Genomic DNA, 72,089 nt, shown 5'->3' on the forward strand with positions numbered 1-72,089 from the left:
TGTGTTGTACCAGACCATCGTATTTGTACAGTCCAATGAACTCTGTTATACCTTTCCTCCACCTGGTTGGAGGCAGGGCACCTCTAATTCCTGTTTTGCACAGTCTCTGGGTGTGAATTAGAGGTTCCTTCAAGAGCATCAGAATCTCTTCTGCTCCTTTTGTAAACTGGAGCAGCCACCTTCCTAGGAGTTTTTCCTTTTATCTCACGTACTCGTTCCTGAAGTTCTGAGGTAGGTCTTCCATGCCACTTATTCATGTTTTCTCCCTGCTCATGTAGGAAGAACCACAGTGAACCTCTTTTTGTGGACTGCCTCTGTCCTCTCTCTTGAGACTCAAAACGCCTTCTCCTAATAGCTGAAACATAGGTTCGTGCAGGTCATGAATGGTATGTGTCTTCTCTGAGTTCTTTGATTTCTTGCAACAGCTTTTCAAACCGGTCATCAGATTTTTCACACAGTGTCCCATAGCAGAGACACAAGCCTGTAGAGAACCAGCAAGGCTGTCCTCAAAGTCTGGGGCTGCTCAATAACTTCAGTAATATTTTGTACACCTCCAGATGACCAGACCATTCCTGCCAATGACTTAGCATATGCAGGTGGTGCACTTTGTACAAATCTGCGCCACAGAGGTCGTGTACAATTGATTCTATCTGGGTCCATCCCCTCTTGTCTGTTTGGTCCAAAACAGATGATCTCTCGCACAGCTAATTCTCTCAGGAACTGGATACCTCTCTCCATAGTATTCCATTTCCCTAACATGCATATACAGTGTTCCTTGTAGGGAAATGTTACTCTCATAGCTGCCAGAAGTCAGGTCCAGAGCGTAGTGGTGTTGGGGTCTCTTGAAATTACCCTATCAGTGGTGGAATCTTTTGACAGAGATCCCAGTTGCTTGCCTTCACCACCTTCCATTTCAATTGTGTCTGCCCCATTGTCCCAGTATCGGAGCAGCAAGCTTACAATATTCTCGCCTTCACGACAACTGAAGTCTTTTCGCAGATCTCTCAGCTCACCTGGAGAAAAGGACCGAGTGGTGGTCACTTCGTCTCCTCCCTGCACTGATGATGCCCCTTGGGTTGATGTTGGCCCTGTGGCCCCTGTGCCATCACCTGCTGCACGAGTAGTCTTTCTAGTGACTTTCTTACAACCGGCAACTGATGCTGATATGGGCTCACCATCTTTTGATTCATTTCCAGAGTCTGAATGACTGTCACTGGCATGAGCATAAACATAGTGATTGCCATGGTTACAGCAGCAACAGTGCCCAGTGGGTGAGGAAGGAGGGGCTGCCTTGTTATCCTTTGAGGCTGGAGAAGTAACATTATCTGCAGCGACCTTGGCAGAGGAGCTCTGCGTAGGAGCTGTAGCTTCAGCCTGTGAAGCCACATTTAGGGGGGCAGTGGCTGCAGTGGCAGCTTTCGCTGTTTTACTCTTTCTTGAGTGGCTAGGAGTGCTTTTTGCTAAAGCTTCCGAAGATGCACCGCAAATCTCAGGACTAAAAAGAGACACAAACCTCCTATTGAACCTCATTTCTCTTAACAGTAACACAAACTGCCACACATTAAGCAAACCAAATAGCACCATCATAGTTCTATCAAAGCTCCAAGGATATTCAAAGCTCTCAAAAACTTTTGCAAACTGTCCTAGTGAAAAAATGAAAGTATTGTTAGTCAGCCTTTCTAAAGATTCGCTTGACCAATTAGCAAACACATAGCTGTATTGGTCTCTTATCTCTCCCGGAGGTTTTTCAAGGTAAAGCAGAAATGAGAAGAAATTCATTAGCTGCTGCAATATAATGAAATAAACCAGTGTCAAACCACACAGTATCATCATAACCATCGTCCAGTTTCTTGTTATGTAAAGAATACTTCGATTCAGAAAGAAGGCCCAACACAGGTATGGGATTGCCGAGCACAATGTAGAAAATAGCTGATACAACTTATGCCATAACATCTTTAAACCAATTTAATTCACTTTGCCTTAATACCACTAAATAATGTCCGAAGCAAACAGACGTGCGAGTATCACACGCACCATGCCAAGAAAATTGAAAGGTACGTCAGAGCAGTAGAAAAGCCAAAAAATCTCCAAATTTACCCCTTTCAGTGCCAAATTTTAAGCCTTTCTTGGCTCCCATGTTGGGCGCCAATTATCTGTTGAGGGTTTTGATTGCTGGGTGACAATCAAACCCTGGCAGATGTTTTGTTAATCTCCTCTCCTCCCCCTTTCCCCCGTTTGCCCTTCCCTCTCCCCCCTTCCCACTAAGGACAGGCGATCGGGAGGGAAAGAAGGACAGAGAGAAGAGAGTTGGAAAAATTAAAGATGTTTTACTAATGCTACTAATAAGAATAGAGAAAATAATACAAAATATACAAAACAAATCTTGAAAGTCTCAGCAACTGCAGAGCTGGCACCCAAAGTCCTGGATTGGATTCTGCAGCCAGTTGGAGCTGGATTCAGTCTGTCACTAGGCCTCAGTTCGCAGGGACGACTAGCAAGGTCCTCTCCTAATGTCGGCCATAAGCAAAAGGGAAAAAAAGGGCCGAGATCCTCGTGATCTCCCACTTTTATATGAAGTATTCACGTGAATGAAATGTTATACTCCATTGGTCAGTTTCTTGGTCACCTGTTTCTCATTGCCCCTCTCGCGAGATGTCCATCCATGCTTTTCAATAACTTTGCATTCCATTGCTATGTTTACCAAAACATGTATCTGGTTCTTCAGGAAAATGCAACTAATAGGAAGACTTTAGCTGACAGGCAAAATTCACTAAAAGAGAAACTTGTTTTTAACAAAACTAGGACAGGGGTGGTGGTGCTTGTGAGAGTGGTGGTTTTGGGGATGGTTGTGGGGGTGGTGGTATTCATGGTGGTGATACCATAAATCGGTTAATAGAAGAAATTTCTAAAACCAAATCTGTTAAAGATTTTAGAAGCAAGCCCTCTTTATTGATGCGTTGCCTCCCACAGGAATAATTTTCACCTGGTGGAGGTCCCGAACAATTCCCAGAGGCAGGTTATATCCACACAGATCATATGTATTCATTACATTTCCAAGAAATTCTTTACATATGCATTACATCCCTTTGTTATTCGGCTTGTAACCTGCTTGGGCTGGTGTTGCCACCTTATCTTCTGAGAGTAAGGGCATTGCCTCTTTACCTTCTCCTGCTTATCTTAACAAATACCATTCTTGTGACTTAATGCCTGACAAGTGCCTAACACCTAACAGCTGTGAACCTTATTCTTATTAACTTCGTGAATTCCCAAAATCTCTGACCCTTATTTGTATAGACTTATTTTATCACTAATTGCTGATTTTAGGTATCATTAATCCCTCTTCTTTTCTATATTTTGTCTAAGGTCCTGTGATTGTTTTGCTACCTCTTTGATAACCACAACTTGACAATTTAATTTTTTTGTCACATTTTGCATGTGGATACAACAGTGATCATGGTCCAATTTCAAGAAATTGCACATCCCATGTTCTTTTAATAGTAACAAATCTAAGGCCTGAAATTGTATTGCTTTCCCAATCGTGCATCTCTCCTTCACCTAACTGCTTTAGAACAAGGACTGTCACTATCCATATCTTTGTATCAAACATTTTCACTTTACATTTATCCTTTTGAAATTAACTTGGTCCCTTGATCTTGAGCTTTAAAGGAGATTGTTGTTCTACTGTCAAAGGTATAGGAGCTTTCTTAACCCTGGAGTAATGAATCCATGATTCTTTTCCTTCCAGTTTGAACGCAGTGTACGTAGTTAACAGTCTTGAGATGTGTTAAAGCAAGACTCTACTAACTGTGCAGGCCTCAAAATGTCTAAGCTGCAAGGTCAATAGTGTCTATAGTTCATGATTAAGTGTTTTGCAAGCCACTCTTTTTTGTGTGAGCACTAAAATTGAAAGCATTTGTGTATCTTTAGGTTAGCAACTGCAGACAGGATTCACTCATTCTTTCAAGTGATGACAATAATTCATATATATACACATAGAAAATAAGTCTCACCTTTTTAAACTCTTTTAGTGACCACAGCACAACACTTAATCACACATTGCAACATAACATACAAATATAACAATTGCTGATACAATAATGACAATCAATTTCTTAATCTGTGTTGGTAAATTAGGAATCTAGGAAACTGCAAGAAATCTGCAAGAGTTATTGCTTTTCTGTACCACATGCAAGACTGGAGTCTGTTTCCTCATCTCATTTAAGATTCTTTTAGACTGATCAACATTCGAATGAAGTGTTTTCCCAAGATATATTAAATGAGAGGGGTATTCCTAATATAAGAATCCCTTTATTACTCAGCAACTGGTCTTATCACCTATCTGCATGGTTTTCCAGATCATTATAAAATGTACATTTTGGGTCCACGGATTCTCCTGATTTAACAGTGAACTTGCTCTGCCGTATAACAGGTAAAGACTTATGCGACTGTAATACAAGTTTAAACAAATACCTACAAAGAAAACAGGTTAATATTAATGCTACAATGAATATTAACAAACCTCCTTGAATACAATCAAATTCTGTACAAGTTTCTATTTCAGTCCAAGTGCAGTTCATTATGTTCTCGTAAGTTTTGGTGTTAAAGGAGTGGTCTCTTCTGATTTCTACCCAGTCTCTGTACTTTTCTTTAATCTAGTGTGGTGAATCCAGGAATTGACTCCTTTATGTTTCACAGTGTTAGTTACCAAGAGTACTGTACAGAGTCCTCTCTACCTCTCTTTCAAGGTTTGTCCTTTGAGATCCAAGAATAGACTGGATCTCCAGGTCAGAAGGAAGGTACAGCCACATCCAATGCCACAGGTGCTTTCTCCTGGATATACCTATGTAACGATGAGAAAGTTTTTCCCAAATATGACATATATTCAATGAGCATTTGATTCCCCAAAATATGCATTTGATCAGTTTTTCCTGTCAAGTTTACTGAATAGCGTCTCCCATACAATATTTCAAAAGGGTTTACTTTTACTCTTGGGGTAATGCAAACTCTCAGTAAAGCAACTGGCAATACATCTATCCATTTTACATGAGTTCTCTGACACAATTTAGCTAATTGCCTTTTATAGATTGCCACCAGACTGAGGTCTCTAAGGGGTATGGAAATCCTATCTTTCTCCCAGAAGAGTAGAAATGGTCTGCATTATTTCTGCTACAAAATGTGGAATGGCCAAACTTTGGTATGATTTTACGTCTACTTTGTTAGTCTGGCATGGCAAAGCTTCAGGTCATCTAGAAAACTCAGAAAGATCAATTTACCAATATTATCTCAGAAAATTCCCTCTTTTTACCTCTCCAGGTGGAGACTTTAACACTATCTTACGACTTTGCATTTTACATCCAATTGCATATCTTTTAGCATTTGTCCAAATTGGCAAGTTTTACAGTGCATTGCTGATGCCTTTTTAGGTTTTAGAACAGCTCCTAATAGCTTCATCATTCCTTACTCATGTTTGAAAGGTGACACTTGTGAAGTCAGAAGTCCTCTTTTCATATTGTCCCATGTGCCTGTACAATTTGAAAAGCATATTTAGAGTCTATATGTATTAACTCACTTATCTTGTGACAATTATTAGGCTCTAGTCAAAGCAATCAGCTCATCTTTCTGTGCTGAGGTATCTGATGGCAATGGTTGTGATTTAGTCATATTCTCTCAAGTTACTGCAGCATATTCAGGTCGTCGTTCTCCACTCAGAGCAAAACTACTCCCATCTGCATACAGACTCCACTCCAGATCTTCCAGTGGAGTATTCTTTAAATCTGGTCTGCTAGAAAAGACTTGTTCAATAGTTAGTATATGATCATGCTCCAAATTTTCGTTATTAGATACAGGCAAAAAAGTAGCAGGATTCAAAGATGTTAATGTTTTCAAACTCACATCCTCATCCTGTTTCAGTAATGCTGCTTGGTATTGTACCACTCTGCTAGGTGACAGCCAATGGTGTCCTCGTTGTTCCAGCACTGAAGCCACAGCATGTGGTACAAATACAGTAATCTGCTGTCCTAAAGTCAGTTTCCTTGCCTCTTGAATCAACAGCACAGTCACAGCTATTTACCAAGCTTCTAATTCTTTTGCCAGTACATTACCAAAAAAAGTAGGACTGTTCTTAAATACTTGTGGCAAAATGGTCCAGCAAGCTGCATCTTTCTTCCAGTGGTAGGTCTTTCCCATTCAAAGGCGAAAAGTTTCTGGTTCTCTGAATCCAGTGATATACAGGAAAAGGCATATTTGAAGTTTAAAACAATAAAATAAATATTATTTCCTGCTATGTTAGTCAAAAGAGTGTATGGGTTCTGGCACTACCAACTGGCCAGCTCCATGCAAACCAGCCCCTCCGCTACATACAGACTGTGGAACGAGATGCTGGAAGGCAGCTCTGTGGAGAGGGACCCAGGGATTCTAGTAGATGGCAAGTTGAAAATGAGCCAACAGTGTGCCCTGGCAGCCAAGAGGGCCAACCGTGTTCTGGGATGCATCAAGCACAGCATTGCCAGCTGTTCAAGGGAGGTGATTTTCCTGCTCTACTCTGCACTGGTGTGCTCACCTGAAGTACTGTGTTCAGTTCTGGATACCACATTATAAAAAAGATATTAAGATACTAGAAAGTGTCCGGAAGAGGTCCAAAGTTGGTGAAGGGTTTGGAGAGGAAACCGTATGAGAAGCAGCTAAAGTCACTTGGTTTGTTCAGCCTGGAGAAGAGGACACTGAGACCTCATTGTGGTCTACAGTTTCCTCACAAGGAGAGGAGGAAGAGTAGACATCCAGATCTTCTCTTTAGCAAGCGATGACAGAACCTGAGGGAATGGCAGGAAGATGTGCCAGGGGAGGTTTAGGTTGCACATTAGGAAAAGGTTCTTTACCCAGAGGGTGGCGGAGCATTGGAACAAGATCCCCAGGGAGGTAATCACGGCCCCAAGCCTGACAGTATTCAAGAAGAGACTGGACAACACCCTCAGACACATGCTGTGAAATGTGGAGTTGTCATGTGCAGGGACAGGAGTTGGACTCGAAGATCCTCATGGGTCCCTTCCAACTCAGGACATTCTATGATTCTATGAGCAAGGTGGTATTTCAGTAGAGGAACTGGTTCCCATTTTATAATTATCTCCCCAAATAGATTTCTTTTGGTACCAAATACAAACATGCAAACAAATACCAAGCCTGCGTACACTCAGCTCGAGTTTGTCAACTCCTTCTCGTCTACATGTAGCAGGTCTCTCCTAACGCAGTCGTCAATGGAACCGGTTTACATGGAGATTTATTCCAAATACCAAGTTCAAGCATGCAAACAAGTTCAAGTATGTAAATGAAATACCGAGCTCAGATATGCAAACCAAATGCTGAGTTCAAATATAGCCAAATACCAAGGTCATATATGCAAACCGATCCAAATAGAATCATAGAATCGTTTCAGTTGGAAGAGACCTTCAGGATCATCGAGTCAAACCATAAACTAACCTAACTCTAGCACTAAACCATGTCCCTAAGAACCTCATCCAAACGCCTTTTAAACACCTCCAGGAATGGTGACTCAACCACTGCCCTGGGCAGCCTGTTCCAATGCCTGACAAGCCTTTCCGTGAAGAATTTTTTCCTAATATCCAATCTAAACCTCACCTGGTGCAACTTGAGGGCATTTTCCCTTGTCCTATCACTTGTTACTTCGGAGAAGAGACCAATACCCTCCATGCTACAACCTCCTTTCAGTTAGTTGTAGACAGCAATAAGGTCTTCTCTCAGCCTTTTTTTCTCCAGGCTAAACAGCCCCAGCTCCCTCAGTCGCTCCTCATGAGACTTGTGCTCCAGGCCCATCACCAGCTTTGTCACCCTCCTCTGCACTCTCTCTAGTACTTCAACGTCCTTCTTATGAAGAGGGGCCCAAAACTGAACACAGTATTCAAGATGCGGCCTCACCAGTGCCAAGTACAGTGGCACAATCACTTCCCTAGTCCTGCTGGCCACACTATTCCTGATACAAGCCAGGATGCTGTTAGCCTTTTTGGCCACCTGGGCACACTGCTAGCTCATATTCAGCCAGCTGTCAATCAACACCCCCAGATCCTTTTATACCAGGCAGCTTTCCAGCCACTCTTCCCTAAGTCTGTAGCACTGCCTGGGATTGTTATGACTCAAATGCAGGACCCAGCACTTGGCCTTGTTGAACCTCATGTGATTGACCTCAGCCCAATGATCCAGCCAATCCAGATCCTTCTGTATGGTCATCCTACCCTCCAGCAGATCAATACTCCCACCCAATTTGGTGTCATCTGCAAACTTACTGAGGGTGCATGGAAACCCCTCATGCAGATCTTTGATAAAGAAATTAAACAGAACTAGCCGCAATACTGAGTCCTAGGGAATACCACTCATGACTGGATTTGGCTCCATTCACCACAACTCTTTGGGCCTGGCCCTCCAGCCAGTCCTTTATCCATCGAAGAGAACACCCATCGAGGCCATGAGCTGCCAGCTTCTCCAGGAGAATGCTGTGGGATACAATGTCAAAGGCCTTACTGAAATCTAAGTACACAACATCCACAGCCTTTCCCTCATCTCCTAGGTGCGTCACCTTGTAGTAGAAAGAGATCAGGTTGGTCAAACAGGACCTGCCTTTCATAAACCCATGTTGACTGGGCCTGATCATATGGTTCTCTTGTATGTGTCATGTGACATTACTCAAGATCATCTGCTCCATGACCTTGCCTGGCACCGAGGTCAGACTGACAGGTCTGTAGTTCCCTGTGTTCTCCTTCCGGCGCTTCTTGTAGATAGGTGGCACGTTAGTCAACTTCCAGTCAACTGAGACCTCCCCAGTAAGCCAAGATTACTGATAGATAATGGAAAGTGGCTTAGTTATCACCTCCACCAGCTCCCTCAGCACCCTTGGATGTATCCCATCTGGTCTCATAGACTTGTGGGTGTCCAAATGGTGTAGCAGGTTGCAAACCATTTCCCCTTGGATTATTGGGGTTTCGTTCTGCTCCCCATCCCTATCTTCTGTCTCAGGGGGCTGGGTACCTGGAGCACAACTGTTCTGACTATTAAAGACTGAGGCAAAGAAGGCATTTAGTACCTCAGCCTTTCCCTCATCTTCTGTCACTATGTTTCCCTCTGCATCCATCAGGGGATGGAGATTCTCCTTAGCCCTCCTCTTGTTGCTAATATATTTATAGAAACATTTCTTGTTGCCTTTCACAGCAGTGGTCAGGCTCAGCTCTAGTTGAGCTTTGGCCCTTCTAATTTTCTCTCTGCATAACCCCACAGAATTCTTATATTCCTCTTGAGTAGCCTGCCCCTCCTTCCAAAGGTTATAAATTCTCTTTTTAGTCCTAAATTCCAGCCACAGCTCTCTATTCAGCCAGGCTGGCCTTCTTCCCCACTGACTTGCCCTCCGGCACATGGGGACAGCCTGCTCTTGCACCTGTATGATTACCTTCTTGAAGACTGCTTTGTCCTTCAGGACTGCCTCCTAAGGGACTCTGCCAACCATCGTTCAGAACAGGTCAAAGTCTGCCCTTCAGAAGTCCAAAGTAGCAGTTCTGTTGACCACCCTTCTAACTTCTCCAAGGATAATAAACTCAGTCATTTCATGATCACTATACCCAAGGTGACCTCCAACCGATATGTTGCCTATGAGCCCTTCTCTATTTACAAACAACAGATCCAGTGGGGCTCCTTCCCTGGTAGGCTCACTAACCAGCTGTGTCAGGAAGCTGTCTTCCATGCACTGCAGGAACCTCCTAGACTACTTTGTCTCTGCTGTGTTGTACTTCCAACAGACATCTGGTAGGTTGAAGTCCCCCATAAGAACAAGGGCTAGCGATCAGGAGACTTCTCCCAGCTGCCTGCAAAATATTTCATCTGCCTCATCATCCTGGTTGGGTGGTCTGTAACAGACCTCCACCAGGATGTCCGCCTTGTTGCCCTTCCCCTTGATTCTCACCCATGGACACTCAACCCTGTCATCACCCTCCTCAAGTTCTAGACAATCAAAACCCTCCCTAACATACATACCTACCCCACCTCCTCTCCTTCCTCACTTATCCCTTCTGAAGAGTTTATAGCCACCTATTGCAGCACTCCAGTTATGAGAGTTATCCCACCATGTTTCTGAGATGGCAATTAAATCATAGTTTCTCTGCCTCACAAGGGCTTCCAGATCCTTCTGTTTGTTGCCCATGCTGCATGCATTCGTATAGATGCACTTCAGACGAGCCATTGATTCCAGTGGGATGGCAGACAGAAGGGCCTCATTAGCACTAGCCTCAGATGCCAGCATGTCACCCTTGGGTGTGCCTCTGCCACACCTGGTTTCCTCCCCCTTCAAATGTAGTTTAAAGCCCTCTCAATAAGTTCACAGTATCACACAGTATCACAGTATGTTTGGGATTGGAAGGGACCTCAAAAGATCATCTAGTCCAATCTTCTAACTTCTGCCTCAGGTTCTTTTTCCCTTTTTGAGAGAGGTGCATCCCATTTGTCACTAGCAGACCAGGTGCCTTGTAAGCTGACCCATGATCAAAAAACCCCAAATCCTGCCAGTGACACCAGTCCTGCAGCCAGGTATTGATCTGCTCGTTCTTCCTGTATCTTTCCTCATCATATCTAGGGGGATAGAGGAGAACACTACTTTTGCTCCTGATCCCAAGGCCCTGAAGTCTCTCTTGATTGTCTTTAGTTTTCCCTTTTCAGTTTCATCCCTGCCCACCTGAAAAATTATTAGTGGGTAGTAGTCTGAGGGCCTAACCAGGGCAGGAAGTTTCCTTCTTACATCTTTAACCCTGGCCCCAGGGAGGCAGCAGACTTCCCTAAGAAGTGGGTCTGGCCTGCATTTAGGGTCTTCTTTTCCCTTTAGAAGGGAGTCTCCTACAACCACAGCCCACCTTTCTTTCTTTGTGAGAGCTGTTTTGATGGAGGGTGCAGGGTGACTTATCCTCTGCAGCACCTCCAACTTAGTGGAACCACCTCCCTCAATGTTGTTGTTTGTTTCCACTTGCAAGGCCTCATACCTGTTTTGCAAGGGAACCTGGGAGGGTGGGGTGGTCACAGTAGGAACCCTCCTTCTTCTGCGCCGGGCAGGAACTTGCTGTCATTTCCCCTTATTCCTCAAGTTGCTGCATTCCACATCCTGAGCCTCATGCTTGTTGGACAGAGGCACCTGGGAAGGTGGGGTTGGTGTTTCTCCTGCCACCCCGAGTGTGGACTTTCTTCCATTCATCCCTTTCCCTGCCTTCTTCAGTCAGGCAAGGGGAGGATACAGGAATCCCTTGATCTTTGTTTCTTGCTGGTGGTCTTACCTGCCCCCGGGTGGCCAGAGCTTGATCCCACCAGTTGATTTCCTTTTCTAGTTCCCTGATTCTTCTCAACCTTTCCACCTCCTCTCTCAGCTCCATTACCAGGCTGAGCAGGTCATCCACCTTCTCACACCTCGCACAACTGTTTTCTGTATTACCACTCCATACCAGTGAAAGGGTCTGACATGCTCTGCAGCCTGAGGTCTGGGTGGTTGCATGTTCCCATGGCAGCTCTGAGTTGCAACCTCCTTGCAGTTGAGTGCAGAGTACTTACCTTTGCCCCAAGTGGATACCACAGTCAGCTCCTTCTGCAAGGGTGACAACAACCAAATGAGATAAATCGCTTGAGCTTGCCCTGCCTGTGCAAACTGCTGCGCTATCTGCTTCACCCCTGTTTGTTGGCCCTGTTCACTGGACCTGGTCACCTGTGCTCCCTAGGAGAGCGTTTAAATCTTCCCCAGTTGCTCCTGGCAACGCCACTTCTGGGTGGGTCAGCCCCTCTCTCGAGATCAGTCACTTTCATGGCGATTGTCTCGACGGGACTGCAGCTCCGGGATCTCCCCCTCACCTCTCCAATCCATGCCCAGCCTCAGTCTCAGCTCTTATCATAGCCGCTGCTGTGCACGTCGGTTCATCATGTCTAAATCTCCCACAGTTGCTCTGTAGTTGCTGCTGTGCTTGTCACTCGCCACTGACTGAGTGTTGTGTCAGTTTTGCAGCATTTAAATCTCCCCCAGTTACACTGTAGCTGCTACTGTGCACATCAGTTCACCATGTTTAAATCTCCCATGGTTACTCTGTAGTCGCTGCTGTGCCCATCACTTGCCACTGACTTACACTTATTCAAGACAATATTTCGTTTTTAGTACTGTACCTTTGAGCTGCTTTCTGCTCAGCCAGAGAGAGGAACTGGTGGAGTTCCTGATCAATGGGTCGGTGTGTGCTGGAGTCCAGTTGTTCCTGCTCCCCACTGTTTTCAGTAAGCTGGACCAAGCAAGGGTCTTATCAGCATCCCATCTGGGGTGCCACAACTGTTGTCCCAAAAACAGGGTTCTGTCACCTTTTGTGCAAAAAAAGCCAAATTTCAGCACACAGAGACGAGATATTGTTTATTACAGAGTTGCACAAGCCTGGATGCTGGAATAAAGCCAGCATGCCAGCAAGAAAAGTAACAGCCATTATATAAAAAATCTCATCACTACATTCACACCCTAAAGAGCCTATGGGTTACACGTTTGCTTATTGCATTATACAATCCTTTTAGTGTATAATGAGCAACATTCAGGTAAAGGACACTTTATCCACTAGTCTCGAGATATGTGTTAAAGTAAGATTCACCTAATTGTGCGGGTTTCAAAAAGTCTAAAGTTGCAAGGTCAACCTCTCTGATTAAGAGTGTTGCAAGTCACTCTTAGTAAGACTGACCTAAACCTGAAAGGATTTACGTATCTTTAGGTTAGCAGTTGCCGACAGGATTCATTCTTTTAAGGGGTAATGAAAACACCACCACTAACCATCACACTGCCCACCACCACCCCCTCCCCACTTCAATAACCACCAGCACCACAAACCATACTTCCAACTCTAACTCCACCACTACCCTCACTATCACAACACCCACCATCACAAACACTACAACAAACTGAAACAAAGAAATTGACTCAACAGCATTAGATTACACTGTTAAGCAGGCAGTATTTATTTGCAGCACTGGGATCCCACTGGGGATTCTCCACCATGCAGGACTGGCCACTTCTCCTTGTAACTGCTTGCACTGCTGCTCAGAAGAACCTGGACAGGCTGGAGAACTGGGCAGAGAGGAACCTCATTAAAGGGACCTCATTAAAGTTCATTAAAGGGAAACACAAAATCCTACTTGTGGGCAGGAATAACCCCATGGACCAGTACAAGCTGGAGGCCAACTTGCTGGAAAACAGGTTCCTAGAGAAGGACCAGGAAGTCCTGGAGGGAAACGGGCTGACCATGAGCCAGCAGTGTGGCTGTGTGACAATGCAGGCCTACAGCCTCCTGGGCTGCATTCAGGAGAGGGTTGCAAGCAGGTTGAGAGAGGTGATCCTTCCCCTCTAGTCAGCACTGGTAAGGACACATCTGGAGTGCCTATGTCCAGTGCTGGGCCGCTCAGTTCAAAAGACATGCGGACTTACTGGAGGGAGTCCAGCAAAGGACCACAAAGATTTTGAACTCACACTGTGGGAGATATGAGGGATTTTCCTGAGGTTGTTGTGTGGATGGGTTGCTATTAGATGGAGATTTATTTATCAACTAGTCAGGCTCAAAGGAATTTCGTATGTTTTAAAACATACAAAAGCACTTGGAAATATGAGAAAGGAAGATCTTGTAAAATATTGTAATTAATGGTGGCTGCTGTATAAGTTAAATGATTGGGAAAAGTGTCCGGAGAATACAATCTTGAAGTATAACACTTTGTTGCAATTAACGTTGTTTTTAAGGCGAGAAGAGTAGGACAAAATAACTACAACAAGCTGAGAGATAATTAACTGATAGCACACATGACACAGTAAACTTGCTGAAGTCTGCAAGATGCTTTCCTCATTAACCTGTTTTCATTGTGGGTATCTGTTTAAGCATGTTGCAATTTTGGTAGGTCTTTGTTATATGGTACGATAAGTTCACAGTCTGTTAAATCATGAGAATCCGTTGACTCAAAAGGTGCATTTTGTGATAATACAGAAGGTCATGAGTAATTTAGTTCTTCACTGCATTAATGTGATGGTAAAATTTTGTGTGTAGTAGCTGTTATTTTTCTTTCTAGCATGCTAGCTTTATTCCAATATCCAGACTTGCGCAACTCTGTGATAGGCTGTGTCTCATCTCGATGTGCTGGATTTGGCTCTTTTGTATGCACACCAAGTAAAGAATCCTGGTTTTGGGATAACAGTTGTAGCGCACCAGATGAAACACTAATAAAAGCCTTGCCCGGTCCAGCTTGCTGCGGCGGCGGGGGGGCGGGTGCCAACTGGGTTCTAGCACGCACTGACCTGTTTTGTCAGGGAGACCCAGCAGCACCTCTGCCAGGCTGGGCAGTAAGCGGTTCAAAGGTGTAATGCAAAAATTGAGAGATTGTCTTAAATTAGTGTAACTGTGATCCATCTGCATATTTGAACTTGGTATTTGGTTTTCATATCTGAGCTCAGTGTTTTAATATGCATATTTATATTTGGTACTAAAAGAATTTTGTTTGGGGAGATAATTACAAATGGGAACCGGTTCCACTGCTAAAATTCCACCTTGCTCCCTCTTAGGATGCATCCTTATGGATTAGAATAATTGCTTATAGTGTCATCTAGTAACTTTGAGACCAGAAAAGAATTTAAGTTGTTAAACTCTGCTTTGCCAAAAAAAAAAAAAAAAGAAAAAAAGGAAAAAAAAAGAAAAAAACAAACAAACAGACACCTAAATGCTATGATGGATGTGAACTTGGTATTGTATGAGGTTGTATTTAAAAGTTGCTAGAATATGAACTGATTTGGATCTAGGAAAATGGAATAATGGATTGATGTTTAATATACTGTATTTTGACATCTGTAAATTGGGAAAGGTAAATAGGACTGAAGAATGTAACAACTGTTGAGCTAATTGGAATTGTGTATAAAACTCAGCTCATTGTAACTGAGGGGTTTGCCAGAGCCTCTCACTTCATACCAGCGATTACGCCAGCTGCGTGGCCTTGGCTATGTCTGAACTGCAGCAAGAAGAGAAAGAAGGAAAAAAAAAAAAAAGGAAAAAACCTGTTTTCCCCCTACTCAGCCATCCATCCTTGTTGTGGCACTGTGTTGCTTCTCGGCTTTGAATCAGAGGTTGTTGGTGATGTTTCTTTTTGCTTCTGTCTTGTTTCCTATGTTTTGGCAGATCTGGGGAAAGAGCTCATCATTTTACCTCCTTGCTGAAGATGGTCTTTTCACACTGGTCAGCTTCTGGGGGTCAGAGATTTTCAAAAATCAAGTGGAGAAAGTACTGACAAACCCGCTCTAACTGACAAGCTCTCCCTGCTCAGAGCAGATGATAGCCCTAGAGACCTCCATGGGTCCCTTCTGACCCTTCTTGTTAACACCTCTGGAGACTGCCTAGTTTGGTCCTCACTGCTCAAGCAGGGTCAGCTATAGGAGGCTGGTCAATGCAGGATCCATCTGGGCTTTGAATATCTCCGTGGATAGAGACTCCACAACCTCACTGGGCAACCTGTTCCAGTAATCAACCACCCTTTCAGTAGAAAAGTATTTTATTGTGTTTAGATGGAAGTTCCTGTGCTTCAGAGATTTTCAGAGATTCTTATCCCTATTTTTAAAAGTTCCACCTCCCATTGCCTTCAAGGTAGTTTTTAACAAGCCATTGTATTGCTCAATCTTCCCAGAGGCTGGTGCATGATAGGGGATATGATATATCCATTCAATGCCATGTTCTTTGGCCCAGTTGGTTATGAGACTATTTTTAAAATGAGTCCCATTGTCTGACTCAATTCTTTCTGGCGTGCCGTGTCGCCACAGGACTTGCTTTTCAAGGCCCAGAATAGTGTTCCGGGCAGTGGCATGAGACACAGGATATGTTTCCAGCCATCCTGTGATTACTTCCACCATTGTAAGCACATAGCGCTTACCTTGGCGTGTTCTAGGGAGTATAATATAGTCAATCTACCAGGCTGTCCCATCCCAACAGCTGGGATGAGGGATGAGTTAACTCTGAAAGTGACACGCGCTCTGACTCAACAGATGAGACCAGGCGTGAGTTAACTCTGGGTTAATTCTGCACGGTTATGCGAAGTGAATGACAGACAATCACTCCAGGGGTCCAATTCAATTATGAGCTTTACTAAAAGTATGTGTTGGAATACCAGTTACAGCAAATAGTGGCCTGGCAAAAGTATTTTATGATATCACAGAACTTATCAACACATTAACAGCAAAAGTCTTATTATGAGCGATGTATTGACAACCATTAGTAGCTATAATACAGGACTTGAATTCAACAGCAGAGCCTAAGATAATGTTACTCTTATATGTTCAAAAAGAAAAGAGAGAAAGAGAGTGGTAGAGAGGGAAGGAAAACTAAGGTATAAGAGAAAGAGAGTAATATATCATGGAAGGAGAGACAAAGAAATGGGCATATAGAAAAAAGGAGAGAAGGAAAGAGCAGAGAGAAAGAAAGAAAGAAAAGGGTGAGGGATCCAGACACACTTACGGCTCCACAGCGTGGATGACAGGACTTGTATGATGATGTATGGCCTCGGTGTCCTGTGGCGAGGATGCTGGGGTTTGCAGTTCAGGAGCGCAGCGTCCTCCGATGTCTGGTTCAGTTCCCGAGGCGAGGCTGGTGGGCTGAAGGTCCTCAGGGTGGTGGATTCCCTCAGTGAGGCTGGGCTGGTGGACCAAGAGTCCTGAGGGTGGATTCCTTTCAGCGAGGCTGGTGGGCTGAGGGTCCTCAGAGTGGTGGATTCCCTACCAATGCTGTTTTAGGTAAGCTTTTTTATAGCTCTCTGAGTAAAGGAAAGTCTGGGGGGGAAAGGGGTGATTGTGAAAGATCGACAAGTCTGGACAAGTCCCGGTCCACGTTAAAGGGTCTCAGCTTTTCCCCTTTGTTTGCCAAGCTGGGCATATCAGAAGATGGGGCTATGTGTCCTCCAGCACATTCTCCACCTCCAGCATCGGCCAGCCGACCTGAGCTGTGGCTGTGGCTCATTAGCTTGTCGTTGATTTGTAAATCGCAGTTCCCCCTATACTGAATGTGTCATCTCCTGTGGCTGGATGAACTAGTTTTGCCACAGTGTATTCAACCATGATCCAATACACAACACAGGCCCCCCATATTTCAACCACCACCCCCCATACCACACAGGCTTTAACGTTTTGGCCTGCTTGATTGCAGTACATGTTTCATGATCATGGATAACCCGTGAAATAATGTCCATGGTTAAGTCCACCCCTCGGTCACGAGCCCATTTATATGTTGCATCTTGTCCTTGATGCCTTGAAGCATCATGGGCCCACCAAGCTATAAAAAGTTCACCTTTATGTTGCCAGTCCAAATCCACCTCAACTACTTTAATCTTAGCAGATGGATATGCTTGCTGGTTGTTTTGATGTTCCTCAGTGGCATGACGTTTAGGCACATGGGCATCTACATGATGTACTTTTACAGTCAGGTTGTTAGCAATCAGGACACATAACCACGGACGTAGTTATATGCGGTGCTTTATTTCAGCGCTGGGAAACCAGGGGTTCGCACCCAAAGCTGGCTTCGAACAGCTGATTCAGACCATACCTTATTATACAAGTTAGTCACATACATATTCATTACACCCCTGACAACCATTAGCATATCCCACACCTATTCTAACACAAACTTTCTATCTAAAAGATGCTATAATTATCAGTTATTTTCTACGGTACCAACTTTAAAAGAATATATCGTAAATCTATGTCTACCTTAAGAATAAGGCTCGGTTACAGTTACCTGCCTTATAAGAATATACCATAAATCTATGTCAGCTTTAAGAACAGAGTTTGGTTACTGATTACAAGAGTTCTATGGCTACAGGGCTGGTTGCTATCCTAATATTAAGTCAACTGTAACAGATCCAGCGATATTCAGGGAAGATCCATTCTGTCCTGTTCCATGGAAAAAAAACATCTTGTAAGGTTGATTACTATCATCTTCCCCCCTTTGAAAATCCTTTTCTTTAGACAATGGATTTTCACTTTAAACAACCTCTTCAATTATTGATTTGATTGGTGATTTGGCAAATGTGACAGTTCATAAGCTGGAGGGCTAACTGGATGGCTGTCAAATACAGGATTAGCATAATTTTTACTCAGGACACTAAAAATGCGGTTATTCTTAGCATCTGTTTGACTAATTACGCGTTTAATATCTACATATAATAAACAAAGAAGTATAATCACAATTGTAAGTACAACTAAGCTTTCTAGTAGTGAATGTACCCATCCTCCTAAATTTAAACCAAATGAATCCAACAGAGCTCCTATCCAGCTCTGTTCTGCATCCTGTTTTTCCTTTTGCAGCTCCATCTCTGTTTGGGTCAGTTGAGAAATGTCCTTCTCGACCTCCAAAGTTACGTTTGGAATATGGATGCAGCAATGATCAATTCTGTCTTTCAAATATCCACAGACACCATTTTCTTTCAATAGCATTATGTCGAGTGCCATTCTATTCTGCAAGGTCATTTTAGTCGTAGCCTGTAATTGTATATTAAGTTCCCAAAAACCTTTTTTAGTTATTCTGGCCAATCGATCCATTTACCCGATCAATTTATCAATCATTTCTCTGTTTCTGTATGCCGCAATTGGTGCAAAGAAAGATTCTAGTGCCCAGCCGAATTTAACACTGCTTGATGGTTCGTGCCACACATCGTCTTCATCTATTTCTCGTTTGTGCCTAACATGTAGAAGTTCTTGCCCATTTTTCAAGGGAGACTTTTTCCAAATAGGACATAGGGTTGGCAGTCCCAAAGTAATTTCCCTTACTGGTCCTGCTATTGGTAAATGCGTTGTCCAGGTCCCATCACTTAAGGCCCAAACCAGATGTCCCACACTACCTATAACGCCTCTACAATCAATTCTATCTCCATCAATACCTACCTTGGTTCCTTCCTTTGGATCCAATTGTTTCTGACAAATGCAACCTGCAATTACTGCAACCTTAACGATGGATATAGGTATCTCCCTCATATCTGTCTGACAAGTTATTACTCGTGAACAATTCCACCATGGTACTGTTGTTCCTTCTGTTACATTGGACCACCGTACACACCATGGAAATGCTTCACTATATTGGTATTGTTGTACAATACTCAATGTCCACATGTTACTCCATGATTCAGTTATATTTTTATTATCCTGATCTTTGCATTCCCAGTAGGTCCGTTCAACCGTTTGGTTTACTATTTTGGTAGTCCACTTGTCATAATAACACTAACCTATATTTTTAAATCGTCCTATTTTAATATATTTTGCCCCAGGTAATTTTAAACAATCCTCCCTTGGCCCTGGTATTTTCCATTTTCCTTGTTCTTTTACCTTTTGTTCTGTTGGGACGACTTCTTTTCTAGTGTGGGATTCGCATGCTATTTTACCAGTTGTATTTATTTCTGGTAGGGTGGTAGATATTATTCCCCACTGTATTGGGTCTTTGGCTGATTTTGGAATTGGAAGGCAAGCAGTGATGCTACTGGTATTCTGAGTCAGTGCGAAATCTCGAATTAATCCTATCATCAGATTCTCTGCCTGATTGTGTACGCTTTGTACCACCTGTGGTATCTGGGTACTTTTCTAATTGCCTACTGCTCTTTGTGGCATAATTTGCAATTTTGTTTGAATAGTCTCATTTTCCTACCGTCTATCAGAGGCCTTGTGAAATAGAGTGGCACTTCCCTCTCCAGTTTTCAAAAGTACAAACACTCTAACCAAGATCAGAATTCGGTAATGCAAACCAGACATTATTGCGATGTAATCTTGAGCGAGATAGGACCCACTATCTGCGATTTCCACAGTCTTGGGACTCTTTTCACTCGGGTATAGTGTATCCAGGAGTCTACTCCAGCAACTTTGACTGTGGTGAATGTAGTCAGGAGTACTTGATAGGGTCCGTCCCAATGCTCTTTTAAGGGTTCTTCATTCCAAGTTCTTATATACACCGTATCTCCAGGCTCTATATCATGTACCGGATTCTTGAGCACTAGTGGGCGATTCCACACTAGTGCGGATCTGAGTCGATTCAATGCCCTGCCAAGAGACAACACATAATTGTACAAGTCCTGATTTCCTTTCACATGTACCTCTGGGTTTGGGTTTGGTGCTTCATATGGTTTGCCATACAAAATCTCGTATGGACTTACTGACATTCCACTCCTAGGTTTAATCCTAATACGCAACAATGCTGTTGGCAAGGCCTGAGGCCATTGAACTTTTGCTTCCTGACAGATCTTGCTAAGTTGCCTTTTTAGGGTTTGATTCATTTTCTCCACTTGTCCACTAGACTGGGGTCTCCATGGGGTATGTAACTCTCACTTAATTCCCAAACATCTGCTGATTTCTTTTACCAATTGTGCAACAAAGTGTGGTCCCCTATCGGAGGATATCCCCAGTGGTACCCCAAATCTAGGGATTATTTCCTTTAGTAACCATTTTACAGTTTCTTTCGCCTGGTTGGTGCGACAAGGGAAAGCTTCCGGCCATCCTGAAAAGGTATCTACCCCAACTAGTATATACCTGAATCCTCGGGTTCTGGGAAGTTCCGCATAGTCTATTTGCCAATAATCCCCAGGTTGTATGCCTGTCTTTATTTTCCCCATTTCTGTTTTTCTTTTTACTAAAGGATTATTTTTCAAGCAAATTTCACACTTAGCTGTGATAGACTTTGCCATTGTTAACATCTGGACTGAGATAATTTGTTTCCTTAAATAAGTTACCAATGCTTCTGCACCCCAGTGACACTTCTGGTGTTCCGTCTGAAGTATTCCTCTCATAATAGTGGTTGGTACCACAACTTGTCCATTGGTGGTTACATACCACCCAGAATTATTCTTACTGGCTCTTACTAGACTTGCCAATTTTTCATCTTCTGTAGAATATTTAGGTGGTTCTGAAGGTAATAAATCAATTGCTCTTACCTTCTGGGAGACAAGACCCACCATTGTCCTCACTTGCCGTGCTACTGACCGAGCTGTTTGATCAGCAAGCCGATTTCCCTTGATGATTTTTGATGTTCTACTTTGATGAGCTTTACAGTGCATTACAGCAACTTGTGATGGTTTTTGAATGGCCTTAATCAGGTTCAGTATCTCCTCCTGGTACTTAATGTTTGTTCCTTGTGAAGAGAGCAGTCCCCGCTCTTTCCAAAGGGCTCCATGCACATGAACAACTCCGAAAGCATATTTTGAATCAGTCCATATATTAACTTTCTTGTTTTCGCTGAGTTCCAATGCCCTGGTTAAGGCGATTAACTCCGCTTTTTGTGCTGAGGTGTTTGGTGGTAAGGGCTTAGCCTCAGTTACTGTCTTGGCAGTAGTAATCGCATATCCTGCATACCGCATTCCGTTCTCCACAAAGCTACTGCCATCAGTAAAGAGTTCCCAGTCAGTTTCTGCCAGCGGAGGGTCTTTCAAATCAGGGCGACTTGCGTGGGTATATTCGATGACTTCCACGCAATCATGTTCTAGGTCTCCTTCTTCAGTACCTGCACCCAAAAACTCAGCAGGATTCATTAGGTTAGTAGTTTTTAGAACAACATCATCTTGTTCTGTCAGAATTACCTGGTATTTCATCATTCTGCTTCGGGACAGCCAATGGCCCCCCTTTTGTTCCAGTACTGTTGTCACCATATGGGATACAAACACTTCTATCCTTTTTCCCATAGTTAATTTTCGGACTTCCTGGATCAGTATTACTGTAGCAGCTACCGCCCGTAAGCACGCCGGCCACCCAGCACTTACCGGATCTAGCTGTTTAGAAAAATAGCCAACAGGTCTTTTCCAGGATCCCAGTCGTTGGGTTAATACCCCCAAGGCAAGTCTTTGTCACTCGTGTACAAACAACTGGAAATCTTTGCTCAAGTCCAGCAGGCCCAAGGCAGGTGCCTGCATCAAAGCCTGGTGCAGATGACCAACAACATTACCCATACAAGAACTGGTTTAGACAGAGAGATAAGAAAGTATAAATAAAAACGCAATTAAGGAGCTGACTTAAAAGTTAATTTGACTTCTGAAAGATGAGGCAAGTTTCTAACTCCGTGAAGCTCAAAGCAGCGACTGGATAGTTGGGAGGTATTTGAATGAACAAAGAGCAAGGGGAAATACCGAGAGCAATGGGAAGGACAAATGTCCAAATACGATACTGTAAAATCGACAATTTGAAAAAACTTCTAAAACCAAAGTTTAAGATTTTTGAAACAGCATTGCTTTATTGATGCCAGGCTCACTCGCGGGGATAGCTCCACCAAGCAAGGGTAGTGAGTAAATCCCAAACCAAGATTCGATTCACACAGATCATGCATATTCATTATGTTTCCAGGAAATTCTTTACATATGTATTATATTTCTTGGAACCACTTAGCATATGTAAATGTCCCCAGTGCATACACAGTTCAATGAGTTGGGGGTCGTTTGAGGGTCCTGGGAGAAAATAAGAAGTCTTTCTCAGCCTGCCTGCTTGTCCTGGTTTTGTTAAAAACAAGACCAGTTCCTCTTTTAGTGTTTTACAGGTCATTTGGTGATGATAAAGCAGACTACAGTTTGGTTTTGATTTTAAGGATGTTGTTGCAAATCTGGTATTATTTGTATTATTGGCTCACTTGGTTGTATTCAATGATGCTTCTTTTGGGGTTGATGCTTCTTGTTAGTGCTTACGTGCAGAACATCATCTCTGGAAGTAGGGATAAAGTTGGTATAATAGCTTTGTTGCTGGGTTGTGTAGCATTGCTTTATAGGGTGATAGTTAAGCCAATGGTGTATTTCTATTCATTGTTGTCATACTTCGGGAGTATGCATTTTTTTAATTCTCCGGCAGAAGCAAAAGAAATTAAAGAGAACTGTACCTTTTGTTTTTTTCAGTTGCAGGAGTGAGATTTTAGGAGAGCTATTCAATTATTCCTTGCCTTTTTCATTTGGACAAATTACAGATGCTTTTGAGAATTTTGAATATTCCTGGACAATTGAGCAAAACTTGTTGGTAATCCTGGGTCTCTGGAATGTGTGTCAGTCTTTGCTGGTGATAAAACTACTCAGGAGGACTGTAGCGATTCTAACTTCTGCAACAGGTGTTGCAGCTATTGAAGTCTCAGCAATGTGCACTGCAGCCACTCAAACTCCTGTGACGGATTTTGCAGCCACGTCAATGCTGACAACAGATAAAACGGCTACTGCAAACCTCTCAACAAGCACTGCAGCCACTCCAATTCCTGATGAAGTGCCATGTACCTGAGGTATAATGTGGAGGTTTGTGCAGAGTACACTACCGACTTACACCCACACTTTAGGATTACTAGGCATTTCAGCGGGAGACCAGCCATCAACTGTGGGTGAAATACCGAACATGTTGTGGCAGTATGAAGACACTCTTCTCCCCTACAAGCCTGTGTCTCAGCTGTGGAGAAACTGTGTGACAAACTGTCTGAGAGGGAAGATAGATCCTACTCGTCACCTGCACGGGCCCAAGTCACAGCTATTAAGAGAAGACGCCCTTCTGCAGGACCAGCTCGAGAGAAACGGGACACGTCATGAGATGAATTACAGAATCATAGAATGTCAGGGATCGGAAGGGACCTCGAAAGATCATCTAGTCCAATCCCCTTGCCAGAACAGGAACACCTGGATGAGGTTACACAGGAAGGCGTCCAGGCGGGTTTTGAATGTCTCCAGAGAAGGAGACTCCACAACCCCCCTTGGGCAGCCTGTTTCAGTGCTCCATGACCCTCACGGTGAAGAAGTTTCTTCTCAAATTTAAATGGAACCTCCTGTGTTCCAGTTTGCATCCTTGGCCCCTTGTCTTATCATTGGTTCTCACTGAGAAGTGCCTGGTTCCATCCTCGTGACACTCACCCTTTATATATTTATAAACAATAATGAGGTCGCCCCTCAGTCTCCTCCAAACTAAAGAGACCCAGCTCCCTCAGCCTTTCTTCATAAGGGAGATGCTCCACTCCCTTGATCATCTTTGTGGCTCTGCGCTGGACTCTCTCAAGCAGATCCACACAGATCATGCATATTCATTATGTTTCCAGGAAATCCTTTATTATATTTCTTGGAACCACTTAGCATATGTAAATGTCCCCAGTGCATGCACAGTTCAATGAGTCGGGGGTCTTTTGAAGGTCCTGGGAGGAAGTAAGAAGTCTTTCTCAGCCTGCCTGCTGTTTGACCTTAAGTCCTGGGCAGGTGCAGTTCCTTTGTTATTCCGTTTGTAACCGCAAAGACTGTATGAACCAGTCCTTGCGCTGTTCTTGTCTCCTAACCTTCTCTTGTTTCTCTTAATTAATACCATTCTTGTGACTTAATGCCTAATAAGTGCCTAACACCTAACATCTGTGAACCTTATTCCTAATAAGTGCCTAACATCTATGAACCTTATTATTATTAAATTATTTTATTACTAATTTCTGATTTTAGGTATCAGATACATCTGCTGAAACTATATCCTTAGATATAGTCATTTAATCAGAAGAGGTAGGAAGACCTGAAAATTGAGGAAGATTAAATTCACGGCATAATGCAATAGACAGAGTAGTAGGAACTGACTGTATTAGAGGCTGAAGTGAGCCTAACTGGAAATGAGTGGGAAAGGCACCCTAATTTGACTGGCCCAGATGCTCCGTGCATTCTTGGCATAGACTACCTAAGGAGAGGGTATTTTAAGGACTCCAAAAAGGTATCTATGGGCCTTTGGTATAGCAGCTGTAGACACTGAAAAACAGTATGCCCTGTTCACTGATGGATCCTGTCGTCTTGTAGGAAAACATTGAAAGTGGAAATCTGCTGTATGGAGTCCTACACAACAAGTCACAGAGACTGATGGGGGGCAAGGTGAATCAAATCAGTTTGCACAGGTAAAAGCCATACAGCTGCCATTGGACATTACTGAACGAGAAAAGTGGCTAGTACTTTATCTCTACACTGACTCATGGATGGTGGCAAATGCAAATGTGGGGGTGGTTAAAACAGTGTAAGCAAAATAACTGGCAGCACAGAGGCAAGCCTGTTTGAGCTGCCCCATTGCGGCAGGATATTGCTGCTTGGCTAGATAACCTTGATAGTAATCAACCTTACAAAATGTTTTTTTTCCATGGAACAGGACAGAATGGATCTTCCCTGAATATCGCTGGATCTGTTACAGTTGACTTAATATTAGGATAGCAACCAGCCCTGTAGCCATAGAACTCTTGTAATCAGTAACCAAACTCTGTTCTTAAAGCTGACATAGATTTATGGTATATTCTTATAAGGCAGGTAACTGTAACCGAGCCTTATTCTTAAGGTAGACATAGATTTACGATATATTCTTTTAAAGTTGGTACCGTAGAAAATAACTGATAATTATAGCATCTTTTAGATAGAAAGTTTGTGTTAGAATAGGTGTGGGATATGCTAATGGTTGTCAGGGGTGTAATGAATATGTATGTGACTAACTTGTATAATAAGGTATGGTCTGAATCAGCTGTTCGAAGCCAGCTTTGGGTTTGGCAATAGAAAGCAGTCGCGGTAATGCCTTAGATCTGCCGTGTTTAGACGTTGCGCCTTCAGAAACTGAACCCTCTGCACCTAAACCCCTTAAATCCTCGGCACCTGTGCGTCTTACTGAAAGTGATATTGATTCCAGTGGAGATGAGGGGGCAGCAATTGGTGTAAAAGGAGTAACAACCACACCAATATCCCACAGGACTAGGAACAGAGGAAAGGAAGTCCAAAAGGGGGGTGGACTGCCAAATGTAATAGCACCACTGAGACAAGCGGTAGGAGTGGGGGGAGAGCCAGTTTATGTAAAAATCCCGTTTTCGCCAGGAGATTTAATGATCTGGAAAAATCAGCTGGTCCTTACCGGGAAAACCCGGACAAGGTTGCAAGGATAATTAAAATGATAATTAAAACGCAGAATCCTGATTGGGATGATTTACAAGTGATTCTTGACACATTAATGGATTCTACAGAAAAGGATATGGTTATACAGGTAGCAAGAGATAAAGTAAGGGAGGATATTTGGAATGGAATAGTGGGTGGCAATGTTGATGAAAATTTTCCAAAGGAGGATCCCCGGTGGGATTATAATACTGGAGGTGGTCAGCTTCGCCTCCGGAGGTATCAGGACTGGTTATTGATCGGTGTTCAGACTGCTATGCCTAAACAAATGAATTGGTCAAAATTGTATAATGTTAGGCAGGAAAAGAATGAATCCCCTTCAGCCTTTTTAGAAAGATTAAAAGAAACTGCAAAGAGATATACGGATTTAGATATTGAAACAGAACAAGCAAGGGTTCAGTTGGCTTTAATCTTTTTGGGACAGTCTCAGGATGACATTCGGAAGAAATTACAGAAACTGGAGGGGGCACAATTACGAGATCTGGATGTTATGTTAGAAACAGCCTGGAAAGTTTATTATAATAGAGAAAAGGAACAGTCGAGGCGTTCTCAGCAAGACTTGTTGGCCCTGGTCCAAGAGCAAGGTAGGGGAATAGGAATGGAAGTCCGTGGCAGAGGAACTAGAGGCAGCCAAGGGCGCGGTTTTCGGAATGTTCAGGGAACTCCTTTAAGACCTGTTGTAAAGCTTGGTATAAATCAATGTGCTTATTGTAAGGAGGAAGGACACTGGAAAAATGAATGCCCGAACCATCCGGGCTCCATGAGTCAGGTACCAAGTGCAGCAGGGAATGCAATACAAACTATGGTGTTGGGGGAGTATAATAATAACAGCTGACTATATGGCAGCACGAGAACAGATACCCAGAATAAGGAACCCCTGGTGACAATACAAGTGGGGGACCAGGATGTGAGATTTTTAGTGAATACAGGGGCTACTTATTCTGTGCTAAATTCCTTACAGGGAACAATAGGTCATAAAACAACAACGATTGTTGGTGCCACAGGGAGGGAAGAAGTATGGCCATTCCTGCAACCCTTAGATCTGTGTTTTGGAGAAAAGGAATTAACCCATGAGTTCTTATATGTTCCAGATTGTCCAGTTTCCCTTCTAGGACGGGATTTATTGACCAAATTGGATGCTGTGATAACATTTGAGAATGGAAACCTGGTAATGAAAATTCCAGAATCCAAGGTAGGACAAATTCTGTTATTAAAAGAAAACCCGGTAGTGGAAATACCACAAGCTGTGGAGGAGGCGGTGATCCCCACGGTATGGGCGACTGACGTACCTGGGAAATCGAAAACAGCCTAGCCCGTTAAAGTGGAATTAAAGGAAGATGCCAGGCCAGTACAGTTGAGACAGTACCCACTGAAATTAGAAGCTCGGTTAGGAATAGTGCCTCTAATTGAAAAATTTTTGAGATATGGAATTCTAGAGGAATGTGAATCAGAATATAATACTCCAATTTTTCCAGTAAAGAAGCCCGATGGTAGTTACCGATTAGTCTAAGATTTGCGGGCTGTAAACCAGATCACTAAGGACATTTATCCGGTAGTTGCAAAACCATATACCTTGTTAACATCTGTGAAGGAGAAATATAAATGGTTTACTGTAGTTGATTTAAAAGATGCCTTCTTCTGCTTACCCCTTGACCAGGAAAGCAAAAAGCTATTTGCCTTTGAATGGGAAAATCCACACAGTGGAAGGAAAACTCAGTTAACCTGGACACGTCTTCCGCAAGGATTCAAGAATAGTCCAACTATTTTTGGAAATCAGTTGGCCAAGGAACTCGAGGAATGGACTACGAAAGGCCGCATCGTAATCCCTCGACAACGGTACCTGTTGCTACAATACGTAGACGACATTTTGATCGTGACTGAGACGCGAGAACTCTGCATCCAGGTAACGATTGAAATACTGAACCAATTGGGAATGAATGGGTACAAAGCATCGAAAAGTAAAGCTCAAATTGCATCCGAGACTGTGATTTATTTAGGATGCGAGCTTTCTCAAGGACAGGGGAAATTAGGTACAAACCGTGTGCATGCTATCTGTGCTATTTCAGAACCACGAAACTTACATGAATTAAGATCCTTTTTAGGAATGACAGGATGGTGCAGATTTTGGATTATGGACTATGGGTTGATTGCTAAACCTTTATACGAAGCACAAGGGAATAAGACGTTCATGTGGGGAAAACCACAACATGAAGCCTTCCAAAAGCTAAAACAGGTTTTGATGCAGGCACCTGCCTTGGGCCTGCTGGACTTGAGCAAAGATTTCCAGTTGTTTGTACACGAGTGACAAAGACTTGCCTTGGGGGTATTAACCCAACGACTGGGATCCTGGAAAAGACCTGTTGGCTATTTTTCTAAACAGCTAGATCCGGTAAGTGCTGGGTGGCCGGCGTGCTTACGGGCGGTAGCTGCTACAGTAATACTGATCCAGGAAGTCCGAAAATTAACTATGGGAAAAAGGATAGAAGTGTTTGTATCCCATATGGTGACAACAGTACTGGAACAAAAGGGGGGCCATTGGCTGTCCCGAAGCAGAATGATGAAATACCAGGTAATTCTGACAGAACAAGATGATGTTGTTCTAAAAACTACTAACCTAATGAATCCTGCTGAGTTTTTGGGTGCAGGTACTGAAGAAGGAGACCTAGAACATGATTGCGTGGAAGTCATCGAATATACCCACGCAAGTCGCCCTGATTTGAAAGACCCTCCGCTGGCAGAAACTGACTGGGAACTCTTTACTGATGGCAGTAGCTTTGTGGAGAACGGAATGCGGTATGCAGGATATGCGATTACTACTGCCAAGACAGTAACTGAGGCTAAGCCCTTACCACCAAACACCTCAGCACAAAAAGCGGAGTTAATCGCCTTAACCAGGGCATTGGAACTCAGCGAAAACAAGAAAGTTAATATATGGACTGATTCAAAATATGCTTTCGGAGTTGTTCATGTGCATGGAGCCCTTTGGAAAGAGCGGGGACTGCTCTCTTCACAAGGAACAAACATTAAGTACCAGGAGGAGATACTGAACCTGATTAAGGCCATTCAAAAACCATCACAAGTTGCTGTAATGCACTGTAAAGCTCATCAAAGTAGAACATCAAAAATCATCAAGGGAAATCGGCTTGCTGATCAAACAGCTCGGTCAGTAGCACGGCAAGTGAGGACAATGGTGGGTCTTGTCTCCCAGAAGGTAAGAGCAATTGATTTATTACCTTCAGAACCACCTAAATATTCTACAGAAGATGAAAAATTGGCAAGTCTAGTAAGAGCCAGTAAGAATAATTCTGGGTGGTATGTAACCACCAATGGACAAGTTGTGGTACCAACCACTATTATGAGAGGAATACTTCAGACGGAACACCAGAAGTGTCACTGGGGTGCAGAAGCATTGGTAACTTATTTAAGGAAACAAATTATCTCAGTCCAGATGTTAACAATGGCAAAGTCTATCACAGCTAAGTGTGAAATTTGCTTGAAAAATAATCCTTTAGTAAAAAGAAAAACAGAAATGGGGAAAATAAAGACAGGCATACAACCTGGGGATTATTGGCAAATAGACTATGCGGAACTTCCCAGAACCCGAGGATTCAGGTATATACTAGTTGGGGTAGATACCTTTTCAGGATGGCCGGAAGCTTTCCCTTGTCGCACCAACCAGGCGAAAGAAACTGTAAAATGGTTACTAAAGGAAATAATCCCTAGATTTGGGGTACCACTGGGGATATCCTCCGATAGGGGACCACACTTTGTTGCACAATTGGTAAAAGAAATCAGCAGATGTTTGGGAATTAAGTGAGAGTTACATACCCCATGGAGACCCCAGTCTAGTGGACAAGTGGAGAAAATGAATCAAACCCTAAAAAGGCAACTTAGCAAGATCTGTCAGGAAGCAAAAGTTCAATGGCCTCAGGCCTTGCCAACAGCATTGTTGCGTATTAGGATTAAACCTAGGAGTGGAATGTCAGTAAGTCCATACGAGATTTTGTATGGCAAACCATATGAAGCACCAAACCCAAACCCAGAGGTACATGTGAAAGGAAATCAGGACTTGTACAATTATGTGTTGTCTCTTGGCAGGGCATTGAATCGACTCAGATCCGCACTAGTGTGGAATCGCCCACTAGTGCTCAAGAATCCGGTACATGATATAGAGCCTGGAGATACGGTGTATATAAGAACTTGGAATGAAGAACCCTTAAAAGAGCATTGGGACGGACCCTATCAAGTACTCCTGACTACATTCACCACAGTCAAAGTTGCTGGAGTAGACTCCTGGATACACTATACCCGAGTGAAAAGAGTCCCAAGACTGTGGAAATCGCAGATAGTGGGTCCTATCTCGCTCAAGATTACATCGCAATAATGTCTGGTTTGCATTACCGAATTCTGATCTTGGTTAGAGTGTTTGTACTTTTGAAAACTGGAGAGGGAAGTGCCACTCTATTTCACAAGGCCTCTGATAGACGGTAGGAAAATGAGACTATTCAAACAAAATTGCAAATTATGCCACAAAGAGCAGTAGGCAATTAGAAAAGTACCCAGATACCACAGGTGGTACAAAGCGTACACAATCAGGCAGAGAATCTGATGATAGGATTAATTCGAGATTTCGCACTGACTCAGAATACCAGTAGCATCACTGCTTGCCTTCCAATTCCAAAATCAGCCAAAGACCCAATACAGTGGGGAATAATATCTACCACCCTACCAGAAATAAATACAACTGGTAAAATAGCATGCGAATCCCACACTAGAAAAGAAGTCGTCCCAACAGAACAAAAGGTAAAAGAACAAGGAAAATGGAAAATACCAGGGCCAAGGGAGGATTGTTTAAAATTACCTGGGGCAAAATATATTAAAATAGGACGATTTAAAAATATAGGTTAGTGTTATTATGACAAGTGGACTACCAAAATAGTAAACCAAACGGTTGAACGGACCTACTGGGAATGCAAAGATCAGGATAATAAAAATATAACTGAATCATGGAGTAACATGTGGACATTGAGTATTGTACAACAATACCAATATAGTGAAGCATTTCCATGGTGTGTACGGTGGTCCAATGTAACAGAAGGAACAACAGTACCATGGTGGAATTGTTCACGAGTAATAACTTGTCAGACAGATATGAGGGAGATACCTATATCCATCGTTAAGGTTGCAGTAATTGCAGGTTGCATTTGTCAGAAACAATTGGATCCAAAGGAAGGAACCAAGGTAGGTATTGATGGAGATAGAATTGATTGTAGAGGCGTTATAGGTAGTGTGGGACATCTGGTTTGGGCCTTAAGTGATGGGACCTGGACAACGCATTTACCAATAGCAGGACCAGTAAGGGAAATTACTTTGGGACTGCCAACCCTATGTCCTATTTGGAAAAAGTCTCCCTTGAAAAATGGGCAAGAACTTCTACATGTTAGGCACAAACGAGAAATAGATGAAGACGATGTGTGGCACGAACCATCAAGCAGTGTTAAATTCGGCTGGGCACTAGAATCTTTCTTTGCACCAATTGCGGCATACAGAAACAGAGAAATGATTGATAAATTGATCGGGTAAATGGATCGATTGGCCAGAATAACTAAAAAAGGTTTTTGGGAACTTAATATACAATTACAGGCTACGACTAAAATGACCTTGCAGAATAGAATGGCACTCGACATAATGCTATTGAAAGAAAATGGTGTCTGTGGATATTTGAAAGACAGAATTGATCATTGCTGCATCCATATTCCAAACGTAACTTTGGAGGTCGAGAAGGACATTTCTCAACTGACCCAAACAGAGATGGAGCTGCAAAAGGAAAAACAGGATGCAGAACAGAGCTGGATAGGAGCTCTGTTGGATTCATTTGGTTTAAATTTAGGAGGATGGGTACATTCACTACTAGAAAGCTTAGTTGTACTTACAATTGTGATTATACTTCTTTGTTTATTATATGTAGATATTAAACGCGTAATTAGTCAAACAGATGCTAAGAATAACCGCATTTTTAGTGTCCTGAGTAAAAATTATGCTAATCCTGTATTTGACAGCCATCCAGTTAGCCCTCCAGCTTATGAACTGTCACATTTGCCAAATCACCAATCAAATCAATAATTGAAGAGGTTGTTTAAAGTGAAAATCCATTGTCTAAAGAAAAGGATTTTCAAAGGGGGGAAGATGATAGTAATCAACCTTACAAGATGTTTTTTTTCCATGGAACAGGACAGAATGGATCTTCCCTGAATATCGCTGGATCTGTTACAGTTGACTTAATATTAGGATAGCAACCAGCCCTGTAGCCATAGAACTCTTGTAATCAGTAACCAAACTCTGTTCTTAAAGCTGACATAGATTTATGGTATATTCTTATAAGGCAGGTAACTGTAACCGAGCCTTATTCTTAAGGTAGACATAGATTTACGATATATTCTTTTAAAGTTGGTACCGTAGAAAATAACTGATAATTATAGCATCTTTTAGATAGAAAGTTTGTGTTAGAATAGGTGTGGGATATGCTAATGGTTGTCAGGGGTGTAATGAATATGTATGTGACTAACTTGTATAATAAGGTATGGTCTGAATCAGCTGTTCGAAGCCAGCTTTGGGTGCGAACCCCTGGTTTCCCAGCGCTGAAATAAAGCACCGCATATAACTACGTCCGTGGTTATGTGTCCTGATTGCTAACAACCTGACTGTAAAAGTACATCATGTAGATGCCCATGTGCCTAAACGTCATGCCACTGAGGAACATCAAAACAACCAGCAAGCATATCCATCTGCTAAGATTAAAGTAGTTGAGGTGGATTTGGACTGGCAACATAAAGGTGAACTTTTTATAGCTTGGTGGGCCCATGATGCTTCAAGGCATCAAGGACAAGATGCAACATATAAATGGGCTCGTGACCGAGGGGTGGACTTAACCATGGACATTATTTCACGGGTTATCCATGATCATGAAACATGTACTGCAATCAAGCAGGCCAAAACGTTAAAGCCTGTGTGGTATGGGGGGTGGTGGTTGAAATATGGGGGGCCTGTGTTGTGTATTGGATCATGGTTGAATACACTGTGGCAAAACTAGTTCATCCAGCCACAGGAGATGACACATTCAGTATAGGGGGAACTGCGATTTACAAATCAACGACAAGCTAATGAGCCACAGCCACAGCTCAGGTCGGCTGGCCGATGCTGGAGGTGGAGAATGTGCTGGAGGACACATAGCCCCATCTTCTGATATGCCCAGCTTGGCAAACAAAGGGGAAAAGCTGAGACCCTTTAACGTGGACCGGGACTTGTCCAGACTTGTCGATCTTTCACAATCACCCCTTTCCCCCCCAGACTTTCCTTTACTCAGAGAGCTATAAAAAAGCTTACCTAAAACAGCATTGGTAGGGAATCCACCACTCTGAGGACCCTCAGCCCACCAGCCTCGCTGAAAGGAATCCACCCTCAGGACTCTTGGTCCACCAGCCCAGCCTCACTGAGGGAATCCACCACCCTGAGGACCTTCAGCCCACCAGCCTCGCCTCGGGAACTGAACCAGACATCGGAGGACGCTGCGCTCCTGAACTGCAAACCCCAGCATCCTCGCCACAGGACACCGAGGCCATACATCATCATACAAGTCCTGTCATCCACGCTGTGGAGCCGTAAGTGTGTCTGGATCCCTCACCCTTTTCTTTCTTTCTTTCTCTCTGCTCTTTCCTTCTCTCCTTTTTTCTATATGCCCATTTCTTTGTCTCTCCTTCCATGATATATTACTCTCTTTCTCTTATACCTTAGTTTTCCTTCCCTCTCTACCACTCTCTTTCTCTCTTTTCTTTTTGAACATATAAGAGTAACATTATCTTAGGCTCTGCTGTTGAATTCAAGTCCTGTATTATAGCTACTAATGGTTGTCAATACATCGCTCATAATAAGACTTTTGCTGTTAATGTGTTGATAAGTTCTGTGATATCATAAAATACTTTTGCCAGGCCACTATTTGCTGTAACTGGTATTCCAACACATACTTTTAGTAAAGCTCATAATTGAATTGGACCCCTGGAGTGATTGTCTGTCATTCACTTCGCATAACCGTGCAGAATTAACCCAGAGTTAACTCACGCCTGGTCTCATCTGTTGAGTCAGAGCGCGTGTCACTTTCAGAGTTAACTCATCCCTCATCCCAGCTGTTGGGATGGGACAGCCTGGTAGATTGACTATATTATACTCCCTAGAACACGCCAAGGTAAGCGCTATGTGCTTACAATGGTGGAAGTAATCACAGGATGGCTGGAAACATATCCTGTGTCTCATGCCACTGCCCGGAACACTATTCTGGGCCTTGAAAAGCAAGTCCTGTGGCGACACGGCACGCCAGAAAGAATTGAGTCAGACAATGGGACTCATTTTAAAAATAGTCTCATAACCAACTGGGCCAAAGAACATGGCATTGAATGGATATATCATATCCCCTATCATGCACCAGCCTCTGGGAAGATTGAGCAATACAATGGCTTGTTAAAAACTACCTTGAAGGCAATGGGAGGTGGAACTTTTAAAAATAGGGATAAGAATCTGGCACAAGCCACCTGGTTAGTTAACACCAGAGGATCAATCAATCGAGCTGACCCTGCTCTGTCAGAGCTTTTACATACAGTGGAAGGGGATAAAGTCCCTGTGGTGCATGGAAGGAACATGTTAGGAATAGCTGTCTGGGTTATTCCTGCTTTAGGCAAAGGCAAACCCCTTCCTGGGGTTGTTTTTGCTCAAGGGCCTGGATGTACTTGTTGGGTGATGCTGAAGGATGGTGAAGTCCGATGTGTACCTCAAGGAGATTTGATTCTGGGTGAGAATACTCAATTTCAAACTGTATGAGGGAAATTGCTGCATGACACTAACAGTGTTCCGTAAGTGTCTTTCATGTTGATGCAGTGGCGGTGATGAACCCTGAGCAAGTTTCATTGAGTGGCATCCAGTAACTTCCCTGAGACTGACATTTTTGACCTGCAGTTCAGAGGCACGAACTGCACGAGATTACACATCATCTCTCCTGCCTAGAGAGACACTGCTGTGATAGACAGAGACCCGCAGTCATAAACTAGTGGTATACATATTGATGTGTGTTTATATACATTTGAAGACAGGCAGAGAGCAGTAGTGATTTGGGTATGACTTAAATGGTACGGAATAAGGGGTGGAATGCCCTGGTTTTGTTAAAAACAAGACCAGTTCCTCTTTTAGTGAATTTTCCTTTCAGACAAGTTCTTGTGACTTAATGCGTAATAAGTGCCTAACACCTAACATCTGTGAACCTTATTCTTAATAAGTGCCTAACATCTATGAATCTTATTCTTATTAACTTATTTTATTGCTCATTTCTGATTTTAGGTATCATCAATCCCTCCTCTTTTCTTGAGGGTTTGTAGTCACTAGGCTTCAACCCTCATTAAAATCCAAGTTTATAATGAGCAACATTCAGCTAACGGACACTTAATCCAACATTCCCAAGATATGTGTTAAAGCAAGGCTGAGCCAAATGTGCAGGCCTCAAAACATCCAAACCTTCAAGGTCAGCAGTGTCTGTAGTTCGTGATTAAGTGTTTTGCAAGCCACTCTTTTTTGAGCAGACTGACCTAAAACCAAAAGGGTTTATATATTTTTAAAGGTTAACAATTGCAGACAGGATTCATTCTCTTAAGTGATGGCAACAATTCATCTATATATATCAAATAATTATCACCTTTTCTAAACTCTTTTAATGACTGCAACACAGCGCTTCATCACACATTGCAACATAACATACAAATATAACAACTGTTAATACAATAATGACAATCCATTTCTTAATCCATGTCTGTAAACCAGAAATCCAGGACATCAGTCATGTCCAAACTTCTTGAAATCTGCAAGAGGCACTGCTTTTCTGTGCCTCGTGCAAGACTGTAGTATGTTTCCTCATGTCCTCTAATTCAGTTATGATTCTTTTAGATTGATCAATATTCAAATAAAGTGTTTTCCCAAGATATATTAATAGGAAGGGGTATTCCTAATATAGGAACCCCTTTGTTGGAACGATAAAGGACTCAGCACTCCGATTCAATGTGAATCACGCCAAAGCCATTTATTACAGAAACATGTCTCCTTATATACGCAACTATTCTCTAATCACGAATCCACGCTCCAAGCATGGATTCGCTAAATGAGTATCATGGGCAGTCCACACGCTGGAGCCCCACCGATGATAGGTCCGACGACTCACGCCATGCTGAGGCCCTGTTAATGAAGAAACGCCCCTCTTTCTCACAGCAGATTCTGTTCTCAGCTTCTCAAAGTGGCCTTGAGATTCCTTTGGGCCTGACTAATTCAACAACATATCTCCTTCTAACGAAACCCCTTCACACCCCTTTATCTGAATTTTCCAGGAAATATGTGCATACCCAGCAAATGGTCTTGTTAGCTATCTGCATGGTCTTCTGGATCATTATAAAATGTACATTTCGGTTCTATGGATTCTCCTGATGTAACAGTACGTGAACTTATTATACCATATAATGGGTAAATACTTATGTAACTGCAATGCATGTTTAAATATTAATAATATTAATGCTACAATGAATATTAACAGCATCCAAAATTTCCTTGGAGATTTCTTGCTCATTTCACTGTTCTGACTGCAGCAAACAGATCTGTGCCTTCCAAGCATTTCTTGTGGGATATGCAACTGAACAGAGTTCTCAGAAAACATTATTTGAGCTTACAATTTACTTAACAAGTCTCAACCTAAGAGAGGCTTTCTGGCATATACAAAAATTCATGTGTTAAAACTTTGTTCCAGATTTAGCATTCCATTGGTTTCAAAAATGGCCTTTCTTTCTCTCCCATGACCCCAACAACTGGCATGGTGAATTTACTAAGAGGTCCCTTACAACTAGTTATCACAGAGTAAGTTGGTCATATTCTATAGTTTAATTTCCCAGCTTTATTGGAATTAGGGATCTGTTGGGGATGCCTTTAAATTCACCCCCAGTCCCCTTCATTCAGTATTACAGCTCTCTAGCAGCAATATTGCTGCAGCAGGTGGGGAGGCTCCCCCTTTTGCTGCTTTAGCAGTGGGCAGTCAGCTTTTTCCTTTTTTTTTTTTTTTTTCCTCTTCTTGCTGCAGTTCAGATATAGGCAAGGCCGTGCAGGTGGTGTAATCGCTAGTACCAAGTGGGAGCTGCTGGGCCCTGTTACAATGAGCTGGCTGAGTTTATCTTGAAGCCTCACACAGGCCTGAAATTTACATTCAAGCTGTACAGCATAGCCCTGGGCTTTTGATCTCGTTTTGCCTTTTTTTTTTTTCTCCATTTCATTCCTGTTATTATACACTTTACATGCAATCCTAATTAGTTGAGCAATAGGCATTCCTTCAGTCTCATTTACTTTTTGCAATTTCTTTCAGATGTCAATAAACAACATATTAAACATCAATCTACTATTTTCATTTTCTGGATCCAAATCAGTTCATATTCTAGCAGCTTTTGAATACAACCTATCCCAAGTTCACAGCATTCAGTTTTCCTTTTCATATCTCCAGCTAGTGCATAAATTCCATGCGAATCAGAGTTTAACAACTTACATTCTTTTCTGCATAACAATAAAAACAAATTAACATACAGTACTGTACTTCATTTCATTTTTCTGAACTTCTGCAGAACAACATTAATTGCAATATAGTACTATAACTTAGAATCCCATATTCGGGCCTTTTTTCTTCATTATCCAGTTTATGCAAAAGCCACAATTAAGTACAATATAGTTTCAAATTTTCTTTTATCAGAGGAGGATTCTACTTATTTCTGAAATAATTTTTGCAACAAAATGTGGCCCTCGATCAGAGGACATTCCAGCTGGGATAGCAAATCTAGGTTTGATCTCTTTTAGAAGGTCTTTTACTATTTCTCTGGCCTTGCTGGTGTGAAATGGGAAGGCTTCAGGAAAACTGAATTTTGTTCTTTGTTTTAGGATTGTTTTGCAACATAAAATTAATTTCTGCTTCTAATTTTTCTTAGAAATTCCTACCAATTAAGGATCAAGGGGAGTTTGACAAATATAAAAACTGATGTGTTACCCACTGCTTTCCAGTCTTAAACTTCAGAGGTTTGAAAAACAGCCAGCCTTCTGATATCTCTGTCACACCAACAATCCTTATTGTATTATGACCTAAAGGATAATTCTTAGTATTCAAAACTGAATATGAGGCTCCAGTATGTACCAGACACTCAGCCTCTGATCTTTCCCGCAGTTTAATTCAGACCAAGGGTTTCTGCTGAGGAAAATTTCCCTGGTCCCTGTCATTCATTAAGCTTAGCAACTTTATTTAAGCACAACAACAAACAAATATCAGATTTCAATTCTGGACACTTCTTTTTATTAATTGAGGGCAATCTCTTTTCCAGTGTCCCTTTCATTTACAATATGCACACTGATTTTCTTCGAGCTGCTGGGGCCCGATGCCTTGCCTTCGTCCTTTTCCTTTAAGTCTTCCTGGAGTCATTCCCTAACCCTGGCTTACTCCCTGATCTTTACCAGGAATTCCTTCTAAAGTCACAATTAATTGAGCTTCTCATCTGACATTGGGGCCGTTCCTGGTATCTTAAAAAGGCTATCCCTTCAGCCCCCCACCCATTACCAAAGCCTTGCCACGTAAACCCAATACATAGCGAAAGCAAAAGCTGTGTATGTAAGCAAAGCAAAGAGGAATTCTTTCACTATTTCCCATCAGCAGGCCATGTCCAGTCACTTCCACATGCAGCAGTTGCTTGAGAAGATAAATGCCATAACCACAAATGCCCCCTGCCCCCACTTCCTCCTCCTCTCCCTGAGCTTTTATTGCTGAGCATGACATTATGTGGCATGGAATATCCCTTTGGTCAGTTCAGGTCAGCTATCCTGGCTGTGTCCCCTTCCAACCTCTTGCCCACCCCAGCCTACTCACAGAGGGGGGAGCCAAAACATTGTTTTTATCAATGCTGTTTTAGCCACAAATAGAAAGCACAGCACCATACCAGTTGCTACTAATATGAAGAAAGTTAAATCCATCCCAGACAGACCCAATACAATCTCCACCCCTTATTCTACATCATTTGCATCATGGTCAGGTCCCACATTATCTGGTACATCTAAGTATCCTTTGACCATGTGTTGTGGGGGAGTAATTTAGGGTTCTGCTTACTGCAGAACAATGTTTAGATTTCTCAAAGAGAAGTGCGACTTAAAAGAGTTTGGTGGCAGGTTCACTCTATTATTTATTGCATGAGGCAAATATGCCAAGCCAAATGCTGCTTACCTTCTCTCCAGGAACTTGATACTTAATCACAGAGAAAACTTTCAGGCCTCTTCTCTCCAGAGGTCTGATACCCGTCATGGTGCAAACTTTCAGGATTCTTTTCTCCCTGATAATCGTTTGCTCCAGAGTCTGTATTTTAGAGCTCCAAAGGTAAACTTTGAGGGGAGGCCTGTACCTGTTCGTGAAAGTAAACTTTTAGGCGTTCCCTCCCTGATAACCGTCTGCTCCGGAGTCTATGTTTTAGAACTCCAGAAGCAAACTTTCAGGCAAGGCCTAATAACCATATGCAGAACAGACTTTCAGGAAACAAAATTCTCAGAAAATAAAATATAATGGAGTAGAATAGCAGGAGGGCTGGCTCAAGCTAGGTACCCACTGTATAAACCAACACAGGTTTGTCGCAAGAAGCAACCAGTGACCACGAATGCAATTGCAAAGAGCAAATTTATTTTAGTTACCTTGCTACTGGGAGATCTCCGAAGTAGCACCTAAGCTCCTGGGCAGAGGTGACAAAAGTGGGGATGCAGGCGCTGCATAATTCAGCCCTGGTAGAAGATCACTGGGCCTGCTGCGTTTGCCTGTATTTCAAGGCTTCAAGCAAGTGCAGCCTTCCTCTCTTTCTCACAACAAAGCAGGAATCTCACGCGTAATGATAAGGTGTCTTAGAGTTTCTCACAGGCCTATGCTATCTAACAGAGAGGTTCTACTTGCCAAGCACACAAGATCAGTAAAACAATTAGTGTGATGTATGTACTTTTTCTACACCACAGTTGCAGTTGTTTGAGTATATTTACAATTAGCCTCCTCACCATTCTTGCACAATTCCCATACGCCCGCACAGAGGTCCAACCTGAGCATAAAAAACCATGACTTCTTTATCTTTACAGACCATTCATACCATATTGTCCAATAGCAATATTTCACTTTGGGGTCTTCTTGCTTCTCATTGGATCCTTTTCACTGATCTCATACGTGCCTTTGTTTTGTTTAGCTGTAGGCATTGTTTATAGTCCATAGCCTTGCAGGTGTTGTCTTATCTGAATAAATCCTTTTCTTCTCAGCAAAGTTAAGAACAGGTCTTATCTTGCAAGTGTTCATTGTAGTTTGTAGTTGCTTTTGGTAAATATGAGCAGAACTTGACAGCTTAAGATTTCAGCAAAGCCAGTTTACTAAGTAACATGAAGCAGGGAGTACATTAAAAACCATACAACCTTATACTTCTAAATGTTTCATTATATTTCATATGCATTTACTTAAGCTAAATGATTGATATGAAACTGTCAAGGTTTAAGGCAAGATGGCAATAAACCGTGGCAGACGCTCCCTGTTACCCCCTCACTTTCCACCACCCCTTTTCCTTTAGATCGGAAAGATGATAGGAAAGATAAGGAGGAAGGAAGACAGACTTCAAGTTGGAAGGTTTTAAAGGGTTTTACTAATGCTACTAATAAATAGAAAATATATACAAAATATACAAAACCACTCCTGAATGCTCAATGTGGAGTTTGGTGTCACTCCAGCAGTGGCAGAGCTGGGTGTGCGGAGCTGGTGTGGCTCCAGTAGGTGCAGGTCAGGGCCCCAGAAGTCATGGACAGGACTTCACGGCAAACCTGAAACTGGTTTGAGGGATTACAGGGCCTGAGGCCTATAGATCACAGGCAGACAGACAGGGTCCTCTCTAGATGCCTGCCATGGTCAAAAAGAGAGTGGCCCTTGTGATCACCCTCTTATATAGGGGGTATGACGATTATGTGATGGAATACTTAATTTGTCAATTTAAGTCACCTGTTCCATCCACCCCTCCTTAAATACGCCCCTCTCACAATGGAATGTGGGAAAACTTATCAGTCTTTCTTGGTTACCATAGTAATAAATCTAAACATGAGCTTTTTTAGCATTCCGTTGGTCTCTTATCAGCACCGAGTACAGCATCTGAGGAAAAATATGCAGGCTAAAACTCAGAAAAGTACAGTCACCTAGAAGAATTTAACTGAAAGAAAAAAATTACTAGAAGAGAACTGGTCTTGTTTTTAAAAAAAACAGGACAGAAACTTAAATTGGTCTCATCCAGTGACCTGCGAATAGTAAAACCACTGTCATACAGCCAGATTATTTAGCAGAGAAAATTCAAAGTAGGCTCACCCAGGCTGTCATATTTATGGAATAAGTGCTTGACTCGTAGTCAAATTGCATACAGTAGGAAAGGTATGCATGAGATTCCCTGCACTGACTTGTCAGTGTTCAGAGTATCATTCTCCTTCCTTGTGTGTTTCCTAGAAGGAGTTTTTAGCCTGACTATGGCTCAGGCCTCCTCTGGAGCCTACTGGTTTGGCTGGGGTGGGGTGGGGGTGTCGAGTGCATTCACCACACCATCCCATTCATACATTATTTCATTTCTATACTCTACTCTACTCAAACCCTTTCTGCTTACTTACCTAACCCATACTATAGTACAATATTTAATCCTTCTGTCCCATACGTATCTTTTTCTTCATCCTTCTGTCTCATACTTTTATTTTTCCTTTCCATTCTATTTCTCATTCCCAAAATTTCCTTTTACCAACACTTACAACTTATACCACGTATTTAAACCACCTTGACATCCAACAGTCAGGTTTATGCATTCTCATTAACCACCATCTCCTGTCCCTTGACAAAGACACAGATATTATTCCCCCATTCCATCACACTTCCCCCTCCAATGTTCATAAGAACAAGCAATGACTTGGGCTCCATCTATCAATGCAATCACTCAGGACAAGAGAAACAGTGTGTTGGATGTTGGGAGCCAAGACTGGCTTGGGTTGGGTCACTGTCCTTGTGAGGCTCATTCTGTGTTGGTTCAAGTGGTTTCTGCTGTAGTACTTCCTATAACATACAACTCAAATAATGGATTCTTTTTCCCTGAGGCTGAGTCTCCTTCAGGCATACACCGGATCTCCCCATCCTTTTGAATTACCCACCAGTGCACCCAGGTCCTTGAGCAATGACAGTCCCATGAGTGAACTTACCTTTTCCCAAGGGAAGAGCAACCCACACTACCTTTCCCAACCACTTACCTATGTGCAGAACAGGGACCTTATCTCCCCCTACACTATACAGAGGCTTTGTTTGGGCAGGACCAGAGCATTTAGCAGATCCTCTGGTGTTAAACAGTGTCACAGATTCACTGCTAGTGCTTGAACTAACTGAACTTTGGTCCATGCAGATGCTCAGCAAGTAGGCCTAACCAAAGTTAATACTATTGTGTGAGGCTGTCAGTGATAACCCAGCACCAAAATCAACAAACCGGTTTGGCTGAACATTGGGCTGATAAGCAGCTGAAACTGCATAAACACAGCAGAAAAAATGACTACGAGTCAACCACTTTACACTATAAATATGTGCAGTCATCAGGGTGCATTCAGCTCTCCCTCCATAGCATGTGGCTGCATGGTGGTGATCTCCCCTTGAGTATGGACGCCTCTCAAGTTTACCCCTCAAGGTTGAGATATCCCTTACCTGACACCAGGCATCAGTGGGTTGGTGACATTTTTTGCATGCATGTAACATTTAAAATACATATAGTAAGCTTACATGATGATCTTTGTATCCCATGTTAACTTAAAGTGTAGTAAATAGTATTGACTGCCAATCCACTTGTACTTATTAAATATTTTACATATCTAATTTTACAGATTAGAACTCAGTAAACTAACTACTAGATCATATCTGTCTTGAGTGATCTCTGACTCTTCTCCTGCAACAACCAGCCAAGTGGCTTCTGCTAAATTTATATTCCAGTGCTTTTATTCCTGAGTGCCTGATGCTTTCAGCATAGTCTTTAACAGTCCATTGTATCACTCAGTGTTTCTGGAGGCTTGTGACTAATAGGGAATAGGATACGCCAAATCAATGCTGTGTTCCTTGGCCCAGAAGTCTGCTTTGGAAATAAGTTCCCTTGTCTGACTTGATTCTTTCTGGGCTACTGTGTCACCATAGAACTTGCCTTTCAAGACCCAAAATGGTGTTTCGGGCAGTGGCATGGTTTACCAGGCATGTTTCTAGGCACCCAGTAGTCACTTCTACTATTATAAGCACATAGCACTTGCCTTGGCAGGTTTATGGCAGTGGTCCACTATAGTCAATCTGCCAGGCTGTGAGAGATGGTGGGTCTCAGCATACAGTTTGAGTGGGTGTGAAAGACAGTGGTCCTTAACACACGGCATAAGTGTGGAATGCTGAGATATTGTGAATTATTTGTCTCAAAGCTTGCTTGCTAAAATAATATGCTTAAGACCTGCTTGTTACAGGAAAATGCTTGCTCACTCTGCTTGCTTAATTGGGCCCAGTGTAAAGACCTAAATACAGTGAATTAAAGTGCAAAATGCATGATCACTGTGAATTGCTAAAACTCAAAAAATGCTTGAAGCTTGTGTAAGCTCAAGTGAAGCTCCAGTGATATCAGCCACAAAAATCTGCGACTAGGCCTGCAGTGTGCTTCGGCAACACCTGCCACCAACTGCCATAAAACGACCAAGTTACGACTTACAAGTGTGGCCATCCACCACCAGGACCAAAACCTGTCATCTGGGACTGGTGGACCTGAGACCCAAGCGCTGCCAGCACCTACTGGGACCTGGACGCTGATACTGGTACAACTTAAGACCTGCAAAATGCAGTGTTACCAGGACCTGAGACCTGCAAACTGCCAGCAATACCGAGGCCTGAAACCTGAGAGCTGCCCCACAGGAGGATCCCTGGCGGTGACTATCTCTTGCTTATCTCTTGCTTATCTTATGCTTATCTTGCATGCTTGCTTAACTTTCCTCTTAATTTCTCCCCCTTTATCTTTGCTGCTCTAGCTTTAGGTGTGAAAATGAAATATATTTACTCTGTCTTTAGGCATAAAAATAAAATAAGATTGTTTAGCGGCATGTGACCTCGTTTGTGTCTCAATCTCACTCTTGGAATAATTTTTGAACCTTCCTGAGTCTGAAATTGGACTGGGACCCCACATTTTTTATTGGCATCACAGACAGGATTCCTTGAAGTGAAAATGCTGCATTTTTTCTGTTCTTTTTAACCTGTAGTTTACTTATCTGTGTGTGTCTCTCAGGGAAGTTAGGGGTAAAATTTTGTAGTACTTAAGTGTTGTTGCCTCCCTGAGACAGCTACCCCTCATATGCTTACTTGTTGTTTGCCTATACGTGTGAACTTCTTGGTGGAAGTTAGGGGTAATACTTTGTAGTATTTTTGGGTTTGGGTTTTTGTGTGTGTGTGTGTTGCTGTCCTGGTTTTGTTAAAAACAAGTTTCTCTTTTAGTGAATTTGCCTGTCAGCTAAAGCTTTCATATTAGCTGCCTTTTCTTGAAGAGCCAGATAAATGTTTTGGTAGACATAGCAATGGAATGCGAGGTCATTGATAAGAAAGGATGGATGTACATCTCGCCTGTCCTTAGTGGGAAGGGGGGAGAGGGAGTGGCTGAAGGAGGAAGAGGGTGGGAGAGGGGGTTAACAATACATCTGCCACTGTTTTATTGTCACCCTGCAATCAAAACCTTGACAGTTGCCTCCCCAGGACGATTACCCTGCTAGTTGAGCATAGACAACAATGAACATACCCGCTCTACCGGAAAAGATGCATTATACAATCTTTTGAAAAAACATAATGCCTTTCCCTCAGTATCAGGTGCAGACTGGGCACAGAAAAACTGGTATAATTTGCAAAGTGTGGCAGACCGAATCAGTGCTTTACAAAATGATTCAAAATTTTGGTCCAGGAAAAATATTATTTGTGCTGTATTGGGTACTAGCTTAGCTGCCACTGTAGAAGCTTGAGATCTACAGCGCACAGCAGAATCCCAAATTATACAGTCTTTGCAAGAGCAAATTCAAAGTTTGAAAGAACAATTGGGAAATGAAAAGACCCAAACGATTCATTTGAAATCTGTTTTAAGGAGGCAGCTCCTCGTGGGCGAGGACAGCTCTCCACTCCCTAAAAGGGAGACTGAATATCCTAATAATGAGTTGGAAGAAGGTAATGTTCTCTACGACCTTTAATCAAAACTAAATTTCAGTTTGAGAACAGTGAGGATGAATCTCCCCAAGTTATAACCAAAGAAGTTCCATACTTGGCTACAGAACTATCTAAGTTGAAAAAAGACTTTAGCCGCACTCCAAAAGAAACTGAGATAGAATATGTTTGTAGAGTCTCACTGACTGGGGGCGATCAGATATTATTAAATGAAAACGAGGCCGAAAGTTATTGGGGACCAGGAGTGTTTTCAATGACTGGCAACTGCCATGCACCCTGGTCTTTAACGCAAAGTGCTGGTAATTGGGCAGGAGGTCTAAATCCTCTGGAAAGAGGAGATCCTCTTGCTATTGTGGGGACAGTTGATCAATTGGTTGAAAATGTACAAAAAGCAGCATGTTTGCAAATGATGTATGACTGGGAACTCAAATTTAAACAAGGGTCCCTAATGATGATATCAGTCGACCCAGAACGAATGACTCCCCTTATACGAGGCCTCCCAGACTCCCTAAAACCTATTGCTATTCAGTTACAAGGGAAAATACAAGCAATACCTCCAAGTGAAAGAACTGTTACCACACTAGAAGGAGTAGTAACCCCTGATCGTAGGTCCCAAAACTTAAAAGTATGGACATGGGGAGAGGTTGCCCAAGAACTCATTAATTACAGACGGTCCAGTTAATGTTCTTCCTACAAAAACTGACCCAAGAGGTCTGACACGTACTGAAATGAGACTTCCCCCACAACTGGGTAATAGTAAGACAATGTCTCTCACCAGACCTCCCAGTGGAAGGGATATACTGAACAAATGTAATAATTTGTGGACCACAGGGTGGTGGAAAGGCATTCCTGGAGATCTTATGAATGGACTACCAACTGATACACTTGCAAAATTAATTTTACAGTGGCCTGAAAAGCCCACCAAAAGCCACTACCAAAATAGAAGCGTCCAAAACCTTAATTCCTAGTGCGCCTCCACCCTCTGCTGACCTGATTGATTTAACACCCTCACAGAAGCCCCAGGGAAACTAGGGCCTCCACCCCTTTGTAGTGGGTGAGTGGGTGGAGGGTGGTTGCGTATTAGACAGTTCACTGAAAATTACCAAGGTGATTTACTTATTACTGGCTTTGTGGGACCTAAATTGATACCATTAACATTCCTGATAGATACTGGAGCTCAAATTTCAGCTATTAAGATGGAAGATGCAGTACGAAGTGGCATCTCTCTGTCAAAGCATCAGTTGTTTGTTGCAGATGCTTTTGGCAATGTACACTGACAAAAATTGGCTACTGTTAAACTATGCTTACCTGGTGATGATACTTCTACTCCAGTGAGCATGGTCACAGGACCCTTCCCAATTAATCTTTTGGGCCTTGATATTCTTAAGGGTAGAGAATGGACTGATAAGGAGGGGAGGAATTGGTCATTTGGCGTGACAGCTCTAAATATACGTCTGCTACACCCCCTGCCTTTGCTCCCCCCCTCACAGCTAACAAATGTTAAGCCTTACCCACTGCCCTTAGGGGCAAGGGAAGGGATAACTCCAGTAATAGAAGAATTAAAAGAACAGAGGATTGTAATACCAACCCATTCCCCTTACAACTCTCTGGTGTGGCCTGTTCATAAACTAAACGGTAAATAGAAGCTAACTGTAGATTATCAGAGACTTAATGCGAATTCAGGCCCTTTAACAGCTGCTGAGCTCATATTATCTATCCAGGAACAGGCTCACCCTGTGATGGCAACTACTGATGTAAAAGACATGTTTTTTATGGTCCCCCTACAACCTGAGGATCAAGAACACTTTTCATTTATCTGGGAGGGACAACAATTTACCTTTACCCGACTTCCTCAAGGGTATAAGCATTCTCCTACTTTAGCCCATCATGCCTTAGCACGAGAATTAGAATTAAATCCTCTGGAAGAAGGGGTGAGAATCTATCTATATATCAATGATGTGCTAATAGGGGGAAGTCAGGTAGATAAAGTGCAAGTGATTCAGGATAAAATTATTTAACACTTGGAAAGCATAGGACTTAAAATCCCACCTGAAAAAAATCAGATACCTGCAACTGAGGTAAAATTTTTGGGTATCTGGTGGAAAGGAGGGATGACATGTATTCCTAAAGAAACCCTCTCCACCTTAGATCAAATAAAAATTCCTGAAACAAAAAAGGAGTTGCAACATGCATTGGGATTGCTTGTATTCTGGAGAAAACATATTCCCGATTTTTCTATAGTAGCAAGGCCTTTATATGACCTACTACAAAAAGGAGTGTCATGGGATTGAACCTCACTCCATAAAGAAGCACTACAATTATTAATATTTGAAACTACTAACTATCAAGCCCTGGGCCCAATCTACCCCTCTGACCCAGTCCAAATTGAATGGGGATTCGCCCAGTCAGGCTTATCAACACACTTTCGGCAAAAAGGCCCTGAAGGACCTACTCAACTGTCATGGAGGCACCCCGAGGTTAGTTTAAGGGACAACAGGGTCCAAAACAACTTTTATTAAACTGGTGAGAAACAGGGTTTTAGCACTCCAAAAGTGACTTAAATACAAGTTCGGATATCAGTCGAGGAACATTATTAAGGGGCAGCAAGTAATATAACAGGAGTTCCACAGTGTGCATGCACGTGGCTTCACCCAAAACAATGCTGGAGCCGTCTCTGAGTCCGAGAGGAATACACACTTGCCTAAAAACGGTGTGGGATTATTTTAAAGGGATACACGTACTCGTAGTGAGTACAGAAAGTGTACACTCGCAATCCTGCGAGGGTAAATTTATAATACACTCACAATCCTGCAAGGGTTAATACACATGCGAATGTGCACGGAATATTACACGTGCTTATGTGGAAGCACGGGAGGAAAATACACTCGCGATTGTGCGAGGAAATAATTTATACACATGATCGTATTGAGCACGGAAAGTTACACGTGCAAATGTGCATGGAAAGTACGCGTGCTTGTATTAAGCACAGAAAGTATGCATGCAAATGTGCACGGAAAGTTACATGTGCTTATGTGGAAGCACGGGAGAAAAATACACTCCCGATTGTGCGAGGATTAATTTTACACGTGCTCATATTGTGCACAGAAAGTATAAATACACTCGCAATCCTGCGAGGAGACATTTTACTCACACACGTGGCAGCAAGGCAAGCAGAGTCTCCATCCCCAGGGGGGAAGGGGGCTCTTGGCGGCAGCATCTCGCTCGTGCTCCAAGAGACCCGCGACAATGGGCCGAGTGTCGACGAGAATCCTGTTTTTTATAGGCTACACCCCCACCCTGGCTGTGGGGTGCCCCTGAAGCCTCCAAACATCCCCCACACTAGCCACAGGCGCCCAGTGGCTCACTGGCGCCTTGGCACTCCCTTCTCCTAATGGCCCTGGCCAGGGTGCTCTGGGGCCAAACAAAAGAAGCTGTTAGCCTCAAGTAGCAGAGAGAGAGGGAGATGTGCCTACTCCTTCCATACTGAAGGAGGGAGGGGGAGAGAGGGGGGTTTGCATCCTGCCACATCAACCAAATAGGGTTTTATTCCTGCAGCTTTAAAGATGCTGAGAAGCGATACTCTATCTGTGAGAAAGGTCTGTTTGTGGTTAGCTTAGCTCTGTGTGAGGCTGAGCGTACTATACGGAAACAACCGATAGTGCTCAGAGGTCCTTTTAAGATAATAAAACTTGTGTTATCAGGGACACCGTGCCCTGATGGGGTGGTGCAAAGAGCCTCAGTGAGAAAATGGTATGCTCAGATATAACATTACTGTAATATCTTTGAAGTTTCAGAAGGTGCAGCTAAAACTTTATTCAAGAAGAGACTGCCTCACAACCTGATAATGGCAGCCTTCCCCCTGTGGTGCAAGTCACCCTCCAATTCTCAGAGCAACTGCAAAATGTTTGGTTTACTGATGCCTCTGCTAAACAAGAAGGCAAAACATGGAAATATTGATCTGTTGCCCTACAAATAAAAACTGAACAAAAATTAATTACCGAGGGGCAGGGTAGTGCTCAGGCAGGAAAGTTGGTAGCTGTATGGAGTGTTTTTCAACATGAGGCACAATCTCTTTCTCCTGTCTGTATCTACACTGACTCTTTTGCTGTCTTTAAAGGATGCACTGAATGGCTCCCATTTTGGGAACAGAATGGGTGGGAAGTTAATCGAATACCTGTATGGCAAAAGGAAAAATGGCAAGACATACTAATCATTGCTAAACAAGGGAACTTTGCAGTTGGATGGGTAGCTTCTCATCAAACTGACAAAACCCCTGCTAGTCAATGAAACAATAAAGTTGATGAACTAACTTGACTTGCCCCCTTGCACAGCAAACCAATAGCGGAAGACTGAGAACAACTACTGGAATGGCTACACCTCAGAAGAGGACATACCGGAGCCAAGGATCTCTACCGAGAAACCCATGCTAGAGGTTGACCAGTAACTCGAGAAAGTTGTCAAACCTATATCTTAACCTGCAGCCAGTGTCACAGCCATTTAGACAGACACCCTCTAAGAGAAGCTCCCTTACACCTGCAAGAGAGTAAAGGGCTTTGGGAAGCCTGGCAGATAGATTATATTGCTCCTTTTTGAAAATCAGAGGGAAAACAGTATGTACTAGTAGGAGCAGAAATCGTATCAGGATTAGGTCAAGCAATGACATTTGCTCAAGTAACTGGAGAAAATACAGTGGTCACTTTAGATTGCTGGTTTGGTACTTTTCCCAAGCCACAATCTATCCAATCAGATAATGGTTCTCATTTTACCTCCAAACAGATCCAAAATTGGGCAACCAAAGAAGGAATTGTGTGGGTTTTCCATACTCCCTATTGTCCCCAAGCTAATGGGATAGTAGAGAGAACTAATGGCCTTCTCAAACACTTCCTAAAACCACAGGGAACTGGGTGGGCAAACCGCCTGCAAGAAACTGTAACTCATGTAAATAGCTGGTGGGGTAAGAATGGATACCCAGAAATCACCACATTCTACCCTGAGCCACCGACTATAATCCCAGCTCTTTCTGGTCCTGATCATCCTAGGAATCCCTCATACTACCCTGGTCAACCTGTGTTAGTTGAACTCCCCACAGTGGGAGTCCTTAAAGAGCCATTAAACAAATATGCCTGGAAGGCAAAAGATGCTCTTGGAAAGGAACACAAAATTAACACAAGATGAATTGTACCATCCTTTTAATATTTTAAGCTCAGTTCTCTTAGGACCAAGTATACTCTCTTTTCTTTTAACAGATGAAATCTGTGGGACTGAATCAAAACCACCACTGCAAAGAAGACTAATGTTAACCTCAGATAGGCTTTGTTGGTAATTCTCAGAATGTACAGTGTACTATTTCAGGTATTACTTTTGTCAGCCACTTTCTCCATCCTTAGCATCTCAGCAAACTTCCAGTATAATATCTCCAGTCACAAATGGGAAAATGAATTTATAACTCTGGGCCAACAGGTAGTTTGTACGTATAACCTCACCAATTGCTGGTTATGCGGAGGACCATTAGGTCTTGGAAAGCTGGCCATGGACCTCTGTCCCCATCGCTCTCAAATGGCTTGTGAGCAATTACAGTATAATTGTCAATAATACCTTTTGGAAAGAAAATGCACCATCACCCTGGCTAATACAATATCCAGCTCTAGGTCAATATTGTCTGAATAAAACCCAAAAGGATGGTGTTTTTATGGGAATCGGTAAATGCAATTGCACTTATACGTACAATGATCACTGCATTAGTCACAGCTGTGTACCAATTGACTGTTCTAACGTTAACTTGCACTCACCAAATATTCCCAAGGGGAAAAAACTACTGTAGGCTATATAACACCAATGACAATTCCCTGTTATCCCACATAGGGAAATGGGCTTGGGTGAATGCAACCAGATACCAGAAATGATTTGCCACTTATTGGTCCTCAAACAATGAAACAGCAAATTATGGGGGGATTAAAGTTAGGTGTAAATGGATGAATGAAATTGGTGCCTGGTCTTGCAAAGCCACAGATCTTATCCGAAATCAGACCATTCTACGGTCTACTCCATTAGGAGGAACTGACTCAACTTACCTTCATAATCCACAGACCCCCCACAGATCTGTTTGAGAATGGTGTTCTAGCCTTAAAAGGTCATTATTGGATTTGTGGTCAGTATGCATACAAAATACTGCCAGCAAATTGGACTGGCATATGCTATGTCGGAGTAATCCGTCCCTTATTCTTTCTGCTCCCTGAAACTGATAAAGACTTAGGTGTCCGTTTGTATGATGATCTCGCACGAAACAAAAGATCCATTAATACTGCTTTAACAAGTGGTTCTAGTGAAAAGTGGGGGAAAGATGACTGAATCCCTCAATGGATCATTGAGTATTATGGACCTGCCACCTGGAACCCCTATGAGTGGTTTAACAGTGCTCGAGAACCTATTTATAACCTAAATCACATTATTCGATTACAAGTTGTTTTAGAAATTATTACCAATGAAACTGCTCGTGCCCTGGACCTATTGGCAGACCAGGCCACACAAATGCGAACAACAATTTTGCAGCACCACATGGTTCTCAACTACGTGTTAGCAGAAGAAGGAGGTGTTTGTGGTAAATTAAATTATTCAAGTTGTTGTTTAAAAATTGATGACAACGGTGAAGTTGTTAAACAAATAACCATAAGGAAATTAGCCCATGTTCCTGTCCAAAACTGGAAAAGTTGGGAATTTGATCTCTTCTCATGGCTCCTGGGTACTCTATGGGTTAAACGCATTTTGGTTTATGTAACATGTGACTTAGTGATGTTAATCTTTTTACCATGCATTATTCCATGTTTAATGCAGCTAATCGAACACATTGTGGTTAATTCACAGTTTATAGCCTCTCCCTCACCAGACAATGTCAAATATGTCCAGCTGGTATACCAACCAAAATCTTCAACTGTTGAAATTGTATAAACAAATGCTCTTTTCCTACTTCACTATCCTCTCCTCCTATCACTGCCTGAAGACCACAGATACAACACTCTGCAATCAAGATAACAATCTGCAATCAAGATAAGCAACCTTTGAGCCATGGGGTGGTGTGAGAGACAGTGGCTCTCAGCATATGGTTTGAGTGTGTGTGAAAGATGGTGGTCCTTAACACACAGCAGAAGTATGGAAGGCTGAGATATTGTGAATTATTTGTCTCAAAGCTTGCTTGCTAAAATAATATGCTTAAAGCCTGCTCGTTACAGAAAAATGCTTGCTCACACTGCTTGCTTAATTGGGCCCACTGTAAAGGTCTAAATACAGTGAATTAAAGTGCAAAATGCATGATTACTGTGAATCACTAAAACTCAAAGAAAGCCACAGGCCTGGCTATATTGATATCCCAGCCACTGCCCTTTATTCCAGGGTGACTTTACTTGCATTGCTCACTTGATTATAGCATGTTTCACATTCATGGGTGTTGTGATTTAACCCCAGCCCACAACTAGGACCACACTAGTCACTTGCTCATCCTCCCCGAGTTCCCAAGTGGGATGGGGTAGAGAATTGAAAGGGAAGGGAGAAACTAATGCATTGAGATAAGAACGGTTTAATAAAACAACAACAACAATACTACTAATAATAAATATTAAAATAATACTTTGATATGTATACATAAAATACGTGACACTCAATCCAATTGCTCTCACCAGCCAGTGACCAATAAGTTCTTACATTCTTTTTATACCAACTCCAAAACACAGTTCAGATATTAGAAAAAAAACATTGACTCTATCCCAGGGAAAAAGCAATGTGTTATCACATTATTTTCATACTAAATTCAAAACAAAAGACCATACTAGCTACTCAGAAGAAAAGTGTCCAACTGCATGAAGAAAATTAACTCTGTCTCGGCTAAACCAGCACAATGGGTGAGCTCTGTGATGGCCTCAATGGTCCGGTCCACTCCTCGATCATGATCCCATCTCTATGCTGCATCTCTCCCAAAATTTCCCAATGTTTTATGGGTCCACTGAGCTACAAATATCTCACCCAGTCCAGGTCTACCTGAGCCACTTCAGTTCTAGCAGCCTGCTCTATCTGCTAATTGCTTTGATGGTCTTCAGTGACACAGCTCTTGGGCATGTGAGCATCTACATGACATACCTTTACAGCAATGTTGTCTCCCCAGGAAGAGATGTCTTACCAAAATGCAGCAGCCCAGATGGGTTTACATCTGTTCTGCCAGTTGGTCTGTTTCTACTGCTGTAGCCATCCCTACAGTGCATTTGCCACCATCCATGAGTCAGTATAGAGATAGAGCACTGGCCGTTTTTCTCATTCAGCAACGTCTAAAGAAAGCTGGATGGCTTTCACTTCTGCACAGAATCAACTCATCTTCTCTTTTGACAGCTTTGCTGACTTGTTGCATGGAACTCTACACAGTAGCTTTCCACTTTCTGTGGTTTCCTACAACAGAACAGGATCTTCCAGTAAATGGCCTATAAAGCCTTTCACCTTCTGTTAACTCATGCTATGGTGGCATCTCCAAGGCATGAGTCACCTTGTTCAGCAATGCTCCAAAAACTCTGCCTTCAGGCCAGTCCATGAACTCTTCCAGGATTCCAGGGGGGTTGGGGTTCCCCATTGTATTGGGTTTACGTGGCAAGATTTTGGTAATGGAGGGACTGCAGGGGTGACTTCTGTGAGAAGACACCAGAAGTTGTTCCCATGTCGAACAAAGACAGTTTCAGCCAAGACAGACCCACTAGTGCCCAAAGCTAAACCAAATAGGGGTGGTGGTAGCACCTCTGTGATAACCTATCTAAAAAGGGGGAAAAACTGCTGAGTAACAGCAGCTGGGAGAGCGGAGTGAGAATACGTGAGAGGAAAAACTATGCAGACACCAAGGTCAGTGAAAAAGAAGGGAGAGGAGGTGCTCCAAGCACTGGAGCAGAGATTCCCCTGCAGTCTGTGGCAAAGACCATGGTGATTCAGATTATCCCCCTGTAGCCCATGGAGGTCCACGGTGGAGTAGATATCCACCCTCCAGCTCATGGAGGACCCCATGTCAGAGCAGGTGGATGTGCCCTGAAGGAAGATGTGACCTCATGGAGAGCCCATGCTGGACTGGGCTCCTGGCAGGACCTGTGACCCCATGGATGGACCCATGCTGGACCAGTCCCTTCGTGAAGGACTGAAGCCTGTGGAAAGGATCCATACTGAAGTAGTCCATGAAGAAATGCAGCACTTGGGAAGGGTCCACGTTGGAGAAGTTTGTGAAGGACTGTTTCCTGCGGGTGGAACCCCACGATGGAGCAGGGGAAGAGTGTGAGGAGGAAGGAGCGTCAGAGACAACGTTTAATGAATTGACTGCAATCCCCATTCCCCATCCCCCTGCACCGCTCAGGAGGAGGAGCAAGAGATGTCGGAAGTACAGTTGAGCCTGAGAAGAAGGGAGGGGTGGGTGAAGGTGGTTTCAGATTTGCTCTTATTTCTCATTATCCTACTCTGTTGTTAATTGGCAATAAATTAAATTAATTTCCCAGAGTCAAGTCTGTTTTGCCTGTGATGGTAATTGCTGAATGATCTCCCTGTCTTTATCTTGACCTGTGAACCTTTTGTCATATTTTCTTTCCCCTGACTAGTTGAGGAGGAGGAGTCATAGATCAGCTTGGCGGGCACCTGGCAGCTAGCCAAGGTTAACCCACCACGCCCATTTGAGCCCAATTTATGATCAATGCTACCCTCAGTTGGCAAGGCATGCAACTGCGGTAATGGAAAGTTCTGTGGCTGAGCGCTAGATTGAGGTGTACAGGGGGTTCCTGGAGCCAGGGAAACCCAAGGAAGAGCTGAGAGCCCTGACAGGAGTTGGCAGCTCTTGCAAGAGAGGCTGACATGGCTTGGGCATTGCCAAAAGCAACTGCAGAAGATTTAAACAGCCCTAGGGAGTGCTAGTGACCAGGAACACTGCAAACAGGGCATGCAAACAAGGCTCGAGAGGATGCAGCAGTTTGCACAGCAGTCCAAGCAGAAGAGCACGCGAGAAGGGCTGTGCACCCTGCTCATAGGCCCACATCCCAGGAAAGTGCTCTAGGTCTCTGCCAGGATGGTGGTCACTTGCCTCAGAGTTAAAACCAGTATTTCTACAAAGAAAGCACCTGAAATGTTTGATGCTTCTACCCAGATAGAACTGATAAGGAAGAAGACTTCAGTATAGACAGTAGGTTGCAATGAGTTCCCAGACCCTTCTCCTGGAGAAAAGGTAAGTACCTGAAAAAGACGTGCACAGGTTGATGATCTGTTGCGTCAGGTGGCAGAGTTGCAGAAAAGAGTTAAAAGGTTGCACAATATTAGAGCAGCTGAGATCGAGATAGATAAGTGGTTTCAGGACCACATTCCTGTGGTGGACACCACAGAGACTGAGGCATCTTGGACCCTGGTGACCCAAAAAAGCAGGACTCTGTTTCAGTCCCTACCCTCCAGCATTACAACCAAAAACAGATATGAAACTTAAACAACTGTAGACACCCATGAGCAAGGTCTGCAAGGAGAAACTGTACCAGCAACACACAGTGGATACCACAAAAAGAAATAATGACTGCTCATAGTGGGTGACTCTCTGTTAAGGGGAACTGAGGCACCCATCTTCCAGCCTGACAGGGAGTCACGTGAGGTATGCTGCCTTCTGGGAGCTAAGGGCCAAGATGTTGCCAAGAGGGTGCCACAACTTGTCAAGAGCACAGATTACTGTCCATTGTTACTCTTTCATGTGGGCACGAATGACACCCCAAGCCGGAACCTGAGCAGAATCAAGGAAGACTACAAAGCCCTGGGGGTGCAAGCAAAAAGTATTGGTGCTGAAGTTTTCTTTCCTTCCATTTTACCAGTTGGAGGAAAGGGAGCAGCTAGAAATCAACGTATAATGCAAATCAACTTCTGGCTTTGTGGCTGGTGCTGTCATGAGGGTTTTGACTTTTAAGACAACGGGACATTCTTGGATGACTCTAGCCTGTTAGTGAAGGATGGAATCCACCTGTCAAAAAGAGGCAAGGGAATCTTTGGCAGCAGTCTGGACAACTTGGTGAGGTTGAGGTGAGCTTTAAACTGAAGGACTCAGGCGATGGGGTTCAAAGTGGCAGTGCTCACACCATTGCAACCAACTGAGGAATAAAGCAGGCCAACCAGAGCAGTGACAAATGTTCCTTAGCTGCCTCTCAAGATGAGAACCAGAAGACCAGCCACCTCAAGTGTATGTATAACAATGCACACAGCCTGGAGAACAAACAGGAGGAACTGGAGCTCCGTGCACAATCAGAATGTTATGATATCATAGGAATAAATGAAACATGGTGGGACAACTCACATGACTGGAGGATCATGATGGATGGCTATAGGCTGTTTCATAAAGATGGGCAGGGAAGAAGAGGAGGAGTCATGGTCTCTGTTAAGGAGAACCTTGAATGTATAGAGGTCAACTACGGCAGTTGTGGAAGCCCTGTCTAATGCCTCTGGATCAGGATCAGAGGGCTCATTTCCAAGGGGGAAGCTACAGCGATAAGAAAGAGGGTTTTCTGGTCACGTTTTCAATATCGCAACCTGGAAGTCCCTGGCAGTCCCTGCGGGGGTGGCTGACCTGGCGTGGCCGTTACCACGGTGATGGTGATCACACAGTATCACAGTATGTTTGGGATTGGAAGGGACCTCAAAAGATCATCTAGTCCAATCCCCCTGCCGGAGCAGGAACGCCTAGGTGAGGTCGCACAGGAACATGTCCAGGCGGGCTTTGAATGTCTCCAGGAAAGGAGACTCCACAACCTCCCTGGGCAGCCTGTTCCAGTGCTCTGTCACCCTCACTGAGAAGAAGTTCTTTCTCAAATTTAAGTGGAACCTCTTGTGTTCCAGCTTGATCCCATTACTCCTTGTCCTATCATTGTTTGCCACTGAGAAGAGCCTGGCTCCATCCTCGTGGCACTCACCCTTTATATATTTATAAACATTAGTAAGGTCACCCCTCAGTCTCCTCCAAACTAAAGAGACCCAGCTCCCGCAGCCTTTCTTCATAAGGGAGGTGCTCCACTCCCTTAATCATCTTTGTTGCCCTACGCTGGACCCTCTCCAGCAGTTCCCTGTCCTTCTTGAACTGAGGGGCCCAGAACTGGACACAATATTCCAGATGGGGTCTCACCAGGGCGGAGTAGAGGGGAAGGAGGACCTCTCTCGATCTACTGACCACCCCCCTTGTAATACACCCGAGGATGCCATTGGCCTTCCTGGCCACAAGGGCCCAGTGCTGGCTCATGGTCATCCTGTTGTCCACCAGGACCCCCAGGTCCCTTTCCCCTACACTGCTCTCTAATATGTAATTTCCCAACCTATCCTGGAACCTGGGGTTGTTCCTGCTCAGATGCAGGACTCTACACTTTCCCTTGTTAAATTGAAAAAGCCTTTGGGAGGCTGGTGCTGAGAGGGGAAGTAGCTGTGATGTGATGAGGCCCACCCACACTGTGCTGCAGCAACAGGTGTGGTTGCTCGTGCAGTAGGGCACAGAGGTTCTGCTCTCCTTGCTTGTTAGATTTCTCATCTATTGGCAGTGTCCTAGACTGCTGCTGGCCATGGTCTCCTCCAGGAAGAGAGCTTGCCTGAAAAAGACTGTGGCGACTCAAACAGAGACCTTACCCCAAACCATGGCTGTTCAGGTCACTGGCTGTGCTGAGTGCCAGAGCCTGCTGCTGCTGAGGGAGGGAGGCCAGAATTTGACCTGTGTGAGGTGTGAGCAGGTGCAAGATCTGCTCAGCATGGTTGCCAAACTCAAGGAGGAAGTTGAGACACTAAGGACCATCAGGGAGTGTGAAAAGGAGATAGACTGGTGGAGTAACTCCCTGGTGTGCCACTCAGAAAGGTCTCAGGGGAATACCCCCCAAAAGGTGGTGGACCCCCTACCTTGTCGGGCAGAGATGGAAGACCCAAGACAGCCCCTGCCCTGTCGCTGTCGCGCAGAGGTAAGTGCCCTAAAAGATGAGGAGGACTGGAAGCGAGTTCCTGTTTGGCATCACGGGAAACACCCCTCCCTACCTGCTTTACTTCCCCAGGTGCCCCTCCATAACAAGTTTGAAGCCCTGGAGCTTGAAGAGCAGGTAGGTGAGGTAAGTGAGGACACGGTGCAAGATCTGCCTACAAGGACATGTAGGAAGAGGCAGTTAACTCCACGCCTCAATAATGCCTCTGACAAGAAAGAAAGAAGGGTGATTGTAATAGGCGATTCCCTTCTGAGAGGGACAGAGGGCCCAACATGCAGAGTTGACCCTCATCATAGGGAAGTTTGTAGCCTACCCGGGGCCTGGATCAGGGATATCACCAGGGCACTCCCTGACTTGGTGCACCCAACAGACTACTACCCACTGCTGATCTTCCAGGCAGGTGGGGAGGAGGCTGCATCCTGCAGTATGAGGGGAATAAAGACTTCAAGGCTCTGGGATGGATGGTGAAAGAGTATGGAGCTCAAGTGATTTTCTCGTTACTCCTTCCATTTTTGGGTGACAACGTGGGATGGAATAGAAGAATTCAATCCCTAAACGATTGGCTTTGAGACTGATGCTACAGGCAGGGCTTCGGATTCTTTGATAATGGTTGGATTTATAGGACACCAGTCCACACAGTGATGCGTGGGAATGGTTTATCCCGCAGGGGCAAAAGGATGCTGGGACAGGAATTAGCAGGGCTCATTTGGAGAGCTTTAAACTAGACTTGAAGGGGGATGGGGTTCTAGGTGGGCTTGCATCAGTGAGGCAGCATTCTAGAACTGATGGGGACTGGGAGGCCTCCCATCCCCCTAGGGTGGAATCAGTGTGCTCAGCTCGCTCCCTGAAATGCTTGTACACCAAGGCATGCAGCATGGGGAACAAGCAGGAGGAGTTAGAAACCTGTGTTCGGGCAGGAGATTATGACCTAGTGGCAAGTACGGAAACATGGTGGGACAGCACACATGACTGGAATGTGGTCATGGATGGCTATGTCCTCTTCAGGAAAGACAGGACAGCCAGGTGAGGTGGTGGAGTTGCTCTTTACGTGAGAGAGCAACTACAATGTATTGAGTACTGTCCGGGCACAGATGAGGAGTAAGTTGAGAGTGTATGGGTGAGAATTAAGGGGCAGGCTGGCAGGGGAGACACTGTTGTGGGTGTCTATTACAGACCACTAGATCAAGGTCAGGAAGATGATGAAGCCTTCTACAGGCAGCTGAGAGCAGCCTCACAATCACAGGCCCTGGTGCGGGATTTTAACTTTCCTGATGTCTGCTGGAAGGACTACTCAGCCAGCCCGCCACAGTCCAGGAGGTTCCTCCAGTGCATTGAAGATAACATTCTTATGCAAATGGAGGAGGAGCCGACCAGGAGAGGTGCACTGTTGGACCTCATCCTCACTACCAAGGAGGGTGTGGTTGAAGCAGTAAAGGTTGAGGGCTGCCTTGGTTTCAGTGACCATGAAACGGTAGAGTTCAGGATCTTGTGCGGCAGGAACAGAGTAGCAAGCAGAATTGCAACTCTGGACATTAGCAGGGCAAACTTTGGCCTTTTCAAGCAATTTCTAGAGAAAATCCCATGGGCAAGTCTCCTTGAAGGTAAAGGGACCCAAGATATTTGGTTAATATTCAGGAATTTCTTCTACCAAGCTCAAGATCAGAGCATCCCGACACGTAGGAAGTCAAGGAAGAGAGCCAGGAGACCTGCGTGGCTAAACAGGGAACTGCTGGGTAAGCTCAGGTGGAAGAGGAGAGTTTACAGATCATGGAAGGAGGGTCTGGCCACTTGGGAAGAATATAAGGCTGTTGTCAGGGGATGTAGGGAGGCAACTAGGAAAGCTAAGGCCTCCCCAGAATTACACCTGGCGAGAGGGGTCAAGGACAACAGGAAGAGCTTTTTCAAATACATGGCAGATAAAACTAACACCAGAGGCAATGTAGACCCACTGATGAATGAGGTGGGTGTACCTTCTGTGGAGAATGGCAATTTGAGCAAACAGCAGGAGAGTCAAAAGGGTGATATTACACTTAGATAGTCAATGCAAAAATGAGGTAAAATTATGAGACATTCCTACCATAGTATCTCTAGTATCTAGTATTCTCCCTAGTCTAGCGGCTGGTAAAGTTTTAGGAGACATATCAAAGTTAAGCTATTGGTCTTTTAAACAGGCTAATCTAACTTCTGAGATACTAAATCAATTAATAATAGATGTTGATGGTATTAGGCATGTTACACTTTAAAATCATGTTGCTATAGATTTTTGTTGTTATCGTAAGGACATGGTTGTGATGAATTTAAGAGAAAGATGTTGTATTAACATGTTTAATCATTCTGGATCTATTCATAGTACTTTAGACAAACTAAAACAGCACACTGATAAGATTGTTATAGTAGAATTAGGGTTTAACAAATGGTTTAAAAGCTTGGAAATAGGTGGGTAGTTGTTTGATCTTCTTATGTAAGGCTTAGCTACATTATATGTAACTGTAATCATTGTTGTTAATCATATGTTGTATGCTACAGTGTATTTCAAAGATGATTCAGCGCATTGTAAACAAGGCCTGGCTGGTTCAAAAACAAAAAGGGGGAAATGTGGGAGATTTACGGGATTTTCTTAAGGTTGTTGTGTGGATGGGTTTCTGTTAGATAGAGATTTATATCTGAACTAGACAAAGCAACTCCAAGGCCGGCGCGAAGGCTGAAAAACAACACCTGTTATGAGAGTGAGGTAATTCTGTAATAACAAGACCGGAACATGGACAGTATCCGATCAGCCAATGCGTGTTTGGAACGTGGATGCGTGATCAAGAAATAACTGTATATATAAGGAGGCTTGTCTCTGTAATAAATGGCTTTGCTTGAATTCACATTGGATTGTGTGCAGTCCATGAGTTTTCACCCTCGCAGGGTAGTGAGGTGGACTGCAAACTGGCTGAAGGAAAGAAGCCAGAGAGTCATGGTCAGTGGGGCAGAGTCTGGTTGGAGACCTGTATCTAGTGGAGTGCCTCAAGGGTCGGTGCTGGGGCCAGTACTGTTCAACATATTCATCAATGACTTGGATGAGGGACTAGAGTGTACTATCAGCAAGTTTGCTGATGACACCAAGTTGGGAGGAGTGGCTGACACGCCAGAAGGCTGTGCTGCCATCCAGCGTGACCTGGACAGGCTAGAGAGCTGGACAGGGAAAAATTTAATGAAATATAACAAGGGCAAAGGTAGAGTATTGCATCTGGGCAGGAACAACCCCAGGTTCCAGTATAAGTTGGGGAATGATCCATTAGAAAGCAGTGTAGGGGAAAGGGACCTGGGGATCCTGGTGGACAGCAGGATGACCAGGAGCCAGCACTGTGCCCTTGTGACCAAGAGGTCCAATGGCATCCTGGGGTGTATTAGAAGGGGGGCAGTTAGTAGATCGAGAGAGGTTCTCCTTCCTCTCAACTCTGCCCTGGTGAGACTGCATCTGGAATATTGTGTCCAGTTCTGGGCCCCTCAGTTCAAGAAGGACAGGGAACTGCTGGAGAGGGTCCAGCGTAGGGCAACAGAGATGATTAAGGGAGTGGAGCACCTCCCTTATGAGGAAAGGCTGCGGGAGCTGGGTCTCTTTAGTTTGGAGAAGAGGAGACTGAGGGGTGACCTTATTAATGTTTACAAATATGTAAAGGGTGAGTGTCACGAGGATGGAGCCAGGCTCTTCTCGGTGACAAACAATGGTAGGACAAGGGGTAATGGGTTTAAGCTGGAACATAAGAGGTTCCATTTAAACTTGAGAAGAAACTTCTCAGTGAGGGTGGCAGAGCACTGTAACAGGCTGTCCAGAGAGGTTGTGGAGTCTCCTGCTCTTGAGACATTCAAGACCTGCCTGGACACATTCCTGTGTAACCTTATCTAAGTGTTCCTGCTCTGGCAGGGGGATTGGACTAGATGATCTTTTGAGGTCCCTTCCAATCCCTAGCATTATATGATTCTATGATTCTATGATCGGCTGTTTGGGACCCGAATGCTGCTTCCTGGGACTGGTTGCTTGGTGCGGACCGAGTTTGTGAGGGATTGCACTGAGTATCTTTTATTTTATGTTCTATTTCCATTGTATATATTAGTAGTACTAGCAATATATTTGTGTTATTTTATTTTATTAAATTGTGTTTCTCTCAGTCTACAAGTTTCTCCCTTCCCTTTCGATTTGGGGTGGGAGGAGTGGGGGGAGAGAGCGAGCAGCTATCATGGTTATATTGCTAGTTCGAGTTAAACCATGACACATGCTTGGTTGATGTGGGATGAGCAGTGGATACTGTTTACGTGGATTTCTCCGAAACTTTCAATATGGTTTCCCATAGCCTCCTCCTAGAGAAACTGATGCATTGCAATCTAGAAAAGTGGTCTGTGTGGTGGGTGGGGAACTGGCTGACACGCCACACCCAGAGTGTAGTGGTTAATGACTCCTTTTCAATCTGGCAACCTGTCACAAGTGGGGTCCCCCAGGGATGGATATTGGGCCCAATATTGTTTAATATCTTCATAAGTGATGGGATCAAGTGTACCCTGATGAAGTTTGCTGATGATAGTAAACTGAGTGGGGAAGTGGACACTTTGGAAGGGAGGGCCACCCTGGAAGAAGACTTAGGCTGGAAGAGTGAGCTAACAAGAACCTCATGAAGTTCAGTAAACACAAGTGTAAGGTGTTACACCTGGGAAAACATAATCCAGGAGTCCAGCACAGACTGGGATCTACCCATATGGAGAGCAACTCTGTGGAGAGGGACCTGGGGGTCATGATGAACAACAAGCTCAATATGAGTGAACAGCATGCTGCTGCAGCAAAACAAGCCAACAGGATGCTCGGTTGTCTCAGCAAGGGCATCACCAGCAGAGACAAAGTCAGTATCCCACTCTGCTCAGTGCTTGTTAGGTCACACCTGGAATACTGTGTTCAGTTTTGGTTCCCGCTATACAGAATAGATGTGAACAGGCTGGAGAGGGTCCACAGAAGGGCCACAAAGATGATGCAAGGACTAGGAAGCCTGTCATATGAGGAAAGGCTGAGAGAACTGGGCTTGTTCAGCCTTGAAAAAAGAAGGCCCAGGGAAACCTCATCACCATGTTCTAGTACTTAAAGGGTGGCTACAGACTGAGACTCTCTTTTCACAAGGAGTCACATGGAGAAGATGAGGGGTAATGGGTACAAGTTACTCCTGGGGAGATTCCGAATGGATACAAGAGGAAAATTTTTTACAATGAGAGCATTCAGCCACTAAAATAATCTCCCCAGGGAAGTGGTAGATTCCCCAACATTGGACAGTTCTAAGATTCAGCTGGACAGAGTGTTGAGCCGTCTTGTCTAGACCATGCTTTTGCCAAGAAAGATTGCACCAGATGATCCCTGAGGTCCCTTCCAACTTGGTATTCTATGATTCTGTGATTCACTTATTTCATGTAACATGGGTTGTATGATGGGTAGAGGGGACCCTCCCTTTGAACATCCAGCATAGCACAAGCAATCACAGTGCCAAGAGTAGCTGTGCTTCAGTACAAACTAGTTTGGAAGGAGCTTTAAGCTGCTCATATTATGCTAGTATCTCTTTTCCAGTCAGGGTGGGGTGGGTCTTGGATCCTCTACACCAGGAGTGTCAAACTCATTTTCACCAGGGGCCACATCAGCCTCACGGTTGCCTTCAAAGGGCCGAATGTAATTTTAGGACTGTAGAAATGTAGGAGTAGTTGAAAATGGTGAAAATGAGTTTGACACCCCTGCTCTATACCCTCAGCTCCAAAACCCTAAAGGTCAACTTAAAAGTCTCTCAGGTGCTTTCTGATAGAGGCTCCAGGTGAGGCCATGCTCCCTAGCTGCAGTGTGAAGCACGTTTCTCATGTCTTGTCCTGTCATGATTGACCCAAGGGCTGCCACATGAGCTGTCTCCTGTCTAATCTGTTCAAAGGTTTAGATCTGGTCAGGGCCCCATGCAAAATAGTTCTTCTTTCAGGTAAGTCAATAGAGAGGGCTCACAATCTGACTGTAACCTGGAATATGCATTCTCCAGAACCCCACAAGGCTTAGGAAAGTTTGAGTTTCTTTTTTGTTAGCTAGTGGGTACATAGTTGTTATCTTATTAATCACATCCCTTGGGATGTGATGACACCCTTCTTGCCATTTTATTACTAAAAACTGTATTTCCTGTGCAGGTCCTCTGACCTTGTTTTGTTTTACAGCAAAACCAGCTTTCAGAAATGCCTGGCTTATTCTTCTCCCCTTTCTCAAACACTTGCTCTGTTGTGTCTCCCCACATGGTGATGTCATAATCAATATATTGCAGGTGTTCAGGAGCTTAACCCCATTCCAGTGCAGTCTGGATCAGTCCATGACAAATGGTAGGACTGTGCTTCCACCCCTGGGACAGTCAGTTCCAGTTGTATTGGACACCCCTTCATATGAAAGCAGACTGTGGCCTGCATTCTGTTGCCTAAGGACAAGAACAACACATTGGCAACATCACTTGTAGCATACCACTTGGTTGACTTGGACTCCAATTCTTATTGGAGCTCTGCATGTCTGGTACAGAAACACTCAGTGATGGTGTGATTTTGTTCAGGTCATGGTAGTCTACTGTTAGCTTCCACCTTCTGTCAAGACTTTTCCACTGGCCATATGGGATTATTAAAGGGTGAGTAAGTATTGCTGATCACTCCTTGGCTCTCCAGTCAATCTATCAGTTCATGGATAGGAACCAGGGAGTCTCAGTGTGATACTGCTGCCAGTGCACCATCATGGTAGCAATCAGCACAGAAACCCCACAACAGAGGGATTCTACAAGAGACTGGGCAAGGTATATAGCTGTTTAGTCTTCTCTGTGTCCACAGTGGCTACACCAAAGTCCACCAATACCATTTTGGGTCTTTGAATATATTCTATTCTAGAATACATTCTATTTTCCATTTTATATATATTATTACTACCGGTAGTATATTAGTAACATTTTGTTATTTTAGTAAACTGTGAGGATGGTGAAATACTGGAACAGGTTGCCCAGAGAGGTGGTAGATGCCCCATCCCTGGGAGCCAGGCTGGATGGGGCTCTGAGAAGCATGGTCTAGTTGAAGATGTCCCTGCTCATGGCAGGGGGGTTGGACTAGATGACCTTTAAGGTCCCTTCCAACCCAAACTATTCTATGATTCTATAATTCTATAATTCTGTCTGAGTTCACGAGTTTCTCCCTTCCCTTTTGATTCTCTTCCCTCTTTGGGGGTGGAGGGCACAGAGTGAGTGAGCAGCTATTGTCATTAGATTGGTAGCTTGGGTTAAACTGTGACAGAGATGCACAGGGTCTCTGGGCCATTCACAGTAGGATACTTCTGCCACTTGTTTCCTATTAGGCTCACCTTGGCCTCCAGCACAAACAGTTGTTGGGACCACCGTGTCACTCCAGAAATCCAGATGGGTTCCACCTCTTTGTGCCCTAATGGCATTATGGTACACTGTTCACTGGGTGTCCACCAAACCTTATACTCCTGTGGGCCTGATGTGCCAGGCTATTGAATCCACACTGTCTAGTAAATCCGGTCATTACTTTTCTTTGCCTGACTCATGATAGGGACCCTCTCTTTCTCATTGGAGTCAGACCAGAAGTGTCTTCACCAAAATCAAGATGAGAGATGTTCTTAGCCCTTTTTTTAAGTCTGGAGGATTGCTGGTTGCCTTCCGTTGTCCCAATAACAGCTGGAGCAGCAGCCTTCTTGGATGGCCCCTCTTAACAGCTACCTTCCCCCACAGGTCACATGTATAGGCTTCTAGCTTGGAGGTAGGCTCACTGTCTCACTTCCTCATATCCTTCTCCTAGTTACAGAGGGAGAACCAGAGGGTGGAATGCAGTGTGTGCCTATGGCTCCCTTTCCCTCTGGCAGGGGGAGGCTAACTCTGTGGGGTGCTCCTATAGCCCAGAGGCTGGTCCACACAGAACAGAAGGAAGATGATAGATTCATTTTCAAATGCTGGAGCTGGCAGGACAGTCTCTCCACAGTTGGTATCTTGATGTCTGGCCAGGTCATCATCACCAGGATGTTGGCATATAACACCAGTGCATTTTGCACAAACTTCCCTCCACGTGGCCCATGTACACTGGGCACCATCTGGATCTTTGGAGACCTGGTTGTCATCCAGGTCACTGTAGATGATTGCTACCACTGCTAATTCTCTCAGATATTGGAGACCTTCAACAGTGGCGGTCTACTTTCCTCAGTGTTGCAGTTTAACCCAAGCTAGCAATCAAAACCACGATAGCCACCCACTCGCTCCCCCGCCCACCAAATAGGGAAAGAATCAAAAGGGAAGGGAGAAAGTAATGGATTGAGATAAACACAGTTTAATAAAACAACAAAATAATACTAATATACCACTACTACTACTAATATATTAATATATGGTGATGGATCTGGAGCACAAGACTTATGAAGAGCAGCTGAGGGACTGGAGTTGTTTAGCCTGGAGAAAAGAAGGCTCAGGGAGACCTTACTGCTCTCTACAACTACCTGAAAGGAGGTTGTAGCATGGAGGTTGTTGGTCTCTTCTCTCAAGTAACAAGCAGTAGTATGAGAGGAAAAGGCCTCTAGTTGCACCAGGAGAAGTTGAGATTGGATATTAGGAAAAAATTATTCATTGAAAGGGTTCTGAAGCATTGGAACAGGCTGCCCAGGGAAGTGGTTGAATTACCATCCCTAGAGGTGTTTAAAAGACACGTAGATGAGGTTCTTAGTGAAAGTGTTAGGTTAACAGTTGGACTAGATGAACTTGAGGGTCTCTTCCAAGCAAAATTATTCTATGATTCTGTGATTCAATGATTCCATGATAAAAGAATTCCCAAATGTAACTCCACTGAAATGGAGCAGAACCAGAACAGGTCTCTGTCTTGCTAGCTGGAAAACCTGACTCTCCTTAAATTAAGCATGACATTAATGGCATGGAATATTCTTACTGATCAGTTTGGGTGTCAGTCAAGGTCTGCCCTATCTATGCCCTCCTTCCTAACTGCCTCACACCTGCAGACAGAGAGCTCAGAAAGGCCTTGGTTCCCAGACAACAATTAAGATAACAGTAAGTTCCTACATTTGCTTTGTTCCAACTCAAAGACACTGGAAACTTACTTGAAGAAAAACATTAACTATGTCCCGAGGTATTATCTTCTCATTCTCAAACTAAATCCAAATAATGACCATGCTAGCTATGAAAAAAAAAGTTTCTAACTGCATGAAGAAAATTAACTCGTTTTCATTCTGTCCTGGTTTTGTTAAAAAACAAGCTTCTCTTTTAGTGGATTTTGCCTGTCAGCTAAAGCCTTCATATTAGCTGCATTTTCCTGGAGAACCAGATACATGTTTTGGTAAACCAAGCAATGGAATGCAAACTTATTGATAAGCACGGATGGACATCTCGCGAGAGGGGCAATGAGAAACCGGTGACCAAGAGACTGACCAACGGTGTATAACATTCCATCCACGTGAATACTTCATATAAAAGTGGGAGATCACGAGGATCTCGGCCCTTTTCCTTTTCCTTTCCCTTTCCCTTTTTCATCATGGCTGACATTAGGAGAGGACCTTGCTGGTTGTCCCTGCAAACTGAGGCCTAGTGAGAAACTGAATCCAGCTCTGGTTGGCTACAGAGTCTAATCCAGGACTTTGGGTGCTGGCTCTGCAGTTGCTGAGACTTTCAAGACTGGTTTTGTATATTTTGTATTATTTTCTCTATTCTTATTAGTAGCATTAGTAAAACATCTTTAACTTTTCCAACTCTCTTCTCTCTGTCCTTCTTTCCCTCCCGATCGTCTGTCCTTAGTGGGAAGGGGGGAGAGGGAGGGGCAAAAAGGGGGAAGTGTGGGGGAGAGGAGGTTAACAATACATCTGCCAGGGTTTGATTGTCACCCCGTAATCTTAACCCTCGACAGATAATTGGCACCCAACATGGGGTGAGAGAAAGGGGTAAATTTGGAGATTTTTGGCTTTTCTACTGCTCTGACGTACCTTTCAATTTTCTCGGCACGGTGCCGACTCATAGAGTTGTGATACCTGCGCGTCTGTTTGCTTCGGATATTATTTAGTGGTATTAAGGCAAAGTGAATTACATTGATTTAAAGATGTTATGGCATAAGTTGTATCAGTTATTTTCTACATTGTGTGCACTGATTCCATATCTGTGTTGGTCTTTCTTTCTAAATCGAAGTATTCATTATATAACAACAAGAAACTGGACAGCGGTCATGATGATATCGTGTGGTTTTGCACTGGTTTATTTCATTATACTGCAACCGCTAATGAATTTCTACTCGCTTCTGCTTTACCTTGAAAAACCTCCAGGAGAGACTAAAGAGCAGAATGGCTCCATATTTGCTAATTGGTCAAGCGAATCTTTAGAAAGGCTGACTAACCATACTTTGGTTTTTTCACTACGATAGTTTGCAAATGTTTTAGAGAACTTTGAATATCCTTGGAGTTTTGATAGAACTGTGATGGTGCTATCTGGTTTGCTGAATGTGTGTCAGTTTGTGTTACTGTGAAGAGAAATGAGGTTCAATAGGAGGTTTGCATCTCTTTTTAGTCCTGAGATTTGCGGTGTGTCTTCGGAAGCTTTAGCAAAAAGCACTCCGAGCCGCCCGAGAAAAAACAAAACAGCCAAATCTGCTGCTGCAGCCACTGCCCCCCCAACCGCGGCTTCACAGGCTGAAGCTACAGCTCCTCCGCAGAGCTCCTCTGCCAAGGTCGCTGCAGATAACGTTACTTCTCCAGCCTCATTCAGGCTCTGAAAATGAATCAAATGATGGTGAACCCATATCAGCATCAGTTGCCGGTTGTAAGAAAGTCACTAGAAAGAGTACTCGTGCAGCAGGTGATGGCACAGGGCCAACATCAGCCCAAGGGCCATCATCAGGACAGGGAGGAGATGAAGTGACCACCACTCGGTCCTTTTCTCCAGGTGAGCTGAGAGATCTGCGAAAAGACTTTAGTCGTCGTGAAGGCGAGAATATTTTAACCTAGCTGCTCCGATGCTGGGACAATGGGGCAGAAACAATTGAATTGGAAGGTGGTGAAGCCAGTCAGCTGGGATCTCTGTCAAAAGAGTCCACCATTGATAGGGCAATTTCAAGAGAGCCCAACGCCACTACTCTCTGGACCCGACTCCTGGCAGCTATGAAAGTAAGATTTCCCTACAAGGAAGATTGTATATCCAAGTTAGGGAAATGGAATACTATGGAGAGAGGTATCCAGTTCCTGAGAGAATTAGCTGTGCAAGAGATCATCTATTTTGGATCAGACAACCAAGAGGGGACAGACCCAGACAGAATCAATTGTAGACGATCTCTGTGGCGCAGATTTGTACAAAGTGCACCACCTGCATATGCTAAGTCATTGGCAGGAATGGTCTGGTCAGCTAGAGGTGTACAAGAAATTACTGAAGTGATTGAGCAGCTCCGTAACTTTGAGGACAGTCTTGCTGGTTCTCGACAGGCTTGTGTCTCCACTGTGGGGAAACTGTGTGAAAAATCTGACAACCAGTTTGAAAAGCTGTTGCAAGAAATCAAAGAGCTCAGAGAAGACTCGTACCGTTCACGACCTGCACAAACCTATGTTTCAGCTATTAGGAGAAAGCGTTTCCAATCTCGAGAGAGAGGGCAGAGGCAGCCCACAAAAAGAGGTTCACTGTGGTTCTTCCTACATGAGCAGGGAGAAAACATGAATAAGTGGCATGGAAGGCCTACCTCAGAACTTCAGGAACGAGTACGTGAGATAAAAGGAAAAACTCCTAGGAAGGTGGCTGCTCCAGTTTACAAAAGGAGCAGAAGAGATTCTGATGCTCTTGAAGGAACCTCTAATTCACACCCAGAGACTGTGCAAAACAGGAATTAGAGGTGTTCTGCCTCCAACCAGGTGGAGGAAAGGGATAACAGAGTTTATTGGACTGTACAAATACGATGGTCTGGTACAACACAACCCCAGGAGTACAAAGCTTTAGTGGACACTGGTGCTCAGTGCACAATAATTCCTTCTAATTATAAAGGAACACAATCCATCAATATTGTTGGAGTGACTGGGGGATCCCAGGAACTGACTGTTGTAGAGGCTGAAATGAGCCTAACTGGAAAGAACTGGCAAAAGCATCCCATTGTGACTGGTCCAGATGCTCCATGCATCCTTGGCATAGACTACCTCAAGAGAGGGTATTTTAAGGACCCAAAAGGGTATAGGTGGGCATTTGGTATAGCAGCTGTGGACACTGAGAAAATTGAACAGCTATGTGATTTGCCTGGTCTTTCAGATGACCCTTCTGTTGTAGGACTGCTGATGGTTGACGATCAGCAGGTGCCAATTGCTACCACGACGGTGCATCGCCGGCAATATCGCACCAATCGAGACTCTTTGATTCCTATCCAGAAGCTAATCTGTCAATTAGAAAGCCAGGATGTGATCAGTAAGACTCGCTCACCTTTTAACAGCCCAATCTGGCCAGTGCAAAAGTCTAGTGACGAGAGGAGACTAACTGTAGACTATCGTGGCCTGAATGAAGTTACACCACCACTGAGTGCTGCTGTGCCTGACATGCTAGAACTGCAATTTGAACTGGAGTCAAAGGCAGCCAAGTGGTATGCTACAAGTGACATTGCTAATGCATTTTTCTCTATTCCTGTAGCAGCAGAGTGCAGGCCGCAGTTTGCTTTCACCTGGAGGGGCATCCAGCACACATGGAATTGCTTGCCCCAGGGGTGGAAACACAGTCCTACCATCTGCCATGGACAGATCCAGACCACACTGGAGCAAGGTAAAGCTCCAGAACACTTGCAACATATTGATGACATCATCGTATGGGGCGACACAGCGCAAGAAGTCTTCAAGAAAGGTGAGAGAATAATTCATATTCTTTTGGATGCTGGTTTTCCCATAAAACGAAGCGAGGTCAAGGGACCTGTACGAGAGATCCAGTTTTTAGGAATAAAATGGCAAGATGACCGTCATCAGATCAACAAAATTGCAGCAATGTCTCCACCTACTAATAAAAAGGAGACACAGACTTTCTTGGGCATTGTAGGTTTTTGGAGAATGCATATTCCTGACTACAGCCAGATTGTGAGCCCTCTCTATCGAGTGACTCATAAAAAGAACCAATTTGAGTGGGGCCCTGAACAACGACAAGCCTTTGAACAAATTAAGCGTGAGATAACTCATGCGGTGGCTCTCGGACCAATTTGGACTGGACTAGATGTTAAAAATGTGCTCTACACCGCAGCCGGAGATAATGGACTTACCTGGAGCCTCTGGCAGAAAGCACCAGGAGAAACCCGAGGTCGACCCTTAGGTTTTTGGAGTCGAGGATACAAAGGATCTGAGGCCAACTATACTCCAACTGAAAAGGAGATACTAGCAGCGTATGAAGGAGTTCGAACTGCTTCAGAAGTGATTGGTACTGAAGCACAGCTCCTCCTAGCACCTCGAGTGCCGGTGCTGAGCTGGATGTTCAAAGGGACAGTTCCCTCTCCACGTCATGCAACCGAGGTTATGTGGAGTAAATGGATTGCACTGATCACGCAACGAGCTCGAATTTGAAGTCCCAGTCGCCCAGAGATCTTAGAAATGATTACAGACTGGCCAGAAAGCAAAGACTTTGGGATGTCTCCAGATGAGGAGGAAGTAAAACGTGCTGAAGAAGCACCACCATATAATACTCCTTCAGAGACTGATAAGCAGTATGCACTGTTCATAGATGGATCCTGTCGTCTTGTAGGAAAACATCGAAGGTGGAAAGCTGCTGTGTGGAGTCCCACACGACAAGTTACAGAAGCCACTGAAGGACAAGGTGAATCTAGTC

At 43.7% G+C, this 72,089-nt stretch overlaps 1 pseudogene; it reads left to right on the plus strand.

Moving 5' to 3' along the window:
* The first annotated feature begins 13,046 nt into the window (after positions 1-13,046).
* LOC139826301 (uncharacterized) lies at positions 13,047-46,233 on the plus strand (annotated as a pseudogene).
* Positions 46,234-72,089: the final 25,856 nt, after the last annotated feature.

This window comes from Patagioenas fasciata, chromosome W (genome assembly GCF_037038585.1).
Source record: "Patagioenas fasciata isolate bPatFas1 chromosome W, bPatFas1.hap1, whole genome shotgun sequence".
In the NCBI taxonomy this organism is placed as follows: Eukaryota; Metazoa; Chordata; class Aves; order Columbiformes; family Columbidae; genus Patagioenas; species Patagioenas fasciata.